Source organism: Elaeis guineensis, chromosome 1 (assembly GCF_000442705.2).
Source record: "Elaeis guineensis isolate ETL-2024a chromosome 1, EG11, whole genome shotgun sequence".
NCBI lineage: Eukaryota > Viridiplantae > Streptophyta > Magnoliopsida > Arecales > Arecaceae > Elaeis > Elaeis guineensis.
Genome location: NC_025993.2, coordinates 161716435 through 161784319, shown reverse-complemented (window position 1 = coordinate 161784319; position 67885 = coordinate 161716435). Strand labels below are relative to the sequence as shown.

General features: G+C 37.9%; 2 protein-coding genes and 1 non-coding gene across 4 annotated transcripts; 2 read left to right on the top strand and 1 right to left on the bottom strand.

Annotated features, from left to right (window-relative positions):
• The first annotated feature begins 47439 nt into the window (after positions 1-47439).
• On the top strand, positions 47440-56463 carry LOC105039445 (CMP-sialic acid transporter 2). 2 transcript variants are annotated; one of them, XM_019848759.3, is made up of 16 exons: positions 47482-47594; positions 48662-48773; positions 50000-50063; positions 50179-50239; positions 50333-50444; positions 50658-50737; positions 52358-52433; positions 52522-52622; positions 53667-53738; positions 53947-53995; positions 54103-54144; positions 54298-54419; positions 54527-54586; positions 54660-54708; positions 55645-55739; positions 55916-56463. In XM_019848759.3, exons 2-16 carry the CDS (start codon positions 48771-48773, stop codon positions 55971-55973), a joined length of 1044 nt encoding a protein of 347 aa, XP_019704318.1. In that variant the 5' UTR covers positions 47482-47594; positions 48662-48770; the 3' UTR covers positions 55974-56463. The 2 variants fall into 2 exon arrangements, with proteins under 2 accessions (XP_010913889.1, XP_019704318.1); XM_010915587.2 differs by lacking the exon at positions 48662-48773 and having other exon boundaries at positions 47440-47594.
• A 7450-nt stretch (positions 56464-63913) lies between these two features.
• Positions 63914-63985, top strand: TRNAQ-CUG (transfer RNA glutamine (anticodon CUG)). The gene has a single exon. It is a non-coding gene; the product is annotated as a tRNA-Gln (tRNA).
• Positions 63986-64366: 381 nt separating this feature from the next.
• Positions 64367-67558, bottom strand: LOC105039444 (exopolygalacturonase). Its single transcript, XM_010915586.4, has 6 exons — positions 67345-67558; positions 66519-66659; positions 65951-66127; positions 65502-65791; positions 65164-65392; positions 64367-64887 (listed from the first exon to the last, which is right to left on the bottom strand). Exons 1-6 carry the CDS (start codon positions 67495-67497, stop codon positions 64603-64605), a joined length of 1275 nt encoding a protein of 424 aa, XP_010913888.2. The 5' UTR covers positions 67498-67558; the 3' UTR covers positions 64367-64602.
• Between the last annotated feature and the right edge of the window lie 327 nt (positions 67559-67885).

Genomic DNA, 67885 nt, shown 5'->3' with positions numbered 1-67885 from the left:
GATAAAGTAATTTTCTTGGTTACTCCTCCACTAGTAAAGCTTTTAGAGTTTTTAACAAAAGAACCTTAGTAGTAGAGGAGTCAATACATGTTGTCTTTGATGAATCTAACGATCTTCCTTCAAGGAAGAATGAAGGTGTTGATGAAGCAGATCCTCTTATAAAAGGAATGAAGGAGATTACTCTGAAGGATTCAACAATTCAAGATGATGAGGAACATGAAGACAAACAGGATGAGGAAAGTGAAGAACATCAAAAACAACCTCAAGGTACAAGTGACCTACCTAAAGAATGGAGGTATGTTCACAATCACTCTAAGGAGCGAATTATTGGTGATCCTATGCATGGGGTAAGAACTCGTTCTTCACTTAAAGATGTATTTAATCATTATGCTTTTGTCTCTCATCTTGAACCTAAAACCATTGAAGAAGCTGAAAATGATTATAATTGGATTAATGCAATGCAAGAGGAACTTAATCAATTTGAAAGAAATAATGTATGGACTTTAGTATCAAGATCTAAAAATTATTCAATAATTGGCACAAAATGAGTCTTTAGGAATAAATTAGATGAACATGGGAATATAATAAGAAATAAAGCAAGATTGGTTGCTAAAGGTTATAATCAAGAAGAAGGAATTGATTTTGATGAGACATTTGCACCTGTTGCTAGATTAGAGGCCATTAGACTTCTACTTGCATATGCTTGCTTTATAAAATTTAAATTATTTCAAATGGATGTCAAAAGTATATTTTTGAATGGATATATTGCTGAAGAAGTCTATGTAGAACAACCCCCAGATTTTGAAAATCATGCTTTTCCTAATCATGTTTTTAAATTAAATAAAGCTCTATATGGTTTGAAACAAGCACCTAGGGCTTGGTATGATAGGCTAAGCAAATTTTTACTAAATAATAATTTTTTAAGAGGTAATGTAGACACAATCTTTTTCATTAAAAGAAATCAAAATGATATATTAATTATACAAATATATGTTGATGACATTATTTTTGGATCTACTAATGAATCTCTTTGTCAAGACTTTGTTAAACTCATGCAGGGGGAGTTCGAGATGAGCATGATGGGAGAACTTACATTCTTCCTCGGACTTCAAATCAAACAAACAAAGGAAGGAATCTCCATCACCCAAAGCAAGTACACAAGAAAATTACTCAAAAGATTTGGAATGGAGAACTCCAAAGCAATTGGCACACTCATGAGCCCTTCATGTAAGCTTGACAAGGATGAAGAAGGTAAAAGTGTAGACTTAAAATATTATAGAGGTATGATTGGCTCTCTATTATACTTAACTGCAAGTAGACTTGATATCATGTTTAGTGTTTGTCTGTGTGCTAGATTTCAATCTAATCCTAAAGAATCTCTCTTGAATACTGTTAAAAGAATCCTTAGATATTTAAATGGTACTCAAACTCTAGGATTATGGTACTCTAAGGACTCATTAATTGACTTAATAGGATATTTAGATGCTGATTTTGCTGGATGTAGATTAGATAGAAAAAGCACTAGTGGTACTTGCCAATTTTTTGAAGTTAACCTAAACTCCTGGTTTAGCAAGAAATAAAATTCGGTAGCATTGTCTACGGCCGAGGCCGAATACATTACAGCCGGAAGTTGTTGTGCTCAAATCTTATGGATTAAGCAACAACTCGAAGATTTTGGTATCAAACTTAATGAAACACCCATAAGATGTGATAACACTAGTGCCATAAATCTTACTAAAAATCTAATTCAGCATTCTAGGTCTAAACATATTGAAATCAGACATCATTTTATAAGAGAACATGTTCAAAATAAAGATATAATTCTTGACTATGTTTGTACTGAAAAATAATTAGCTGATATTTTTACAAAGGTCCTAAGTGAAGATAGATTCTGTGAAATTAGGAGAGAACTAGAAATTCTTGATCCATCTGCTTAAATATCTCTCTAATTCCAAGGAATCAATGTCAAAAATTCTTTGAGCTCAATTTTCATTATTTCTCTTGGACCTAAAAGCTCAAGATTATCATTCTCACAACTTTTCATAGAGCAAAAATTCTTCTCCCAGAGTTTTGAATTTTTTCAGAATTTATTCATAATTTTTTTAAAATTTTGTGAATCATGAGTCGACCCCCTAAGGTCGACCCAATGGCATACTTGTAATTTTCGACCAACATCCCACGGGTTCATCTCTTTTTGATTAAAAACCCCGTTCATGAGCCGACCCTCTCCATCTTCGTCTTCCTCCCTCCAAAACCTATAGTCCTCTTCTTCTTTCTCTCCAAATCCAAGGTCTAAGCCCAAGATCTTTCTCTCATCACCCCTCCACCTCAAATCACCCCTTGGGAAAGGAGCTATTCCCATTTTTCTCCTTTGATTGGAGCGGTTGGAGCGTGCCCTAGCTTCCACCATTCTCCTCCAAATCGGGGTTTCTCTCCTCCAAAAATTCTTTTCCATCCCCTAATAACCCTCTATCTCCTCACACATTTGATCTTCCAAGTCTCTTTGCTTGCTCTTGTGGTGAGAATGGCTCCAAAAATGAAACTCCCTCAAAGAAGGAAATCAGTCCATAAGTTGGAAGAGGGCGTGCGCAGAAAAAGACAAGCTTCTCAGATCTCTTCTGCTTCCATTCCTGCTTCGGCATCTGCTCCAGGTTCCTCTCAGTCTCCTCTAAGCTCCAGTAAAATTCCTCTATCTGTTAGAAAGGTAGAACTCGAAAAAAATGTTGACTTCAGATTTTTTGAAAAAGAGGGGTTCTCCATTGGTTCAAAAATCAAAAATCAAGGTTGGAGATTTTACTGTTCACTTAAAGAAGTTACATATGTGGATTTGGTTAGAGAGTTTTATCTGAACTTGTGCTATGGCAATGGAACAGTAACATCCACTGTTAAGGGTATTGATATCTGTTTAGATCCTGTTATTTTGGGAGAGATTCTTCATTTGCCCTGTAAGAGATACTCAAACATGGAACTCCCAGTGAAGGAAGAAGGAATCAATGTGATTTTAGGAGGAACCTACTCGGAAAGCCTAAATAAACTAGAAGTTAAGATCCTGTCTGTTGGTGCAAAAATCTGCTTGCGCCGGAGAAGCTGGAGTCGGAGAAGCCGCGGTCGCCGCCGGGACCTGCAAGAGAAGTCTAAACCGGAGGTGGGGTTGCTCTGGCAAGACCCTCCGACGCTCAAGTCAGTTCTCTGTCTCAACAAGAATGGAGTGCTCGAACGGAGAATTTAGCAGAGTTTTGAGATAAGGAAAATGAGCTTAAAGAATAACGTATCTGGGTCCCCCCTTTTATAGGCGGAGGAGGCAACGGATTGATGGCGACGTTTGTAACCGCCTGGTAGTGGGCCGCCCATGGTCAGGGGAATCGATTGCGAAAGATAGTGGGGTAGACCCGTGGCCATCGTCATAGCCTGCCACGTAGGGCCTGTTGCAAGTAGTGGAGCGGCGTTCGTTGCCGCTAGTTGTCAGCGAGTAGTGGGATCGTGCAGCACCTGCCGCGGGGAATGGAGCAGCATCGTGGCCGTTGACACAGCCTGTCAAAGAGTAATGGGTCCGCCGCAGGGGGTGATGGAGCCGCACGGAATCCGCTACAGGAAGTGGAACAGGATCATGGTTGTTATTGTGATCTGTCAAGGGGCGCGGATCTGTTGATCGAGGCTCGATAGTGGTCGGAGTTTGGCCTTTGTAGGAGTCCGGGAGGGGTCCTCCTTTCGGTTGAGGTCGTGGGTGGAGTCCGGCTCCAGCAGCTGATACTGAGGTCGGAGACTGAGGGCGGAGCCCGGCTCCCGTAGGAGTCCGGGCGAAGCTATCCTGCTGTCGATGACAGAGCCCGGCTCCCGTAGGAGTCCGGGCGAAGTCGTCCTGCTGTCGATGACAGAGCCCGGCTCCCGTAGGAGTCCGGGCGAAGCTGTCCTGCTGTCGATTTCGGCTGTGGGTATTTTATACCCAACACCAGTCCCCCCACTTTCGAGTTTGAATTTCAAGCGAAGGAAGTACACACAGAGAGAGATGTGCACAGCCGGAATCGCCCCTTCGAATTCTGCGCACTGTCGCCCCCAGATATTTTGACATTTAATGCGCGCATGTCAGAGTCTGCTTTTCGGTGAAGGCGACCTGAAGAGTCTTTTCGGAATCCCCGTTGAAACGCGATCCCAAGCATCGTGCTGCGGGAATTCGTGAGCGGTCAACCCTCGATGGCGATGAAGGGGATAAGCGCGACACGTGGCACACACCAGCTGGCCCAGGAATACACGCCGCCATAACTGCGCCAGGATCCGTCGGCTATTTAAACCCCTCAGTCCCTTCGTGGCTTCATCCTGGCACTTTCTTTTCGTCTGAGAGTTTTGCTTCTCTCACCCCAGTCCTTGTCTCCTTCCCTCGCACCATGTCCTCTACTCGGGAGGCTATTCTTGAGGAAATTTTTAGGGCTTGGAGGAAGGTGAGGAGGAGAACGGCGGCCGGTGAGAATCTCCGTCGTTCTAAAGGGAGCCCAAGGAAGAATTCTTTCAACAACAGAGGTTTAATAACGGGGGCTGTCGGTGAAGTTATTCTGCCCGCGAATTTCGGAGTAGCAAGGTGGGGTGATACCGGTCAAGAGGGCAGAGCAGTCGTCATAAGCCATGACGGGATCCTTGACGCCGTCAGGGCCGAGAGATCAGAGGCGGTCGGCGTCGACGGCGGGGCAGTAGAACTTGTTGCGGGGATGGTGGAAGTAACGCATGCCGACCTTGCCGGAGCATCTTGGGTGGCGGCCGTCGTGGTGCATTCGGAGATGAGGCACATCTCTGGTGTCGCTACCGCTCCTGAAGCAGCTACGGTTCTTCTTGAAACAGGTCTTCGCTACTGCCGCCGTTGCCCTTACTGCCTCCGGAGGTCTATCCCACCCCTTTCCCGCTAAGGTTGGGACTTCGAAAACAGAATGAGGCGAGATGGGGCGAGAGCTGTTACACGCACTGGAGAACGCGACTGAGAAGGATAGAGACAGAGAGGGGAGTTCGTAGCTCGGAGCAGCCTCCGGTTCGTCCTGCCCGAACCGTGCTTGCGAGACTTGCGATGACGTGTATCTTCTTTTTCTTCTTCTTTTTTCCCTGACCCACCGGGTCCTGTAACGTATACTTCTGTTAAACGAGAAAGTGATTTTGGTACCTTGTTTGCATCTTGTGTTAAATAGTTGTCTGTCGAACTTCTTCATTTTCCTTTCCTTCTCTTTGTCTGTGTTACGTCGTCCCAAGGTCATCGACGACCTCTTCAATTCACGTGGGGTCGTTATTCGCCGAGCTCCTTTTCGGCTTTTATGCCGTTCGAAGATACCCACTTGTCAGGTTTACTTGGATTTTTCTCCCCTGAAGTTGGGGCTAAGTTCGGCTCCCTTGATAGTCCGAACGGAGAAGTGCCCTCCTGAAGTTGGAGTAGCCCGACTCTCGTAAGAGTCAGGGCAAAGTTTTCCTGCAATCAAAGTCATAAGCAAAGTCCGGCTACCGTAGAAGTCCGGGCGGGATTGTCCTGTAGCTGATGTTGGCGATGGAGCCCGGCTCCCGTAGGAGTCCGGGTGAAGTCTTTTTTGTTGTTGGAACCCGGCTCCCGTAGGAGTCCGGGTAAAGTCTTCTCTGCCGTTAGAACCCGGCTCCCGTAGGAGTCCGGGCCTTTTATTTTGCTTGAGCTGGCGTGAGGTTCTCCTCATGTTCCTGACACGACCGCGGGGGTATATTGGGGCGTTGTAAGGCCTCTCCCCTTATCCGGTCTAAAAGAACCGGGTTTTTGACTTTGCTCAAGTTAGGGCGAAGTTTTTCTTCTATCCCTAACAGGGCTGTGGGGGCACATATGGGCGCTGCGAGGCTTCTCCCTCCATCCGGTCTAAAAGAACCGGGCCTTCGACTTTGCTCAAGTTAGGGCGAGGTTCTCCTCCTGTCCCTAACAGGGCTGTGGGGGCACATATGGGCGTTGCGAGGCCTCTCCCCCCATCCGGTCTAAAAGAATCGGGCCTTCGACTTTGCTCAAGTTAGGGCGAGGTTCTCCTCCTGTCCCTAACAGGGCTGTGGGGGCACATATGGGCGTTGCGAGGCCTCTCCCCCCATCCGGTCTAAAAGAATCGGGCCTTCGATTTTGCTCAAGTTAGGGCGAGGTTCTCCTCCTGTCCCTAACAGGACTGTGGGGGCACATATGGGCGTTGCGAGGCCTCTCCCCCCATCCGGTCTAAAAGAACCGGGCCTTCAACTTTGCTCAAGTTAGGACGAGGTTCTCCTCCTGTCCCTAACAGGGCTGTGGGGGCACATATGGGCATTGCGAGGCCTCTCCCCCCATCCGGTCTAAAAGAACCGGGCCTTCGACTTTGCTCAAGTTAGGGCGAGGTTCTCCTCCTATCCCTAACAGGGCTGTGGGGGCACATATGGGCGTTGCGAGGCCTCTCCCCCCATCCGGTCTAAGTGAATCGGGCCTTCTCCTTTTATAAGGTTGCCCTCTCATTTTTGATACAGTCTGCTTGAATTGTCCCAAGACAAATGGGCACGCATTTTTTGATTAGGACGAAATTACTGGTAGTACATCCGTAAGTTTTCTGAGCTCCAAAGTCGCGGGAGGTCGGCTCCTCCGAGCTCCTTAAGATAATTATCTCCAGGCCGGACTACTTCTTTGACCTCATATGGTCCCTCCCAGTTTGGGGCAAGCTTCCCCTGGCCCTGTGGTTGTGAGACAGCAGCTCGTCGGAGCACTAGATCCCCTGCTTTAAATGACTTGTTCTTGACTCGGGCATTGTAATATCGGGTAACTTTCTGTCTGTAGGCTGCCATTCGAACCTGAGCAATCTCCCGCCTTTCCTCCAGTAGGTCGAGGTTGGCTCTGAGACTTTGCGCGTTTTGGGGTTCGTCGAATGCCACGACTCGTGCCGACGGGAGTTTAAGCTCGATCGGGATGATGGCTTCCGTACCAAAGGCTAAAGCAAAGGGAGTCTCCCCTGTAGGCAACCTCTGGGTGGTTCGATACGCCCATAGCACATGATAAAGTTCGTCCGCCCAAGTTCCTTTTGCTTTTTCGAGCCTGGTCTTAATCCCCTGCAAAAGGGTTCTGTTAGTTACCTCAGCTTCGCCGTTCGTCTGAGGGTGGGCCACTGATGTGAAGTTGTGGGAGATGTTTAGATCTTCACAGAATTCAGCAAATCTGGCTCCCGCGAATTGCCGTCCGTTATCAGTGATTAGGGTTCTAGGCAAACCGAACCTGCACACGATCGATTTCCAGACGAAGTCCTGCACTTTTGCTTCTGTGATTTTGGCTAGTGGCTCGGCCTCGACCCATTTGGTGAAGTAGTCGATTGCTACAAGGAGGAATTTCCTTTGACCAGACGCCATGGGAAAGGGGCCAAGAATATCCATCCCTCATTGCGCAAAAGGCCATGGGGCACTCAAGGGTGTGAGCTCGGTAGCAGGTTGTCTCTGGACGTTGGCGTATCTCTGGCATCGATCACACTTTTTGACATATTCGATTGAATCATGATGCATTATTGGCCAGTAATATCCTTGGCGGAGTAGCTTGTGGGATAGAGACCTGGCACCCAAATGGCTTCCGCAAGCTCCCTCGTGTACTTCCCATAAAGCGTAGTCAGCTTCTGAGGGTCGGAGGCATTTCAAGAGGGGCAAGGAGTACGATCTTTTGTACAATTTGCCCTCATAAAGGATGTACCGGGAGGCTTGATTTCGGAGTTTCCGGGCTTCTTTCGCGTCCTGGGGGAGAATCCCATCTCTAAGATAGGTTATCAGCGGGTCGACCCAGCTGGGCTCGTGGTCGATCTCCATTACGAGTCGCGGTTCTTCCGTACTCGGATGTTTTAAAACTTCAAAGAGGATGCCTTTGGGTAATTCGGCCGGAGCCGATGTCGCCAGTTTGGAGAGAAGATCGGCTCTGATATTCTCCGACCTTGGAATTTGCCTGATGTCGAAATTACCGAAGGCAGGGGTGAACTCCTTCACCTTCTCAAGATATTTGGCCATACTGTCCTCCCGCGCTTCAAAGCTCCCGCTGACTTGCCCCACCACAAGTTGGGAATCGCTGTGCACCCGGAGTTGACCTATTCCAAGCTCCCTGGCGATCCTCAATCCTGCGATCAGAGCTTCATATTCCGCTCCATTGTTTGTTGCGGGGAATTCGAAATACAGAGCGTACTCCGCAACAACTCCTTCCGGGCTGGTCAAGATCAGGCCTGCACCCGGGCCTGTCATGTTGGAAGATCCGTCCACATGAAGGGTCCAAAAGTGATCGGAGGAACTGGCTTCTTCGTCGGGGGAGTTCGGTTGAGTCTTCAGGTCGTCAATTTTGCTTTGTTCAGGTTCGGCCTCCTCGGGGATGGTGCATTCTACTATGAAATCCGCCAATATTTGGGCCTTTATTGCCGGTCTAGGTTTATAGTTGATGTCAAATTCTGTGAGCTCGATTGCCCATTTCGCCATTCTCCCAGAGGTGTCAGCTCGGTGTAAAACCGCCTTGATCGGTTGGTCGGTGAGTAACGTTACCGTGTGCCCTTGAAAGTAAGGTCGGAGTCTCCGAGCTGCAATCAACAAGGCGTAGGTCAGTTTTTCTAATTTAGTATACCTGGTCTCGGCGTCCCTCAACACGCGACTAATGTAGTAGACCGGTCGCTGGACTTTCATTTCCTCTTTAACAAGGACAGCTGCAAGGGCTGTGGGAGAGACTGCCAAGTACAAAAATAGTTCCTCCTTAGGCTCGGGCTTCGCCAGCAGTGGAGGCGAGCTAAGGTAGCTCTTTAATTCTTCGAATGCCTGTTGGCATTCAGAGGTCCAACAGAAGTTCTTCGGTTGCTTGAGGGTTTGAAAGAAGGGCAAACATCGTTCGGCCGACCTCGCGACAAAGCGATTAAGAGCCGCAACTCTTCCCGTGAGGCACTGAACCTCCTTGATCGACCTTGGGGCAGTCATATTTTGGATGGCGCGAATTTTCTCCGGATTGGCCTCGATCCCGCGCCCCGATATCATGAAGCCTAGGAACTTTCCTGAGGTTACCCCAAAGGCGCATTTGGTCGGGTTCAGCTTCATTCTATACTTTCGAAGAGCGCCAAAGGTTTCCTCGAGGTCGGCGACATGATTTTCGGAAGACCTGCTTTTCACGAGCATATCGTCCACATAAACCTCCATGTTTCGGCCGATCTGCTCCTTGAAGATTTTGTTCACCAGTCGTTGATAGGTTGCGCCCGCATTCTTGAGGCCGAACGGCATAACCCTGTAGCAGTAAAGGCCGCGATTAGTGATAAAAGCTGTCTTTTCTTCATCTTCCGATGCCATTCTAATCTGGTTATAGTCGGAGAATGCGTCCATAAAAGTGAGAAGCTCATGGCCCGAGGTAGCGTCCACCAGTTGGTCGATCCTGAGAAGGGGGTAGCTGTCTTTTGGGCAAGCCTTATTCAGCTTTTTGAAGTCGATACACATCCTCCACTTGTCGTTTGCTTTCTTGACCAAGACAACATTGGAGATCCACTCAGGATAATTGACTTCCTTGATAAATCCGTCCTTGAGAAGTTTATCCACTTCCTCGGCTATTGCCTTTTGCCTCTCCGGGGCATGACTCCGGATTTTTTCTTTTGTCGGCCGATGTTTAGGGTCGACCGTCAGACGATGTTCCATGACTTCTGTGTCAATCCCCGGCATATCCGCCGGGACCCATGCGAAAATGTCCGCATTCCTTCGGAGGAAATCCACGAGACGCATCCGCACCTCCTCCTCCAGGTTGGAGCCAATTAACACCACATGCTCCGCATTCCCATCATTCAAAGGAATTGGTATTAGGTCCTCGATCGGACCGCCCCTCTCTTCAGTGAGGTCATCGCGCGCATCTAATCCATCGACCGGACAGAGGTCCGCTTGATCGTTTCTCTGCAGGGCAATGTTGTAGCATTGCCTGGCCAGCGCTTGGTCTCCCCGGACTTCTCCGATCCCCTTGTTGGTGGGGAACTTCAATTTCAAATGGTAGGTCGAAACAACGGCTCTGAGGGCATTGAGGCCGGGTCGGCCAAGAATTGCATTGTAGGCAGATGGCGCCTTTACCACCAGAAAATTCACCAGGGCTCTGGACTGCTTTGGATGCTGACCCGCGGTCACAGTTAGAGCTATCGTTCCTTCCGTCGGAACGGCGTCACCGGTAAACCCTATTAAGGGAGAGCAAATCGGCCTTAGATGACCGCCAAGAGTGGCCATTCTTAAAAAGGCACTGTAGAATAAGATGTCGGCCGAACTCCCGTTGTCGATGAGAATGCAACGGACGTCATAATTTGCTATGTTCAAGGAAACTACGATCGCGTCGTTGTGAGGGAATTGGACTCCCTGGGCGTCTTCTTCAGTGAAGGCTATGGGTTCTTCAACTTTTTGCCGCTTGAGGGGTGCAGCTGATGTGCTGATTGCCTCCTGCCGGGATTCCCCTGAGATGGCATTGACGGAATCCGGCGAAGACTGGTCGCCCGGCCACCCTTTATCGGCGACCACAATTGGAGGTAATTGTGCAGAAACCTCACGAGAGGGCATCGGACGGGGAAAAGAGGATTGGGTGCCGGAAAAGGTGGCCGGAAGCGGGTCCGTTGAGCGCTCCTTCAAGAACAAGGGTGCTGCGAAGACACCGCCCCTTCCTCTAGCGCCAATCCTGTTGGTGCAAAAATCCGCTTGCGCCGGAGAAGCTGGAGTCGGGGAAGCCGCGGTCGCCGTCGGGACCTGCAAGGGAAGTCTAAATCGGAGGTGGGGTTGCTCCGGCAAGACCCTCCGACGCTCAAGTCAGTTCTCTGCCTCAACAAGAATGGAGTGCTCGAACGGAGAATTTAGCAGAGTTTTGAGATAAGGAAAATGAGCTTAAAGAATAACGTATCTGGGTCCCCCCTTTTATAGGCGGAGGAGGCAACGGATTGATGGCGACGTTTGTAACCGCCTGGTAGTGGGCCGCCCATGGTCAGGGGAATTGATTGCGAAAGATAGTGGGGTAGATCCGTGGCCATCGTCATAGCCTGCCACGTAGGGCCTGTTGCAAGTAGTGGAGCGGCGTTCGTTGCCGCTAGTTTTCAGCGAGTAGTGGGATCGTGCAGCACCTGTCGCGGGGAATGGAGCAGCATCGTGGCCGTTGACACAGCCTGTCAGAGAGTAATGGGTCCGCCGCAGGGGGTGATGGAGCCGCACGGAATCCGCTACAGGAAGTGGAACAGGATCATGGTTGTTATTGTGATCTGCCAAGGGGCGCGGATCTGTTGATCGAGGCTCGACAGTGGTCGGAGTTTGGCCTTTGTAGGAGTCCGGGAGGGGTCCTCCTTTCGGTTGAGGTCGTGGGTGGAGTCCGGCTCCAGCAGCTGATACTGAGGTCGGAGACTGAGGGCGGAGCCCGGCTCCCGTAGGAGTCCGGGCGAAGTCGTCCTGCTGTCGATGACAGAGCCCGGCTCCCGTAGGAGTCCGGGCGAAGCCGTCCTGTTGTCGATGACAGAGCCCGGCTCCCGTAGGAGTCCGGGCGAAGCCGTCCTGCTGTCGATGACAGAGCCCGGCTCCCGTAGGAGTCCGGGCGAAGCTGTCCTGCTGTCGATTTCGGCTGTGGGTATTTTATACCCAACACTGTCCATTGAAATGAGAATTCTACATCAATTGATAACAAAGCTTTTCTTCCCAAGAAGTGGTAGACATGATCTCCTTTCAGGTCGAGACATCTGCATCATATTTCATGTGATTACCCAAACCCCCCTAAACCTCCCTGCATTAATGATAGAAGCCATGAGGAAAACCCTGAATAGATCCAAGGCTCATTTGCCTTTCGGTATGGCCCTCACATTAGTATTCAGGAGGTTTGGAGTTAGTTTTGAGGGGGAGGCATCAGCTAGGCTCTCTCACTCTGACACCATCAACCAACATACTTTGCACCGCATGGGATTTACTAGGACTGATGGTGGTTGGATTAAGGGTGCAGAAGAAAGAGTTGAGGACAGAGCTGAGAAAGAAGATCCTTCATCACCTCTCCATGACATCAGGACAGCATCTCCAAACATCCAGTTTGTTTCAGATCCAGAGGCTGGCCCTTCAGAGTCCACTAGGAGGCATACTCCAGTTCAGCAGTCAGACAGCAGAGCATATCTCTCAAAGATCAGATTGGCTGATGACCAGATTGAGATGATCTCTCAGCGTGTGGCTTCCTTGCTTTCTCGATAGTGGGGCACTTCAGCTTTTGCATAGAGATCCACATCATTTGATGCATCTGATCAGACTTTGATCCCCCACATCTCCACTGTATTTCAGATGATTTCAGATCAGTCAGTTCGGATTCAGCAGCTTGAGGGTTACATTTTGAGACTGACTAGGAGGGTACTTGACTTGCAGGGGCAAGTGTTAGCTCTGGCACATCCACAGCCACAGGAGTGCACTACTGAGGTCTCAGACCTATCTATGGAGGCAGCCAGACTTAGAAGAGTATTGGAGAGTGGATTTGATTTTCTGAGGAGAGAGATCAGAGGCTCTAGTGAGCATGCATCCACCCAGTTTACTGCACTGCTACAGTCTGTTTCGAGAGCTCTGAACCTTCTAGACACCATCAGGCTCTCTCTTGCAGTTCAGTCTGTTGCTTCTCAGCCTTCAGGATCATCTCACCCACCTACTCGTGCCAGCACCTCCACTCGTGGTAGAGGCAGACAGGGTAGAGGACGAGTCCTTGGTCGTGATCCTTCATCTCCCCACCCCATCTCCGATACATCTGATTCTGATCCATCTAGTCATGAGCTCTACTAGATCCTTGTAGCTAGTCTTGACTTTTGTTTCTTTCTAGGATCTATCTTGTGGGACATGTAATGATGTTGACTAATTGACTTTTATATTTTGGTATATGTATTGGAACAACTATGGTATCAGTCACTTTTTGATTATATATCTACTCTTTGACTTTTAATGTATGACCTTCAAATTGAGTCACTTTCAATTGTGTGCATACTTAAAATACTATGAATTGCTATTTCATATCTATGATATCCAATGGTATATTTTTTTTATGATTGCTGTATTCAGGGGGAGTAAACATTTATGTTAGTAAAATTACTGTTAGTAAAAGAAGCTAAAGAAGTAACATTAGTAAAATTAATTCCATCAAAAGAAAGAAAACGAGAAAATGTATTCAAAGAAAAAAGGGGGAGTAAACATTTTTTTGATGCTGTCAAAAAGAGGGAGAAATTAACAAATTAAAAAGCAAATGAACAAACTTTAAAATTAATTACAAAATGAGTAAATTGTTAAGCAAAAGCAAATGAGCAAACTTTAAAATTAAATTTTAGACATGCTCTGGTACCAAAATTAAATAATCAAATGAGAATGAGCAAATTTTTAAGATGCTAAAAAATTTGAAAAACAAGCAAATGAGCAAATGAGATTTTTTTTCAAATGAGCAATTTTCAAAATTCTTAGGCAAATTCTGCTTTGCTCTGATAACAAAAATGAATTTTGCTCTGATACCAAAATCACATAATCAAATGAGCAAATTTTTAAATTATTAAGCAATAGGCAAATTATTTATGCAAATGAGCAATACAAGCAAATGGACACATGTATCACATGCCAAAAGAATCAATCTTCTTTTCAAGCAAATGCACTTATAAGTAATTTTCAAGTTGGTAGTAAATTTTGTATTTATCTTCAAACTACCTATAATGCATTTCATTCCTTTGAAATTCATGCTCATTGATTCATATATATGCTTTTGTTCAAGTATTTTGTCATCATCAAAAAGGGAGAGATTGTTGCTCGTTGGATTGATTTTGATGATTACAAAGTATTTGAAGGGGTACTAATGATTTTCACTTGAAAAAGACTTATTGCTTTTCAGGGGCAAAATCATAATTTTACCAAACCCTGATTTGAAAGCATCAAGTGACAGAACAAAAGATTTGTGATCCATTGGTGAAAATTTTATTATTTTTGGACTTATATTTTAAAAGATATTCATGTTTGAAAAATATGAGTCGACCCATGAGTCGACTCATGGCATATGAGATGATTGGCACGCTGAATTTTTGGCCGGCACAAACTTGGCACACCCTGTGAGTCGACTCATGAGTCGACCCCCAAGGCATGAGTCGACCTCTATGGATTTTGAGCCAATTTTACAGAACCTTGCTTCCCTTTTGATTTTCTGGTATTTTTTCTACAGAGGTCGACCCATGAGTCAACCCATGAGTATGAGTCGACCCATGAGTCGACCCCTATGATGGGATTGTTCTGCAACGGCTAGTTTTTAACCCATTTTAAGTGCTTTTAATGCTCATTTAATGTGGTCTAACGGCTCTATTTCAGCCTAGATTGTTCTCCATCATTTCTTAAAGCTATAAAAGGGACAAAAATGTGGAAATCATGAAGTAGAATAAAAAAGAAGAGAGATTTTGAAAAGAGGATTTCAAGCAAACTTTTCAGCCTTAAGCAAGAGCTCACTCAAAGCATTCAAGAAGCCTTTAATCCAAGCTCACCAACTCCTCAAGTGCACATTCAAGTCTCCAACCACCTTGAGGAAATAAAAAAAGAGCCTTCTTCTCTTTGAGTAAAGTGTATTTAAAGTCTTATTCGCTCATTAAAGGAGCTTTCTTTGTATTTTCTGTGCTATTCATTATTATACTTGGTTTGAGTTATTGTTTTTGTTTTGGAAGGGTTCCAAAACAAGGGAAGGTTGATCCGAACCTTGAATCGGAGTGTATTGGGTTGGCTTGTATCCAAAAAATAAGTAGACTAGCTTGGGATAGTTAGAGTCGGAGTTTCCGACGTTTGTATTCGGATTGAATACAAGATTAGTGGATTGAAATTCTCAAGTAGGAGCTTGGAGAGTGGATGTAGGTGCGAGGTTGGCACCGAACCACTATAAATCCTTTTGTTTGTGTTGTGCCAAATTGCTCTTCTTTAACTCTTCATTATTCTCTTGCATTCTTGCAGTTAGCCATTAGCCTTGAATTAACTTTACTCTCTCTATTTATTTAGCTATTGTCAAATATTTTTCATAAGACATAAGTTAAGCTTAAAATTTTTAGAAACCCAATTCACCCCCCCTCTTGGGTTGCATAGCTGGGCAACAAATTGTGCTATTGGAATGACAATGAAAGGGGCCGTATGTGCTTTAATTTGCAGCAGCCGGCAGAGAGAACTCCAAGGAGTTCTTGGCTGCTTTTTAAGAAGTGGAAGTGAAAAAATTCTATTAGGTGCACTACAGCAGAATAGGATATTAGCGATGCAAAAAATTCATCGCTAATACTATATTTTCATCGGTAATAGTTATTTACGATGAAATTATCGTCGCTAACATTTCGTCGTAAATAATAGCATCGTTGATAATTTTTTACGACGAAAAAAATTTTCGCCGTCAATAATCGATATTACCGACAAAAAATTTTCATCGTTAAAAAAAGATTTTTTCAAAAACTATTCGCGATGAAAAATTTTCGTTGTAAAAAAAATAATTTATGATGAATTATTACGTCACTAATAAAAAATAATTAAAAAATTATTTATAATAAAATACTTTCATCACTATTAATTTAATTAAATTTTTTTATAAAATTTAGATTTATAAAAAAAATATTAGCGACATAAAAGTTTCATCGTAAATATGATAATTATCGATGAAAATTTTCATCACTATTAAATTAGTAATTATTTACGATGAAACTATTTTCGTCACTAATAATTTAATATAAAATTTTAATATTTTTAAATTTATTAAAAAAATTATTTACGACCAATAGTTTTCATTGCTAGTAGGTTTTTTAGCGATCAAAATTTTATCAAAAATAATTTTCTCGCTAAAAATTTGCATATTATTATTTTTTAAATAATTTATGAATATATATTTTTAATTATATTTATAATATTTTTTATTTATAATCTATAAAATTAAAATAAAAAAATTATATAATAAATTTATAAATAAATTTTATCATTTTATTATATTAAATTAAAATTATAAGAGGTCTGAAATAAAAATAAAAAGCAACATAAATAAACCGTCAAGTGTTGGCATCTGCAGAAGGGAATGGACTGGGAAAGGAGAGTACTCGGAAGAGCTCGAACCGACTTGCTGTTGCCTTATCTGCTCCATCTACGTCATTCGCTCCATCATCTGGGTCTGGAGCAGTTGGTACTCATCGACGTGTGTAGCCAACTCATCAGATCGCTGCTCAACCTGCTGTCGATCCTCAGTAGTCTGTTTCTGCATCTCCACCAGTCGAGTATTGCAGGTAGCATGGATGTCAGCCCTGGACGAGCGTGAGGTTAAGGGAGCACTGATCCTATGCCTAGACTCCTAACATAATAGAATCTCGTATCAAGCATCTGATCATAGATCTCATCATCCGTGGGTGCAGTTGAGTCCTCATGGATAGGCTAGGATTTGATGCCCATCATACGATCTTGAAAATTAAAATTATAGCTATTTTAATTTTGTACTAAAAATCAAACTATAAATGAAAAAAATAATTGAAAAAACTTACAAAAAGCTCCTGGCTCCTTGTCATCCACTTCCCTAACCGTCGCTGGTGGATCTGTTGGTAGATATCGATCCTACCAAGAAGCTCACCACTCTCTATATCTCTCTGTAATTTATGAATAATTAATTAAAATTTTTTAAATAGTTAGAGAGTTAAAATATGCTAATCAGAAATTACTTACCATCTGCTCCATATGAGAAGCAAACGACCTCGAACCCCACAATGCGAGACGATCTGTCTCATTCGATTCGCGGTGTTCTGGACACATCGTCTCTGTACAGTTAGCAGTCAAATTAGTAAGTAACAAACTGAATTTAAGAATAAATGATTCAATCGTTAAACTTAAAAAAAAGAAGTTTGGATGTGTAACCTGATATGCCGGATCTTCGTAATGCCGACAGATGAGAGTCCAATCATCTATAGTGATGCTGTCATACGGTCGCTGTCGCACTGCCTCCACCCCATAGTCCTGCATCACATGATACTAGTACTGTTGAATGCGGTGGCAATACTCTTTGAAATGCAAGCATAAATGAGCGTCCACAGCTCGCTGCACATGATTCTTCTCAAAATCAACAATATCAAATACACTCTACCAATAATAAATATTAGAAAAATACTGTGCTAATTAAATATTCATAGTATAATTTATTTTATGTGTAACTAGATGTAGAAAATCTCTCTCTGAGTCCGTATAACATGATGCCAATCAAAAAGTGTCACGGGAGCATAGCTGTGGCATATGATGTCCAACTCGGTCTACCATGGCTCGCACCATCTTCTAATGGACCTAATGTAGTCGGGGGATATCTCAATATGGAGATGCTATCTCAGGTGCTCATGTCTCCAACGCTCTAGAGTAAATTTTTTCGATGAACCTTGTCCTCGCCTCACCACCTGAGGAGACTGGTCTGAAACAATAATAAATAAATCATTAGTATGATAGCTATCCAAATAAAAAAATTAAATTTTATTATATAAAAAGTATAATAATACCACTTGAATCCACCTCACTCGGACCTGCCTCACTGGGACTTGCCAGTGCAGGATCCTTTGGCGACTCTGCTGGTGCAGTAGTGGAAATGGGTGAAGGTGCCTCAGTCTCTAATACGGTAGTTTGAAAAAAATACTTTGCTTCATCCAATTCAGCTCAGCTTCGGTACACTTCCGTTTGCGAGTATTCGATATTTTTTCAAATTGGATGTTTCCAATGACTTTAAGTTGTTCTAAAACTTCTGCTCCACTTAACTCCTTAAGTGGTGGATGTCGATCGGACTTATCATCAAAGTACTGATTGTAATGGGTCCTCCAAGAGTGATTATCAGGTAGAAATCTTCAATGATTCATGAAGCATATTTTTCATCTATACTTTAAATGTAAGGAGGACACATCCTTGTTGCATATTAGATATGCCAAATATCCTTTGATACTCCATCCAGATAAATTTTCATACGCAGAAAAATTATTTATGGTCCATAAAATTAAAGTATGCAACTTAAAATTTTTTCGACTCACAGAATCATATGTATGTACTCTATTTTCTCATAACTCCTTTAGATCATCGATTAATGATCATAGATATACATCAATTTCATTATTTGATGCTTTCAGACCTGAAATGAACAGTGACATAAAAATAAATGATTCTTTTATTCACTTTCAAGGTGACATATTATATACAACTAGCATCACAGTCCACATGCTGTAGGAAGTACTCAAATGCCCAAAGGGATTAAATCCATCTATCGCTAGATCAAGTCGGATATTGCGTGGATCACTCGCAAAGGCGGATGCTTTGCATCGAAATCTTTCCACACTACAAAGTCGATCGGGTGGCTAAGTATATTCTTCTCTGAAATCCACTGCTTATGATGTCATCTTATTTCCTCAGCTGTCTTTGCGGATATATACAACTTTTGCAGTCTTAGAATCAATGAAAAATATCTCAAAACTTTTTGAGATATCTTTTTTCTTTTTTTGTTATCGGTTTTGTATCTAGGCTCACCACATTTCGGACATTCAGTTGTCTGTTCATTATTCTTATAAAATAATATACCATCATTTTTGCAGGCATGTATAGGAATATAGTTAAGTCTCAATTTTCGCATGTATATTTTTACTTCAGAATATGATTCTCTCTATCGAAAAAGCTGCTTTAATCAATGCTAAATTTTGATCAAATGACTTCTGACTCCATCGGTTCACAGTTTTCTTATGAATTAATTTTATCAAAAACTCTAACTTGGAGAATTTTGCATAATTTGGATAGAGTGGCTCTCGTGCATCCTTTACAAGCTTTGCAAATAGTTCAGAAGTCCCATCTATCTCAAGCCTGATATTATGTTCGTGATCAAAATTACCTTCAGATGTACTAGTACTCATACTTACATTTGAATAAACATTCTGATGTAAATCATCTAATAGTTCTCTTGTACCATCATGTTCAACAGGTTCAGCAGCATCACTATCATCTTCAGTATCATCATCGTCGTGCACAATTTCATTCGGATCACCCTCCCCATGCCATATCCAGCGAGTATACTTCTTGTCCATACCATAATGTACCAGATGCTCCTCAACAAGTACTATGTGATGATATACCATATTGACACATCTCTTACATGGATACTTTATCCGACTAGCATTATCAACCTTGTACCGTGCAAACTCAATAAAATCTCGAATATCTTTTTGATATTTAGATAAAAAAATATCTCTGACATTCATCCAATTTTTGTTGATATCCATCTAACAACAAACATAAAATCATTAACAATAAAAAAATTTCAATGGTATTCATCCGAATCAGATCCCGACCCGAATTTCGAACCGAATCCTGACCTAGATTCTGGATCAAATCCCGATTCGGATCTAGACATGGATCATTTTATACAAAACATCATGTATTAAAGAATACAGATTGAACAGTAAGACAAAAAATTTCCTTCTACTAATTTAATAAAGTAAAAATATATGATCCTATCTATTTCAAATCATTACTAACAAGTGTGGTCCTATCCCTTTCAGAAAAGTAATAATCTTATTATTGTTATTAGTCGATATTTTATTTTATTATTATGAAAATTTTGATAGCATCTCCCTATGGTTTTTCAAATATACGACGTGAATATGGTGACTACGCACCCTATCCACCATATATCCAAAGAACAGTGGACAGATAACTGTTGACTACTACATAATGAAACAAAATATCAACTATTAATAACAATAAGATTATTATTTTTTTAAAAGTCTGAATATGAAATATTCAAGAGTTGATCTCGATCAAGATCGACTCTTAAATGAGAATCTACAGCTCAATACAATTTAACTACTATCTCAGAATATATATTCAGAGATGAATTTCTAATTTATCAAAAAAGAATAACTCTGCATTAAAATTTTTTTATCAAAAATTTTAATATTTTTTTAAAATAAAAATATTTTTTTATATTTAATTATAATAAGCAAAAGTATACAAAACAGCACACAAAATAATTAAATTATAATAAGCAAAAGCCATGTGCATTGTACTAGTGAATAATAAAAAATTTATAAATTTCAGTAGTAACACTAAAAAATTTATGCAATAAATATAAAATAAACTATAAATAGTCGAGCATGTAAAATAATATTAACATAAAATAATAATATGAAATCTAATCCCGCACCAAATATCCTCCGCTCCCTCTCCCTCATCTTCCAAATTTACCAAAAGCACACCATGAAGGCAGTCCCGCAGATAGGGCTAGAAGTGGGTTGGGCCGTCAGGAGGCCCATCGAGCTGGGCTTCAGACTTGGCCCCAAACCATTCAGGCCGGATCTTAGCCAAAAAAATAGAGTCCGTTTGGCCATCGGGCTGGGCTCAGGCAGACATTTGGCCCGGCCTAGAGCCGATCCGATTGGATTCAGATCGATTAACCCCCATCTCTCCCGACCTCGACCCCGACCCAATCCGTGTTTTAACTTTTATATATATAATAAATATTTTTTTATTTTTTTAAATATTTTTTATTTAAAAATATTTTTTTTCTAAATATTTTTCCTCAAAATATTTTTTTGTTGATAATTATTTTTTTCTAAATATATTTTATTCTAAATATTTTTTTAAAAAATATTTTTTTCTTAAACACCCACCCCTCGCAGCCTGACCCACCCCCCACGGTGCCGTTGCCATCACCCACCTCCTGTCACCCGTACTCGGCCTCCGCGACCCCGGCTTTAGCAGTGCCGACGCCGTCACCTACTCTGCGTCGCCCGAACTTGGCTCCCACAACCCCTGCTTCCGTGGTGCCATTGTCGTCACCCACCCCCCACCACTCGGACTCAGCCCCCGTGACCTCCGCTCCCGTGGCGCTGTCGCCGTCACCCACCCCCTGCCGCCCTGACCCATCCTCCGCAACCCACATTCTCACAACGCCACTGCCCTCACCGACCCCTGTGATCCCCGCTCTCGCAGACCCACTGCCCTCACCCACCCCCACGACCCACCCCTCGCGGCACCACCTCCCTCTCCAACCCCCCGCGACCCCCACTGTCGCACCGCCGCCGCTCTCACCCACCTGCACCCCCTCTGTCGGTCCCCCCCCCCCCGTGCTCCTGCCTTCGTTTTCTTCCCCTCCAACAGTCAAAATTCATTAAATATTAAAGAGAGGGAGAGGGAAGCACCCTTACCTCCGGTGAACGGCAACGACGGCAGTGGAGAATCCGACGAAAGCGACGGTGGAAGCCCACGATAGAAGCCAGTGACGGTCGAAGCCAGCAACGAACGGTGATGGAGATGCGGTCGTCGGTGGGAGGAGAGGGGGGAGAGCTCGGAGAGGGAGAGGGAGAGGATTTTGTGGGAAGGAAAGCGATAGATTACGAGGCTTTGCAGGAAGAGAAGCGATGTTGACTTGATCTGTAATAAATAAACAACTATTAACAATGCAATTTATCATCGCTAATACGCTTATTCATGATGGAAAAGTAATTTGTCGCCAATAAGGTCCGTCAAAAATTTTTTACTAAAAAAATTCTCTCTAAATAAATTTTGCTAAAAAAATTTATGAAACAAATTATTGACGATGGAAATAAAAATATACATCATTAATAAGAGTATTAGCAATGAAAATACAGCTTTCATCGCTAATAAATACTGTCCAAAAATTTTTTTTTCTAATAATTTTTTCATCAAAAAAATAAAAAAATATATTTTTAAATTAGTTTTATTGATGAAAATTTTTTTCATCACTAATAAAAAAGTTTTTTTTCATTAATAAATTTTTTATTTATAAAAATTGATTAAAATAATATTTTTAAAATATGGTTGCCAACAAAAAATAAATTTATATCATAACAAATTTTTTTAAAAAATTAAAAAAAAATTAAAGACTATTTATGATGAAAATTTGATTTATGTCGTTAATAATTAAAAAAATTCTCTCAAATTTTTTTAGTCTAAAAGAATCTTCCCAATAATAATTTTATAAAAAAATTAATTTTAGATTTTTTCATCAAGAAAATTTTCCATCAAAAAAAATTAACAAAAGAAATGACATTAAAAAATATTCATGATAAAAAATAAAATTAATTTTCTTTAATCAAAAAAATTTTTAGTCTAAAAATTTTTTTTAAAATAATTTCATCAAAAAAATTAATTTTTTATTAATTAAAAAATTTTTATATAAATAGTTAATTTGTGATTTTTCTTTAAAAAAAAATTTTTTCAAAAAAAATTATATAAAAAATATAATTATGATGAAAAGTTTAATTTACGTCACTAATAATTATTATAAGAATAGCTCTTCGACTTCCATAATGGAATGGATACTATGGAAGATCGATAGCTTTGAGGTCTTCGATGTGTAAGGAGCTCATCTTTTTTTTGAAATTTTTATTTCGAAATTCGGAGTATGAGAACATCGCGAGGATTCTGAGATCGTGAGAGAAATTCATCAAGATTGAGATTTGGAGAATAGGATAGAGACAGAAAGTTAGAGATCCAAAAGCTCATATATTGCATATGAGGATCGAGCTTGAGAAATTTAAGAGGAATTATGTGAACATCAAAGAGCAATTAATCAGAATCAAAGCAAACTTGCGGATAGTACAAATTGTGTTATAAAATATAGGCTCATATTTATGCTTTGCATTGCTAGGAAGATGAGTGCTCACATTATTTATCTTCTCATGATTGAAACTTCTACAGAGATATATTTAAGTATCGATCGATGTGAAAAGTATGGTACCTTTCGAGATCGTGGAAGTCATGCTAAAATATGCTACTTAACTATATGATTTCTGCATGAAAGAAGGCTCCTTTAATGCAACTTAAGGCAGACACTCCATCAAAAAAATTTATTGATATCACTAGTAACAGTGACAGTGATAAACAAATAAATTTTAAGTCATAAATAAACATATAACTCATTTCATTCAAAAAGATCTACTCATTCTACTCTGCGAATATCATCTACTTTCATATAATTTTTTCATATAAAAAATTTGATCTAGATCATAACTCATATTTACTTCTTTACTATGTAAAAGGGTAAAAGATATATACAGCTGCTATAAAAAATAGATGTAATTATCTTACATAAAATTAAAAATTTAAATTTTATGATTTTTTTAAATTTTTAATTTTTTAAAATATTGACGATGAAAATATTTTTATCATAAATAATTAAATATTTATGACATAAATTTTTTTCATCATAAATACTTAATTATTTATGATAAAAATTTTTTATCTTAAATAATAAGCAACTTTTAATTTTTTTTTAATTTTCTAATTTTTTTAAATATTGATGATGAAAATATTTTCATCGTAAATAATTAGGTACTGACGATAAAAATTTTTTCATCAAAATACTTGATTATTTACAATAAAAAATTTCCATCACAAATAATAAGTAATTTTTGATTTTTTTTAAATTTTTAATTTTTTTAAATATTGGTGATGAAAATATTTTTATCATAAATAATTAAGTATTTATGATGGATTTTTTTTCATCATAAATATTCAATTATTTATGATAAAAAAAATTTATCATAAATAATCAATAATTTTTGAATTTTTTATTTTTTTATTTTTTTAAATATTGATGACGATAATATTTGTATTGCAAATAAATTTATTGATAGTAAAAAAACTTTTCATCGTAAATACTTGATTATTTATGATGAAAATATTTTTATCGTTAATATTTAAATTTTTAAAAGTAAAATAAATGATATATTATTTATGATAAGATTATTCATCATAAATAATAAGTATTTATGATGAAATTTTTTTTCATTGCTGATACGCGACTATTTGGGATGAAAAATTATTTTCATCATAAATAATAAATTATTTATAATAAATATTTTTATCATCATAAATAATATTATTGAGAATGAAAATATTTTCGTCGTGAATAATTTCATCACAAAAAAATTGTTTTCTTGTAGTGGTGGTCCATAGGAGCCTTGTGGAACCAAAGACATCCATGGGACTAGTTCTTTTGTCCATTGAGAGAGAGAGAGAGAGAGAGAGGGAGAGGGAGAGAGAGCTTGAACCAATGTAAAGATTGAACAATTAAGGGATATTCAAGGGATAGAGATAGACATGACCATAGTGAAGACCGTCCGATATGTGCTTAATTGCTAGGAATAACATCTGCTTGACGCCAACCTGTTAGTATGAAATAAGATGCTAGCTTATTATGTTTCCATGCAATGCTCATGGGTCACATCAGTCTTGAATTGAATTTTATGTGGCCTTTTGCCTTTGAAGGTATTCAATTAGCTATGAATATAGATATCCATGAATCCCTGCTCATTAGTGTAGGTTTGGTGAGTTTAGATCGATCCACTACATTTCTAGTTGCATGAAATTTCTAGAACTAGAATATGTGACAAAATTTTGTTGGCTATATAATTATGTGATACTATTCAATTCAAATGCGATAGATGGTTTTAATTGGATAAATAATTTCATCCAAGCTTTTTGGCCAATAAAAACATGATGGATGCTCTATTGGTAGAATCAGCTTCTACACTTATATAACCTCCAAGGATTGTGGCGCTTTGGGTTTCTTTTATTTTTCACTTTTTTCAGTGTAAAACAATACCTAAATTACAATAATTAAGAAGGCTTCCTATATGGTTAGAAATTTTTGGTTACATATTTCTCTTATGTTTATAAGTTGTCCCCTATGGCCCAATTCACTTGATGTGCATCTATATCCAATAGAAGCATAGAAGATATTCTTTTTTTATTCAACAAAAATTCTTACAATCGACATCACTAGAAGATGATTCTAGATTAGACCATTTAGACTAGTAGGGTAACACAAGCGATGACAGAAACTAAAGAGACATTTAAAATGCTACCAAGAATATATTTTATCTTAGGTCTTTATCATCGTTTGATAAACTATGATGATGGTGGTTATAATGATAGCAGAAATAATAATAGCTACAACAACAATGATAAAAGTGACAACAACAATTGTAATAGTAAAGATGATGATGATGGTTATTTTTCGAACATTGTTGTCGTCATTGTCACAACTGCTATAGTTGTTAGTATTGTTATAAAAAGCTAATTGAAGAAGTTGATTGGTTTTACATGTTTAGCATGCTTAACATGCTCATCTTTAATCATGCTACTAATCAAAGCAAAATCTAGTGAAAAAGGTATGCGATGGCGAGTCTATTTTGCACAAATGAGTTCTTTATGACATTTGGTATGAGGGAATTGGTGTAACTTCTAGGGCTGTTGCTTAACATTGGCGGCAGTTAACAAGACTTCCACATGCATTTCTAAAAGAAGAGAAAAAAATAAAAAGTAAAAATCTAGCGTACTCTAGACATAATATTTGTCTTGCCTAATACAACTAACTTATGGAAATGTTATGAGCTAAGAATTCAAACAATGCTCATGTCATATTTATTGGAAAAGAGCAAAAAAGAGTCAATTTAATGTGAAAGAAAATCAAATAAGAGCAAAAAAGAGTCAATTTAATATCATGCTCCCTATAATGCAAGCATCACCTCGTCGAGTGGTTAATCGAGCTAAGAATTCAAGCAACACTTCTATGGAGCAACCGTTTTAAATTTATTGGACAAGTGCGAATTAGGAGGGTCAATTAAATGTGATGACCCCTATCATGCACTCATCATATCAACTATAGTTAAGCAAGTTAAGAATTTAAATGGTATTTGCGTGTGCAGAAGAAACACGATGTTAAATTTATGGAATAAGAGCAAAAGATAGGACTCAAGTATGTATCATACATCCAGTGTCTTATTGGGTGGTACATCAAAACCTTGATCACTTAGTTCAGTCGATTAGAACTGATCATAATTATTATTGTGAGAGGGATCCACTGATCGAAACTAATTCTTTACAAAAGTGCATCCAAAATGATATGATAAGATCACACCAGCTATAAATTTAGACACTATCTATACGGCCAGCCATATAGGTGGAGTCTACGTCTGACATCTATGACTAATAACCTCGATATAAGAGAGTCGGAGAAATTCTTTCTATGACGAAGGTTAAAACATGGCCTAACAGTCTGTAAAGCTAGATCTAACAAATATAGATTTCAGCTAGCAGCCTACAGACTCGATCTTCCGATAAGAGAGGTAAGAAGGGGACTCTCAAGTAAGAAAGAAGCAAATAGAAGTAAGAAAAGACAAGTAAAAACACCCAAAAATATAGAAGAGCTCTGTCTTTGCTAACTTTTCTCTCCACTGTTCCCAAAATTTCGGCTAATTTAAATATCAGAGGATCCCCCAATGGAACACCTCCAATGAGTGTGAGCTTTCTTTGCATGTACTCTCCATCTCAACCAGTGACTAGCTCTAACCACGTCAGCACTCCATTAGAGCCTTACGGTAATAAGTACCACTTTAGATTCAACAGATGAATGGTAAAAATTGGATATGTGAAAACTAAGAAACATTTTAAATGATTATATCAGGGGTCCTAAAGATTAGAGGATTCGAGCTGCTATTTTTGGCTGTTGGGCATTAATTAGATCTTCTCATCTCTTTCCCACTGGCATTTTTTTCTAATCCCTGTTTCTTAACAGCTCCAAAGCGCAATTTCGTAATAAAACAATAAAATTAAATATCTCTTTTTCTTCCTAATTCCATTAATTAGTTTCCTTTTTTTTCTTTTTCTCTTTTTGGTAGATTAATTGGTTTCCTTCAACTAAAAGTAACAGCCTTCCTTGAAAGAAAAGTGATGATGAGTCAACGTAGAGGATCCAGGGAGGGCCTAATCTGGTGGAATAAAGATATGCACGATGAAAAATCTCTACCATATGCAACCGTATCTGCAATAGCAGATGTTCCTTTTAATGGAAAATTTGCTGCCTTTCTCCGAAGGGAAACAGGAAATTTACTACGATAAGGTCCTAAGGTCAGTGTACCTGAACAAATATCAGATTTCCGTGGAGCCCACCGAAAACATGAGCCCAACTCTCGACCAACATCTCCTATAAATATCCAAGACCCAACGCTCTCTTCTAACCCATCCCTCTCCCATCTCCTCTTCCTTCCAAACCCTAGACCCCTTCCCCTCCCTCCCTCATCTTTTTCTCCACGATGAACAACGGCGGCTGCCATCACCCCTGTCATGGCTTCAACAACAACGTTGACCCCATGCAAAGGTTCCGAGAGGAACCACAGCTTCGCCCCGGAACTCTAAGCCCGCCAGAGTTCCAGTTCCAGGCAACGCCGGGGGCTTACGCCGCACAACCTCTGATGCAGTACCAAGCTGCACGTCATGCCTACCGACCCAGTTACCTCCTGGAGGGTGGGATGCGACCTGCACACCCCGAGGCCTTCGCCAGCAATGGGCTCGGAAACCTCTCGCCGGCGCTGCGGCAGGCGGGAACCGCGCAGCCTCTGCAGGATAGCAGGCCAAGGATCTTCGAGGGTCAGGGTTTCCTGAGCTCCCAAGCGACGGCCGGACACCTGCACGCCGCCCACCAGATGGAGATCCAAAGGAGACGACAGTTGGAAGAAAATATGGCGCTCGCGTCCCTTCTCAGGAACCTCTCATCCACTTGTGCCGGTGCAGATCCGGCAGCGCGGAACCATGCGCAGGGGGTCGCTACTGGTGGCCAAGAGCACGGGAAAATCTTCGCAAGGGGAGACGGAGTACCGGACCTGGTGGACTACATGGGGGTCCAAGGGGTCAGGGAGGCACTTGCGGACGTAAAAGCCAAGGTTCGCTCTTCCATGGGAACGCTATTTGATGTACGGGCTGAGGCAAATAACGCTATAAATCTGGACCTTACCTTAGGTTGTTCGGATGCAATAGATCTCACCCTGAGTCTGTGAGATCGATGCATGCTTGATCCTGATTAATTTGTCGTGATTAGTATTAGCAATGGTGAATTCTATGGTTCTATGGATATTTTTTAGTTCTCTCTTATTCGATGGAAAACTGTGTTAGTAGCTGATCATGAGTACCGGCGAATATATGCATGAAAAAGCAGTCATAATTATTTTTTCGTCATAATTTTTATCTTTGGGTTATCTATATAGTCGGAGTCTCACGGCCTTCATGCTTCTGTCTTCCTCCTCCTCCTCCTTGCCATCGAATCATACTTGTTAAACTTGGAGTTGGCGGGCGGAGGCAACGACACGGTCTTGACCATGATGGTGCTCGCGTATTACACTCGGCAGCGATCGATGCAAGCAGGCTATTGGGACGGCGGACCCATGCCGGTGGTTGATTCTCTCCCCGTACTTTAATAGAGGCGGCGGCGGCACATTAGATGGCGAGGAGGATGGAAATGGAGGCGGAGCCTAACGTGGAAGGGAAGAGGAGGAAAGGAAACGTACAGGGTGCACCGCACGGTGCGGTCGCATGCAACGACATATTGGTGCATGTGGTGTTGTTGTGGGTAGGCCTCGCGAGCGCAACCCTCGAAAGTCCCACATCGGATATGTCAAAAATGTTTATGGCCTTAAGTAGCCCAAAAGAATCTCCTTCCCTCACGAGGTGTTTTTTTCCTCTCCGGGGCGAAAAGACAAAACCGTTAGGCCGCCACCCACGTGGCGCTGGGCCCACTCCGGTGGGGACCACCGGATACACTCTCGATCCGGGGCCCACTCCGGTGGAGGTCTCCACCGGATACGCTCTCGTTCCTCGGTATCTCGAAGCCGGCCAGTCAACTCATGAGAATCGCCCGAATCATTGGTGGGATTCTAGCATCAAGGTTGACCTCTATCAACTACTGTACCAAGAAGCTTTATCAACTCATGGCCTGGAATGAGTTGACGTAGCAGCAAGTTGTTAGATACATTGGAGACCTTCATCGTTCTAGGATATGCTCAATCTGCATTCTTTATGGGTTCAGATTGTATCTTTCATGCGAAAGAATTTGTGACATTTAACCATTGGATCGTTCACTACGTGATTTATGCTGTGGATGGAAGGAAGAATTTGTTGTGCTTTAAAAACTATGTAAAGTGCAATCCAATGGCCGACGTCACGAAAAAATATCAATTATTCTTTCGCATGAAAGATACAACACGAACCCATATTCTTTATGAACTATCATCCTAAATTTACCCAGACTGTAAATAAGCGATAAAGTTAGGAAGGCCAGAAGGCAAACTAGGGAGGAGATCTGAATGTCAAAAGTAGTAGATTTTATGATGTGAGGCCAGAAGGATGGGGAGACCCAGCATCAACCCCTGTCAGCCGTACTACGCTATCCAAGGAGTAGCTAAGAGGCCCCATAGTAGTCGACCTATCCTTCGTTTCCGTCAATGCAGAGAAATGGGTCATCTAATTGCCATGGATTTCAAAAGGAACAATAGTTGCCAAGGCAAGCAGCAATCGGTCGAAAATAATTTTGAGGAGAGCCAAGATGCGAAAACCATTTATGATGTAGCTAAGGAAGATGAAGAACTGAAGGGAGATGTCAGCAAAGCCATGGGGTCAAGAAGAAGAATGGCTGTAGAATAGTATTTTTTCCACCAATATTGTATCATAAAGGACAAGGTTTGCAAGGTCATGAAGGACGAGGGTGCTATGAAAATGCCATCAAGAAGTAGTTATCAAGGTAAATATGGCTACCAAGAAGCATTCATGACCCTACGAGTTGTCAAGGTTCAAGAAGGCAATGATGTAACCGTAGATAGCAGGTGGTTCTACAATGCATGTGATAGACTAAGTCTACCTAAGAGTTTCTCATGTTGGTGATACTTCACTGGAGCACATTCACCTAATCAAAGTGGAAAATTGACAAAGAGATATGTTGCATTCTTTTTGATTTTGTATTTTATGAGATGAATCCATTTATTTTCTGAGAAGAGTTGTATGAGAATTATGATATATATTTGTTTTCCAACTATCAAACTTCGGATTAGTTTATGGATATTAGTTTTTTATGAGTTTGTAATTTTTCAGTCCCATAATTATAGAAATAGTTGGATTTGTTTAAATTATTATGCAGTGGTTCGAGTGTATCAAAAATTATTTATTGTAGTGGCCAGTCTCATTTAATGGTGTTTGGATTATTTTTAAATGAATATGCAGTGGTCCCAGCGTATGTAAAATGATTTATTATAGTGGTCGGTCCCACTTAATAATATTTGGATTAGTTCAAATGATTATATAGTGGTTATGTTATAATAACGTTCAAATAGGAAAGTATTTATCGTGCTAATTTATGTAAAGAATGGGATGCTATCACTAAATATGAGAGAGAGATATACGGCTATCCAAAAGGATGAGTCAGGATATGGTTATGGATACAGGCAATTATTCAGTTGGTTGACTTAACGGTGGATGAGGAGGCTGATGAGAGACGTGATATAGTTGCAGCTGAGAATATAAGGGTAGATAAGGGGGCTGATGACGGACATAAAAATAAAGTTGGGGCTAACAATGTGGAGGTGGATGAGAGGTGTGATGAGAGACATATAGAGGGTGATGATGATGCGGGTGAGGATAGAGCAAGTCATGAAGATAGTGAATTAGGTGATGGAAATAGAGATAGACATGACAGTGATTGTGAACTATAGGCTGGATGATGACAAGAAATTTATAGTTTTCTCAATGATGAGAAATGTGTTCAGTGATAGAGTTTTGGCAATATTGATAAAATGATACCTGATAATGATGAAGGTGAGGATAGAGCAAGTCATGAAGGTGGTGAAGGTCATGGAAATAGAGATAGACATGACAGTGATTGTGAACTAGGCTGGATGATGACAAGAAATTTATAGTTTTTTCAATGATGGGAAATGTTTTCAGTGATAGAGTTTAGGCAATGTTAATAAAATGATACCTCATAGTAATCTTGATATTGTACCAAATGATTCAAGCACTGATTGCAACGCATGTCATTGTGATTATGTATGAAACATATAAAACTTATGCATAAAACTTATGGACGAAACTCAACTTGGTACCATTTGAATAAGTATGAAACTTGATTGGAATATAATGTTGGTTTTAGATTTTTGTGATGAACTCAGTTGTATGGAATGGTATAACTGGAATACACATGGACTTAACCAATAATGTGATATGGAATTTTATAAAATATCCTTGCACATGCTAATGTCATTATAGAATGTCATTCATTACACAATCTTTCTATGTCATTATATAATGTCATTACAAAATGTTAATTCAGATTACAATATCATTACATAATTCATAGGTATCATTTGATGAAGAAGAGTCTGAGCTAGAAATGAATGTTTGAGATGGCAGATCCAACTTATTGTGTCAAGCTATTGGGAGTCCTATCATGCTCAAATTCCATCCTAGCTTGAGCAAATGGCAGAAGGGGTCGGATGGCCTACTTCAACATTACAAATAGAAACCAAAATTACATATGTTTCATCTCCAAGGGACACATATATGAAGCAAGGGATGTTGTCCAGATTATCACAAAAGACTATAACTTTGAAGGTAATAAGATCTTTAACACCCAATATTCTGGGGGTGACCCGGTCAAGATGGTGAAACCAGAAATAATTTTTTTAATAGTTTCAGCATCCGAGCAAGAGATAACACAATGCATAGTGAGGAAGTATACAAATCTATATATAATGAAGAGCGGCCTCATCTCTATAGGACTAAGGTTGAATTAAAAAAAAGAAAAATTTATAACGCATGGAGCCCCATCTATGGTTTGTATTAAAAAGATTTGGGATATAAAGATAACAAAATATATATTATCACCTAATTTAATCGAATCTCAATCAAACCTCGGATTAAGGTGCATGAGGGCTTTACCACATCAAATGCTTTTGGAAGGTGGCTTTCTTCTCTTATGGGATGGACATAGACCACGCTAGCTCTGTTGAGTTCTTAGTAACACTACAAATAAGCATCTTCAATTGGTAAGAAAATCTTGAAGTTTTCGGGCCTATCTTCAACAACGAACACCCTAGATTATCTATGTTTTAGGCCATCTTACGGTGCTAAAGCATCCTCTACAACCATTTATTAGAAATAAATGGGGGCTTTTGTATCATCATCACATTCTTAGGAAAGATCTCATCCTCAGGAAAGGCCTACTACAAGAAATAGGGATTTTGCCGATGCAAAATTTACCTATATAAAATTTTACATAGGTAAAGAGCACAATTAGCTATGTAAAAAATAAATATCAGTAAAACTAAAATAATTAACTACGCTACTAAAATACGTCGCAAAAACTAATTATCAATACACAATGAGTGTCAAAAATTCATATAATTATCTACGTAAAAATGAAGCGTAGGAAAATACAATTATTGCCTACACAAAATTTACATCAGCAAATATTTATCCAAAATAAAAATATTAGATAGAAAGAAAAATATTTTCCGACATAAACTTTGCATAGACAATAATTCTAATTACCTATGTTTCATTTATACGTAAGTAATTAGGATAATTACCGATGCTACTTTTTCGTCGGTAAATATTTTAAGAAATTAAAAAATTTAATAAAAAATAAAATTATTTTTCGATATAAAATTAGCATAGACAATTAAGCTAATTACCTACGCTTCAAGGAAGCATAGGCGATTAGGAACTATTACTTACGCAACATTTGCATCGGCACATATTGTCCAAAAATAAAAAATTAACTAAAAAAATATTTACCGACATATATTTAATGTTGGCAATTAACATAATTACTGATGCTATATAGAAGCGCAGGCAATTAGCATTATTGCTTACGTAAAATTAGCATCGATAAATTTTTTTTCAAAATAAAGAAAGTAATGAAAAAAACAGTTGCCGACGCATAATTTGCATCGATAATTAGCCTAATTGCCAACTCTTTTAGATTACGTAGATAATTACATTAATTTTTTATGCTAATTTTACATCAAAAAATATTTTATTTTTACTTAATTTTTTTATTTTAAAAAAATATTTTTTGATATAAAATTAACATCGACAATTATATAATTGCTTATGCAATCAGGATGCATAGGTAATTAACATAGGAAATAAGGTATAATTTTCTGTGCTTATCTCTTTTATAGCTAACTAAGATAACCGCTGATGCTAACTTTGCAACGATAATTTTTTTTTAAAATTAATCTTTATATTATAAAAAAATATTTATCGATGCTAATTTTGCATAGGTAATATAGCGTAATTGCCTACGCTTTATTTTTACGTAAGAAATAATGTTAAGTCCCGATGCAAAATTAGTGTTGGTAAATTTTTTTTTAATTAATTTTTTTATTTTGAAATAATATTTATCAATGCTAAATTTGCATCGACAATTAACCTTATTGTCTACATAAATTTATAGCATAGACAATTAAGCTTATTGCCTATGCAAAATTAACATTGAAAAATATTTTTCAAAATAAAAAAATTAATTAAAAAATATTTATCGATGTAAAGTTAGCATAGGCAATAACTCTAATTGCCTATGCTTATCACTTACGTAGCTAATTATTTTTTAATTAAATTTTTTCATAAATAATTTATCAATATAATTTTAAAATTTAAAATTTATCTTCACCGTTCATTATCTAAATAATTATCATTAGAGTATCATCATAAAATTCTACCTCGATCTGAGAGCCCTAGCTATATCAATTAATAAAATTTGATTTCGACGGTCACGAATGATCGCATGGTGTTTTGATAGACGGAGATTATTGATGGATCCAAAAACTTACAATGATGATCTCGATGATATTTATAGCATATTATCAAAATTGTATTTCAATCGGACATTATTACATGATTAATTTAGCACGAGATGATTCGATCGTTAAATAAAAAATGAGTGCTCAAAAGGCCAAACGATGTCTGATTAAGATGATTTTTTTGATAAATGATCTTTGCTACTATTTTCATCATTTGTACGGTGATGATTGTAAAATTTAAATCGTACATATACAAACGATCCAAAACTATATATCTTTTGATACTCATTTTTAAAATTCTTAAGTAATTATATTTGTACGTTTTAAGATCTGCTTAATGTATATGGTTCATACACGTACGGTTTAGATTTTATGATCACTACCGTATAAAAGATAAAAATAATAGTAAAGATCATTTATCTAAAAAATCATCTTAATCGAATGTCGTGAGATCTTTTGATCACTAATTTTTTATTTAACGATCGAAATCATCCTATCCTAAATTAACCATGATAATGATGTCTGAGTAAAATAAAATTTTGATAGTGTGTTATAAATATCATCAAGATTATCATTGTAAATTTTTGGATCCATCAGTGGTCTTGATCTATCAGATCATCATATGATTGTTCGTGGCTGTTGAAATCGAATTTTATTGATCGACGTAGCTAGGACTACCGGATCGAGATGGTCTTTTATGATGATATTTTAATGATAATTATTTAGATAATGAACGATGGAGATAAACTTTAAACTCTAAAATTATATCAACTATTTAGATAATGATAAATTATTTTTTATTTAAAAAATTAAATAAAAAGAAAAATATTTGCTGACGTATTGTTTGCATAGGAAATAAGCATAATTGCCTACGCTTAAAACTTGCGTATGTATTTAGGATAATTTCCTATACTAAATTAGCATCGACAAAAATTTTTATTTTTGAATTAATTTTTTAATTTTAGTAAAATATTTGCCGATGCTAATTTAGCATAGGTAAATATTATATTTGCCGACGGTATATTTTGTGTAGGTAATAATTATTATTATCGATACAAAATTTGTGTTGGTAAATAATTGCAAATATAAAATCTGACGAACACATTTCTCTCCGTGTGATTTCATTTCTTGCCCCCACCCTCCTATTTTCTCCGAACCGGCTCCATGCTGAACCCACTCCCACACCCCCATTTCCCTCTCTTTCTCCCTCTCCCTCGGCCATCACCGCTCTCACCGTCGGTCTTCACTGTCGTCATCATCGCTACCACCGCCAAGTATGCTACCATGGCCATTGCTGCCGCTGCCACCACCAATTTTAAAGGTAAATACTTTTTTCTTGGCTCTGCAGGGAAGGGAGGAGCGAGGATTGGGGCCGAGGGGGTTTGGACCTGGGGCGGACTGCTGGGGCTCGGGGGAGAAGGGGATGACTGTCGAGGCCTGGGGGGCAGGGGAGGGGGGTTAGTCGCGTAGAGGTCGGGGGCGAACCATCAGGGCCTGAGGGGAGGGGACGGCTGTCGAGGCCAGGGGCGGAGGATGGGAGGAGGTTTTGTGTTCCCACTAATGGCCATCGAGGCCTGAGGGGGAGGGGGCCTAGTGGTACGGAGGTTGAGGACGGACCGTCGGGCCTGGGGGTGGAGGAGACGATCGTCGGGGCCGAGGGTGGAGAATGGGGGGGTTTTGTATTCCTGCGGACGGTCGTGGAGGCTCGGGGGGAAGGAGAGGGGGGCTAGTCGTGTGGAGGCCGGGGCTGGACCACCGGGGCACGAGGGGGAGGGGACGACCGTTGGGGTCGGGGGCGAACGGTCGAGGGTGGAGCGGTCGGGTTTTGGGGGGTTGTGGCATACTGGGGAAGGAGGAGGAGGGAAAAAGAATGAAAGAGTTATTTTTTAAAAATTATTTTTTAAAAATTAATAATTTATTAATAAAAAATAAAAATAAATAAAAATAATAAAAATAATAATAAGTATTAAAAAGTAATAATGATAAAGTTATTAAAATAAAATATTTAAAAATATTTAAAAATAATTTATTTTTTGTAATGAAAATAATTAAGTGTTTAAAATAATGATAAAATATTATTTTTAAAAAAATAATTTTGAAAAATGTGAGGAGGGCACTGACAGGCGGTGGAGTATTGGGGCCCGAGGGGGCTAGTCATGCGGAGGTCGGGGTGGGACCACCAGGACCCAGGGGGAGGGGACAGCCATCGGGGCTGAGGGCGAAGGACTAGTTGACACTGGTATCAGCCCGTGACCAATTGGACATGCCATTTCTCGACTGATACCTTCGAAAAGTAGTAGTAAAATTACCCTGAAAATACTCCATGTCACTGTCTCGCTGAATGCTTGCATTATTAGCATTCACATTATTTCATGCACATTGCTTTTCTTGTTATAATTTAATATTTTTGCTTGTTTAGTCCCTGTATTTTATTGTGATTATATTTAATATTTTAACTAGGATTAGCCGAATCTTTCAGTAAATTTTTAATGCATATGAACTATTGTTATTGATAAAATTATATTTTATAATTACTTATTAATTTAACTGATTAATTAGGTATTTATTTTTACAAAATTTGCATTGCATAGAATCATGGGTCTGAAATCCAAGTCGGGATCCAATCCACGATCCAATCCAGATCTAAGTTGGGATTCGATCTGGATCCGAATCACAATTTGATCATGATTTAATGCATGCATTGATATAACCTTAGACTCCCGTTCAAGAGTCGATCCCGGAGTCCCTAAAACGGACTTTATGAATGGCTCTTGAATGCCCCAATTTGGGCAGTTCAGAAATGCATCAATTTTTTATTATTATCATGGTGTTCTTTGTTCTATTATGAAAAATTTTATCGTAGTTATCTTGTTTATTCTCTGGATACATATTAGATATGGTTAAAATATGATCCATCTATATCATGTATACTTGGAGAACTGTAGGGAGATGCTGTTAGATTTTCTCCAGATATGGAATAATAAACAAAGCTGTGGCAATAATAAAAATAATGTATTTTTAAAAGGGATAGGATCACATTTATTAGAAAGGAGTTGGTTGAGTTAGTATTCATTAATCTTATTATTGTTATTAGAAACGGATAGGATCATGTATTTTTAAAATCTTTTTTATAACACATACTTTAATGATGTACATTTCTCGTGGATAGATAAAAAATATCGACAAGAGTTGGATGAATGCTCGCTCTATCATCTTATCTGAATACTGATAAGGTATTAAAAATTTTATAAGATTTTCATGAGAAAGAGTTGATGATCACAATAGAATCAAATATTCCTGTCGGAGATGTCACAACAACTACTCCCAGCTTACAGATATAGCATTGGAGTATTTGTTGAATTGGGGTATGGATCTAAAGTATACTATTTGGAATTTGCATAGAGAATATAGACCTACTAACATAAGAGACCAACATACGGATCAATAATCTGAATCAATTGGCATCAATGAGATGTTAGATGATTTATATGAAGAGGCGTATTTTAAAAACTCTCCTAACAACTCTTCTGATAGTATGGATAATACAAATGATGGATATTTTGAAAAATTCATGAGACATACCAAAAAGTCATTGTATCTAAATTATAAGAAGTTCTCGAAACTTGAGTACTTGATAAAGCTTCTCCACGATAAAATCATGTTTGGTTGGAGTCAAAAGTCTTTTGACTTTATATTAAACTTAATCAAGAAGATATTTTCGAATGGTGAAAAACTTTCAAAATCATATTTAGAGGCAAAAAAGTATATGTATAAACTTGAACTGGATTATACACCGATACATGCATGCAATAATGATTGTGTATTATTTTATAAAGAACATCAATATTTGGATTGTTACCCAGAATATGATGAGTCAAGATATGCTGAAGATTCTGAAAGAGGTAAGAAGTGGCTTCAGAAGATTTTGAGATACTTTCCATTAACACTAAGACTTCATATACTTTATCAGTCATCAAGGACCGTCGAGGTGATGAGATGGCATTAGGAGATGAGAATTCCTAAGGATAGCATCATTAGTCATCCAGCTGACTCTATAATTTGAAGAAAATTTGACAAGTAATATCTTTATTTTGCTAGTGACCCATACAATATTCATCTTGACCTAGTGTCTGATGGTTTCAATCCATTCAGAACCATGAGCAATGCTTACAGTATGTGACCGATTATGCTAATGCCGTACAATGTTACACCATGAAAATACATGAAAAAACCATTTATATTTTTATCATTACTTATTTCTGGACCTGCAGCTCCTGGTAATGAGATAGATGTTTAACTACGACCCTTAATCGATGAATTGATAGAACTTTGGAAGATTGGTGTTGTAACATATGATTTAGTCAGTAAAAAAAAATTTTGATTGCATGCAATAATAATGTGGATAATTAATGATTTTTTGGCATATGACAACCTATTTGGATGGAGCACAAATGGATATTTAGCATATCCAATTTGCAACGATGATAGCTGCTCTATTAGACTGAAGCATGAAAGAAAAATTGTATATATGTATCATCACCAATTTTTACCATCTAATCATTCATGGAGAACCCATCAAAATCGATGTTTCAATGAAAAATTAGAGATACATGGGCCACCTTATGTGATGAGTGGAGATAACATATCGGTATAACTAGAGGCCATTAGCAGTGTCAAATTCGATAAAGTTTTTGAGAGTCACAAGTGAAAGCATAATGAATCAGAGTTGAACTGGATGAAATAGAGCATATTTTTTAAATTACCTTATTGGCAATATCTTCTACATCATCATAACTTAGATGTCATGTACATTGAGAAGAATATTTATGATAATATTATTGAGACACTTCTTAACATCAAGAGAAAAACAAAGGATAATCCGAATTCTTGACTAGACCTAAAAAGAATGGGATTATGGTATGAGTTGCACTTGGTTCCCCGTGATGGTATGAAATACTTAATACCAAATGCAAGTTATGCATTGCATGGAGATAAGAAAAGAAGTTTTTGTAAGTAGTTAAAAATCTAAAGTTTCCTAATGGTTTTACCTCCAACATTTCAAGCCATGTGAACTTGAAAGACAGTAGTATCTTGGGTATGAAGAGTCATGACTCTCATGTTATGATATAGCATCTTATATCCATTGTGATACATGGCTTCTCCACTCTAATGGTACAGAATATACTTATTGAAATGGATATTTTCTTTCGAGAATTATGTTGTCGGAAACTTCAAGTTGCTATACTTGAGAAGCTTCAATCAGATATGATCCTAATTCTTTGTAAGCTCGAAAATATTTTTCTACCATTATTTTTTGATATTATGGTACACTTGGGGGTCACCTTCTAAGCAAGGCTTTGCTTACCGGGCCAGTCTAGTACTGATAGATGTATCCTGTTGAGCGATAATAATATTACAAAAAAGCTAATTTTTTTACCTAATTTACAATCATTACAATTCTAATTATGTGTGTTTTATATTTATTTTTATCATTTTGTATGTACAGATTCTTATATAAGTTGAAACAATATGTGCGAAATAAGGCATGTCTAGAAGAATCAATTATGGAAGCATATATTTTCATAAAGTATCTTACATTCTATTCGATGTACCTCGATGATGTAAAAATATGATTTAATCGTGAAGACCGTAATGCAGATAGGGAGTGGGCTGATATTGAATCTACATTATCTGTTTTCAAGATTAATGTTCGTCCCATTGATGAAAGAAAGTACAAACATATAAATATAAAATAGTGCAATCTGGTACATTTCTATGTACTAAATAATTGCGAAAAAATCTATCATTTTATGGAGTAAGTATTTTTATATAATCAATATTATATATTTTTCATAAGGTAAAATAAATAATAAGTATGTATTTATTGTAGAGAGCATTGAGACATATTATTACGATAAAAAAATAGAGATATCGAGGGACGACATCGAAAGAAGTTCACAATTTGGTTCAGACAACGTGTAAGAGCTATAGCAGTTTTATTCAACTTTTTATTACATGTAATGTATACAGATGATTTATTGTAATTTATACCTATGTTGTTGTAGATGATGTTAATGTATCATAATAAGGAAGATGGTGCAATCGAGAAACTATGTGATTTGATATGCCACCTCAATCCTAGGGTTTCATGTTATAGCTTATGTATTATTGGTGGCATGAGATTTCATACAAAGGATCTTGATATACAAAGGCGGACTCAAAATAGTAAAATTTTGACATTGAAAACTGATGGAGATAATGAGATTGAATATTATGGTATCCTAACAGACATTATACAATTAAGATATGGGTCAAAATGATTTGTTTACTTATTTAAATACAAATAGTAGAATATCAACAATAATAGGACTGGTATTCACAAAGATGCATACTTCACAAGCATCAACTTTGCGAAAACATGGTACTAATCTGATCCTTTCATATTTGCTAGTTAGGCAAAGTAGGTAATATACCTAAAAGATATGAGATATAAAGGTGAATGGCATGTTGTATAAAAGATTGCATCCAGAGGTGTTTATGACATAAATATTCTTTCTGAGATAGAAGTACATGAGGATTTCTTTCAGAAGGAATAGAATACAGTTGATTTAGGATAGTACAATGCCGATATTCGAAGCACATCTCCTTTGATTAGGGATGACGTGCAATCTGATAATGTTGATGTCAGTGAATTAAATTTGAACATGTCGGAGGATGATGATGATGACAACTTCATAAATGATGGTGAGGAAGATTATAAATTGATGGATTATGATGATGAAGATGTTGATAATCTTTTTGATGAAGATACAAATATTAAATAATAATATATAATTTTTAAAAAAAATCATATATCTAATATTTCATATATCATTTAGTATCGACGTAATTTTTATCCATATTATACTATCTCTAATATATTGTTTGATACAGGTATGGCACCAGGAGGATGACTACGCAGGGTGGGCCCATGCGGAGATGGGGTAGCCACATCATCTCCTGCATCAACAGGTTGATTTTACATATTATTATTTTTTATATTTAATTTATTTTAATTTTTTATTATGTATAGATAATTAATTTTAAGCTATGCCACTAGAAGGACTATCTCACAGGAGAGGACCACATGGAGATGTCGATGCATCTCCATTTCAGCAGCAGTCAGATCATCTAGAGATAGGCACATCATCTCCTACAATGACATATTGATTTTATATATTATAATTTTTTATATTTAATTTATTTTTTTAATCATGTATAAATAACTGATTTTATGCTAGGCGATCAGAAGGACCATCTGAGAGGAGGGACCCACATAGAGATGTCGGTACCTCATCTTCGCAGCTGTCTACCGACGTAGGTACATCATCTCCTACTGTGACAGATTGATTTCACATATTATAATTTTTTTATATTTAATTTATTTTAAATTTTTATCATGTGTAAATAATTAATTTTAAGCTTTTATTTTGCTGAAGTTGACACTGTCATTAGGCAGACTCGTGGAGCTGCCAAAAATGAAAAGCTTGAGGAGTGGAGGAGGGCACATCCTGGGGAGAGGATAAGGATTGTCATCCCACTAAGATATGTCATATTAGTTCAGTGCTGCATCAGGGATCCGTACGTATGCGAGGTTGGCATCATTGTCCGAGTGTATGCTCCCCTGACGATGTTCGATTGACAGAGGATTTCGAGGCCGCAGAAGCAGATCCTCCTCAATCATTTATCGATAACTAAATATAAATTATATTATATTTTTTAAATACAGATCTTTTTATTTATTTTATATTTAATTTGATATGTACTTAATTTTTATTTTTTAAAATCTTATATATTATATATTATTTCTGCAACATGATTTTGATATCGAGAAGATTGATACCCCACGCATGCGGAAGACTATCCTTAGGCATATAGGGAGATTACTTAAGGGATTCAGATATGAGCTCCATAGTCATTGGAAAGAGATCTTTGGTGTACGTAGGTCAGAGGGGCATGTGAAACACCCTACAGAAATGTTTCACACCCTGATTAAGATCTCCTCTACAACAAGTATGAGAACCTTGCATATCGGATATAACTATTATATATAATAAAAATATAAATTATCGAATTGATATGGTACAATAAAAATAATATGTTCACTAATATCTTGAATGTATTTACTTATTAGGTCTTTTGTGATAGGAATGCACAGAACTGGTCGAGGCTCACGGTGATGCATTGTGGCGGATCGAAGTCATTTACGCAGCATCACTATGAGTTGGTAAATACACACACACATATATATATATATCCAATAATTTTTTAGAATATGTGTGTATCTGTGTACTTATATTCATAAATTTTAAAAGGATATCAAGACAAGACAGCTGTCCGGATGGATTGATGTGTATTAGAAGACCCATCGTCGGATGATTGAGGAGTGGCTTCTTGGGACAGGAAGAGGCGTGTAAGTATTGATTGATTAAGTTCTATGTTTTAATTTCATTATGAAGTTTAGACTTTTGATTATATTTATTTTTTTCTTTAATTAGGATTGGATGATGGAGATACGATCTCAGCCCACCGTTGAGGGCTCCACCCCACCCATAGATGACGATATCTGTGATAAGGTGCTTGGTAGGAGATCCAGTTATATTATGGGATTAGGATATGCGGTTGCGGCCCCTAGCTCTTCTAGAGCATCACATGTTTCTTGTGATGCTCGTCTTCGTGAGGCAGAGAGGAGACATGAGGAGGAGATGCGTCGAGCAGAGGAGGACCGTCGTAGATTTCAGGAGGACATAGCGACCCTATAGCATGACAATGTTGAGCTTAGATCCCAGCTTGTAGCATTTGGGGCAAAGTTTGATCAGTTAGTTCGCCGCATGCCTCCCAACATGCCTCTCCCATCGACTCCCGACGTCCCTGCTGATGCCTATGATAATGACTCAATCGATGATGATGATGGGTGTCCTCCTGTAATTAATATTATTTTATATTATTTTTAATCTATATATTTTCATCATTTAGTAAATAATTAGTTTGATAACTTAATTTTTTAATCTATTGCAGGTCTGTGATACGGCTTGGCATGTACAGTTTCATTTTGTATGGATGTATATATTTTTATATGTTATTTTATACGGTTGTATATATATTTGTTTTACAACATGTATGGTTATAAAATAAACACAATATTTTGATATATATATATATATATATATATATATTGTGTCGTTGTTAAAGTGAAATAAATTTGATTCTAGCATATGTTGAATAAAGAAGGTAGTGTATATATTGTGTATACATTATATATATTTGTTTATCTACAGACTTACAGAAAAAATTATAAAAAAATATTATGAAAGAAATTATTTTTTTTGTTAAAAGGATAATTAGCAATGCAAAATAAATATAGGTAAAATTCTTTAGTGACGCTGATTAGCATCGGTAAATAATATGTAGCATCGCCAAAGGACGTGCCGGGATGTCGGGCATGCCACCATTAGCGATGCTAAAGGTTTTTTTCTATGCTCATTTTTCATCGCTAAAATCTTTTAGTGACGTAAAATAAGCATAGGCAAAATCTTTAGTGACGCTAATTAGCATCGGTAAATAAAATGTAGTGTTATCAAAGGACATGCTGAGATGCCGGGCATTTCACTATTAGCGACGCTAAAGATTTTTTATCTACACTTATTTCTGTCGCTAAAATTAATTAGTGATGCAAAATAAGCATAGGCAAAAGCTAGATTTTTAGTGATGTAAATTTAGCATCGTTAATTATTTTTTTCGATAAAAATTTAGCATCGCAAAAAATTAATTTTTGCGATGCTTATTTTAGCATAGGTAAACGTTTGCATCGTTAAATTGTTTTACCTATACTTTTTAAGCGTAGGTAAATTGGCTATTTTCAATACTAATTTTATATCACTAAACGTCTTTTTGTCGATGTTTATTTTAAGCATAGGTAAAAAATCAACGATACTAAAAAAAATGTCAGTAAAAATTAAGATTTGTCGATAAAAAAATTTTTTCATCGGCAAAAAGAATCAACGATCCCCTATTTGCTGACGCATATTTGCCAACGTATTTTATGTCGATAGTTATATTTAGCTATATTTTTTTATTATTTAGCTATATTTTTTTTATATAGCTAATTATCTTTTTTTTTTTATAGTGACCACGGTATTTCATTACATCCTGAGAAATGACCTTCCTAGGAAAAATGGTTTGGATAAGTGTTTCCATCGTATCCCCAGGGATGATCTCCTCAACAATGATCAGGAAGATCTTAAACAACATATTATTCTTAAATATAAACCAAATATCATTAAATATCATATAATTAGCACAGTGGATCAACTGAAAATACTTTCATTAACTTGACATATTTGTATACATACTCAGTAAGAACATCCAACCAATTGTTAAGAAAACCTAGAAAACCAAAACCAAATAACACAATTCAAGAAAAATACTGTTGTTCCTTATTAGCCCCAACCCCCCTAAGCACCAGAGTGCCACCAACAATTAATAACAAAACAATGCATACTTGTAGAACATATCTTTCTTCCAAGCTATTGCTATTGCTTCCTTTTCCATAGCAAGCCTCTCCTTAGCACAATCAATTTCTTCCTTTTCTTTTGCAACAACTGCCATTTGTTGAAATCTTAAAGATTTATCTAAAATTTTAGAACCAAACTCAGTCTCATGTCTATATATAGGAGGATCAACCCACTCAAAGTACCTATATTGCATATCAATTTATCAATCAATGTTCCAAAAAATTATATTAGCTCTCTCATTTAACTGGTAAAAATATAGAAAATCAACAACAAATTCAAGGACTCGCCATGTATATGGAGCAACCTTGAAACTATTTTCTAAAATTTCTCACAATCCATGGTGTTCTAACCACCGATCTTTCTCCATAATAGCAAAAATCCGATCTATTACTATTGTTGCTTGAAGAAGATAAAGTTGATGACATGCTTTACAATACATGTCTTGATTTTTTTCAGAAATTTAATAAGTTTTAAAATGGAAACAAGTCTTGATTTTTTTCAGAAATTTAATAAGTTTTAAAATGGAAACAAGAATAAAAAAATATAGTGTATCCGTTGGCTTCCTTCTTGCTTCTCCTTTAGATTGGTGAAGGATATCTTGGATTTGAAGAAACAAGGTTCATTCAAGAGATTTGGAAAGGAAAGGGAGATCAAATTGCATGAACATAAGTCCTAGATGGGCGGAAATAGATTTCTAAAGGTGCCTTCGCACCCTCTCAAATCATATATATAGGTGATAGAAGAGTCTGACAAATTTAACCTCAGATGGATAAAATGTTACTTTGCAAGCCACATATGGGCATAGTAAAATCGGATCTAACCTCAAATGGGTAAAATGTAATTATCCAAAAAATAAAAGTTATGAGAATTATCCAGCCAAACTCAAAATACGAAGGAAAATAAAAAGCTAAATAAAGGCTACAAAGACAAAAATATCTCAAAAAAATTCCTAACTAAACCATCAAAGTATAATTGCAAGATCATAAGATCACAATAAGCAAAGGAGCACCAATAGGGTTTCAATCCGAAAGTCCTCTCTCTCCTTGGAGGTTTTCCTCGTGAGAGGTTGCGAGTTAGATGTGGAAGCTCCCAATGTCAGCCTAAAAAAAGAGAAGAAAACAAAAGAAAAACTTCAGCAAAACCAGAAGCCGTAATATGTACTTGCACATGGCTAGTTGTAATTACAAGCTTATCAGAACAAAACCCCCAAAATATATAGAAGACTGGAACCAAGTGGAAGAACGGTCATTAGCTGCATCTTGCAACTGAGAAGCATGAAAGAGCATCATGTTCCTCGGGCAAATTTGAAGACCTGTCTCTGAAACTTAAAATATTCTTGTAGCAATATGAAAAGGAGATGGCCTTAAGAGTTTGTTCATCTTGGATGGAGTACCATAAGTAATCCATATTTGTTGTCGATCCTCCACCATTTTTTTTCTGAGAACCTGGAACCTCCTCAACGTCTACAAGGACTTCTTTAGCAATTCATGGTGACGGCTTAGGTATCTATGACGCCTGCCTAACTAGCATCGAGGTATTAGCTGATGTTTAGTGCATTCAACCATGTTCTTTCCCCCTTATAGTATGTATTTACATGCAAATATCTTCATTTCTTTTAAGAAATTAAAAAAGTAAATATCAACAGCTATTTTGTTCTTGTAGACACTCATGTCCATCATAATTGAGAGGATAATCTACAAGGGCACATGAATTTTATCTATTCAACTATATGTTAATATAGTACTTTAATTTGAGAAAAGGCTGACCATGACGTTGCTCTAAAGCATACATTGCATTTAGAAGTTCCTTTGTTATAGCTTTTAATATCATATGTCAAAACCTTATGGTATTCATCTTTGGAGATCATCATTAGTTTTGTCCTATTTAGATACTACAAAGAGAAAAGCATATAGAAATGATGCAGTGAAATAGAGTTTTCGATCGTCTTGATATGATGTTACTAGAGCAATGGAGATTTCACGGCCTTGGAAACTCCTGAAATGCCTCCAGTAAGGGTAAGGCAAGCAGCAACTCGATTGCTTTTTAGCACTATCCTTCTATCAAATATCATAACTCAAAGGTCTCATTTAAGAAAATAATTTAAAAAATATTATTTAAATTTTTTGATCCTGTATAAATATTCAAGATTTTTCTTACGAATCTTTAGATATTCCTTCCATTTAAATCGTAACGTCCTCATAGATTAATGGTTCAAATCCATATAAATTTATTTATAAATATCACAGATGACTCGTGGCCAGCCTCAATAAATTCGTGCTGCATTATATTTTAATTCACATGAACTATAGGCCGGATAGATTTTGATACAATTTGTGACAATCTAAATATTATCGGATAAAATAGCTAAAAAAAATTATTTAGATTCTTTGATTCTATATAAATAGTATCTAGATTTTTCTAATGAATAATCGATATGGAACTAACTATATACCTATATGGATCTTCATAAAGAATTTACTACATGCATTTGAAAAGAACATTATCTGCATCTCCCCTTATCAAGGAAGCAAGATGACTCAAAAGGATGTTGAGATGATTATTGTCATTAGTCTGAACTATCAGAGCCTGAGACTCTCCCTTTAACATAATTCTATCGTTCTAAATTTTTTTCATTACAGATCTAGCCATACCAAGTTGCTATTAACTCAGTTGTTGGAACCAACTTCGTTAAGGTAGAAATTGCTGCGGCCATGAGGATCCCATTTGTGCATCTCCTCTTGAATTCCTAGGTTGAGGCCGACCCATTTTATTATTGAAATCTAGGAAAATTCTTTGTACATCGCCCGCAGTGTAGAAAATCTGATATGGAGCGCACCACTTCATCTTATTGGACCACATGATCATCGCTTTCCAATGCGTATTTAATATTCACAGTTCTATTTTTTTATTTAAAATATTAGATGATAAAAATATTTTTTTTAAAAAAAAATTATGACATCCAGTACCGATATTATGGCATTTTGTTAAAATTATGATTTTTTACATAAAATATTATAATTTTTTATATAATATTATAAAAAAATATTTTTATCATTTAAAATTTTAAATAAAAAAATAAAATTATAAATATTAAATATATATTAAAAAATAATGATTATGTGACCTAATCGGATGCAGTGCCCTTCACGTCTAATTTTCTACACCGCAGGCGGTGTACAATGAATTTCTCTTGAAATCTAACAGGTCCCCAAGCTGGGCCACACAGGTCTGTGGGGCCCAGCCATCACATCGTTTTGCAAACGAAGATGTTTTGTGTTTCACGATTCACAGCCGATGTGGCTCCAATTTCAGGGCTATAAAGATTTCGATTTCCATTAACGATCCGTCGGTGAGGGGGACTGTTGGAAGCCCAGCGAGCAGTGAAGGGAGAGCAATCAGATCACTCTCTGTCCGCGCTCGAGGAGAGATGGAGTACCGCAAAATCAAAGATCAGGTAAAAGAGATCTGTCTCCATTCGTCTCAGGTTCTCTTTATGTTTTGGCGTTCCTAATTGTTAACCCCTTTCTCTAAATATCAAGAAGCGATTCAGGAAAGTGTCTTGAAGGGTCTTTTTTGTTTAATCCGGTTGGGGCCGTGAGACGTTTCTTGGGTAAAGAAATGACGGTTCTCGGGTTCCTTCGGTTGGGGTTTCTTGTTGGGTTTCTTGATATGTTCATTGGGGTTGCGTTGATGTGTTGACATGAGGCGCTTATTAGGCGGTTAGTGAGATAGATGTTGTTTAGTTTTGACTTTTAAAAAAAAAAAAAATTCTTGTTTTTGATATCTCGGGTTTGTGCTTGATTTCATTTGCTCCACTTCGAATGCACGTCTACATTCTTTGATTGCGTGACTGTTCTTTGGTTAATTAGGGGTAAACTCGGAATTAACTCCTGTTTATTTCCTTCAATGATGCATTCGATATCTTTAGTGGATATTCCTTGGTTTATTTGTTGGGCATTATGTTTTGTTTGGTGTTCGTTGTTTATTTGAAGCTTTTTTTCTGGATGAAATTTGTACTGCATAGTCTTTTTGAATCGTTGATTTATTCAAATGAATTCCAAGTAATAATTGAATTTGATGATGTATTTTACTTGACTGTAGGCAATTATTTTAACAATTTGGGGTTTCTCCTGCAAAATTGCGGTCTATATAGATTTTAGGTGGAGCGTCAGTCTTTCACTTGTTTGTACAGAGTGTAGTTGGTTGCGCATAGGTTATTGAGATAGCTTTAGAGTTATGTACATGTCTTAGTTAAAGCTTCACAATCCTTTTGGAGTGATTTTCTTTAGTCAATTTTGAAATTAATTCCCATCTTTCTCTTGTCTTCTTATGTTTTCATATTCAAATCTCATGTTTTGTGTTTTTTTGCTTGTTAATACTTTAATTAACTATTCACCTGTTGGTTAAATTCAAGTCCCATGATTTTTACAGCATCTTTTCCTCATTTCTTTGGTACTTGTAATCTAGGCATGTTTTTTGTGTAAAATATAGATTGATAATATTAAGTTTTATTTTTAAAAGATAAATGTAGGAGAATCAGGCAGATGAGGGGTGAAAGATAGGATGGAGAAAAACCCCTTTTTTTTGGAGTGGAGGGGGAAATTGAGGGAGGCATGTTGGAGACATAACTATGGTGAGGAGGCGCTCATTATACTTCACAATATGTATGTTTTGCATAGATATGTTTATACTTACAACATAGAGACACAAATTTATACACATGGATGTAAATCCGCAAATATATAAACACGGATTCATGACCATGCTGGAAGATAGGTCCTCTTAATTTTTTTATATAGAATATAAACATTTTTGAGGCAACGTGGTGGTTGTTTACTTTGAGTAGGATGGATTGGTTGTTTGTTCTTTTTTTGATTCATGGTTGTTTCTTCCTTTAGTAGAAAATGCATGTTAATTGATCTTCGGCATCTCTGCAACTACAAACTGATCAAGTTGAATTCGATAGTTTTCTTGTGTACTTTTTTTTTTGTTTGATTACCCATTTAAATCCCTTTTGGTTGAATTGATTTTTTTCATTCTGAGTATAAACTGTTGCATATAAGTATTATCACAAGATTGGCATCAGGAATCAGCTAGTCTCAAAGTTTTTGAATTTGGAAGTAATTCTTGGAATTCTTCAAAAAAATGCCATAAACTCAGTCAATTAAAAAAAATAATTTAAGATTATTGATAGATTCATGTAAAAACAAACCTGAAAGCTAATACCAATATTAAAAAAAATAACTATTATCATCAATTTTTAATCTACATGTTCTATGGAAGAATCATGCAATATTCATAAAAAATCATAAAGACAATGAATAATTTAATAATTCTTGATCAATTTGATCAACCAGATACAATTTGGTGGATCACTCAACCCATGAAAAGAACATGAGATGGTTTGTTGAATATTGTTATTATGGATATAAAAGGGATACGATATTCATGCTTTAATGTCTATAACCTTAAATGTGTGCTAAAATTTTTATTTGATATTCCTTTTTGTTTATCATTTTTTATGCTTTTTTGAGGTCCTCTAATGGTTCTTCTTTTAATGGGGATTGGGTTTGACTGCTGGGTCACATGTCTTGAATGAAATATCAATACCGGTGTAATAGTAGATATGAAATCAAAATATTGCTAAAATGTTCCTTCATGGTTCAATTTTGGGTTTCATTTTAATGCTTTTATAAGAAAGATTATGATGATTGTTATATACTGTATCCTTCTTTTAATGCTTTTACTATCAAACTGCAGCATTTTTATCTTTTGCTATGTAGTTATGACTTATGAGGGCTTTATTAATGATTTTTTCTTATTCCTGAATGTAATAATTTTTTGGTATGAAATTTATAGGAAAACTATGAGGATGTGTCTCAAAATGATATAGAGAGTCTACATGGGAAGCCTCTCTCTGGTGGTATGTTTTTGTTCAAGCTACGTTCCTGAAGCCATACCTGATGGGTAACTGCCCTGTTTTGGTTTCCAGCTGCATGTCCTTCTTTTGAACCATGTACTTATTTTTGTTTCTGCAGTTATTTCTAATAGCACACCTAGCTCTTTAGGTGGCTCAACCAAGTCTAGTTGGAAGCTAAAGTAAGACTACTTCAGAATTATTTAAATTACCAGATGAAAGAAATAAAGTGACCATCTGATAAGATTTTCTTGTTGTACTTATGGCTTTGGCAGATCAATTGTTACACTTGCATTAACATTGTTGACAAGTTCACAGGCAATCCTGATTGTGTGGTCCAAAAGAGCTGGAAAGTATGAATACAGTGTGACAACAGCAAACTTTTCGGTGAGGGAATGGCAGTCTTGGTTAAATGAATAAAGCTGCAAGTCCTAATTGACTAGTTCTTTTGAATTGAAGAAATGCTGGTTGATAATTATATCTGCTTTTATGTGCGTGCATGCACAGGGCTGGGTTGGGGGGGCAGAAAGAGTAGTAAATTTGGAAATCTTTACAGTTTTCTGTGTGACTGTTGTATCTGTTTCTGTTCTTTTTGACTAGGTGGAGGCTTTAAAATGTGCATTGTCGCTCGTAGCCCTTGCTAAAATCTGGAGGAGTCAAGGTGTTACAGAAGACAATAAGTAAGCTCTTCCATTACTAGAAGTTATTGTCCTTTTACCTGATTACCGGTTCATTTTCTTTAAAACTTTAAAATGAAAGAAAAAAACCATTGCATAGGAACTACCTATATGGATGTATTTCTTTTGATTTAGTCTTTGCAGCTCGGCCTTTTTTAGCTATTAACAGGTAGCAACAGAAGTTTACTAAGATTGTTAAACCTTGTTTAACTTACTAAAGCATCTCATCCATTTGTTAGAAGTTCTATATGCAACTTAAAATTCTCACAATATGATAGAAATGATAAGCAATTGTTTTCTATCTTAATTTTTTTTTTGTTTAGTTGAACAAAGTGATAAGAGAAACAAACTGACACTTATATATCATGCATACTGACAAAGTAGGATTATAAACACGGAATTTGCATTAAAATTTTACCATAAAAGATATTTAATGTCCTATTAAATTGCAGTCATCTGCAAAGTCATTCTCATTAAAATCTGTCGAGACAATTAATTTACTTACATAAGTAAGGTTTTAATACATCTCACATTGAGAAGCATTTTGAAATGAAAGCAATTGAGCTAGGATAGCTGCAATCAATGTATCTGTTTTTTTAATAAATATATGGTATATGGAAGTTCTTTTTTTAGAATTATTATTTTCATTATAAAGGCTTATATGTTTGTGTCTACCAACCCATTTGGTATTGCTTTTTTTTTTCCTGTTTTTCTTTTCAAAACCCAAGAAGCATGAACTGGACAGAACCGCATGTGTAGGGCTGGAATCATGCTTAGCTGGGCTGGCCACATGCCTGCCCGAGCTCGACCTAAAAAAATCTTTTCCGGCTTTGGCTGGGCTAGGCCTGAAGTTTATTTTAAAACCCTAGACCAAGCCCAAGCCTGGCTCAGCCCAAAGCTTGTCTAGGATGGAAGGCTAGGCTTGACCCAAAGGGGCCCAATTGACTTAAATTTCTTGGCCTAATTGGACCAAAATGCTTGGGCCCAATACTAAAGACCCCTGGCAAAAGATCTCATTAATGAATTTGGCTAGGATCGGGCTGGATTCTAGGCTCGGGCTTTGGTTTAGGAGTCCAGCCTGGGCTTCAAGTAGGGCTTGGTTTGAGCCGATCATCGGGTTGAGCCTGGCCTAGAATTTATTTAGGCCCTATTTTTAGGCCCAAGCCTGAACCAAACAGTCTTGGGCTTGGCCTAAGGCTCAATCCAAAGGGCCCATTTCCAGCCTTACTTGTGTATGACAAAACCCTTTTTTTGAAATTGTCTCTTAAATCTTTAAAGTTTTTGGAAGTGGAGATTTGTTGCTTTCAGGAAAAAGTGAAAATGAAAGCCAAACATGACAGAAGTTCTGTAAAAATGCTATCTACAACATCAATTTCTGTCTGCTATTTCACTAACAAAAACAACCACAATGTCAAGCTGGCCCTAAGTTTGTCTTTATTTGATATATTGGTCTTCTTGCTAATATTTGTTACTAGATCCTTTATACATATCAGCCCTACAAAAGAAGTCCCATCCAAGTGTGCAATTGTGTATTTGACTGGTTTAGAAGGTAGATTAAATGTTTGATCATGTATTTATTAATTAATCATCTAGCTCTTATGTATACCATCTTGTAATTTTCAGGTTAAGTACATCTTTTGATGAAGTTAGTGTTTATCCTATTCCTGCAATACTTTACCTCATTAAAAACTTACTACAGGTAAAGTATTATTCAGATGCTTCTGATGATAAGGATTTGGATTTGCAATAATGAATGCTATAACCCATTGATATTTTATTGCTACCAGTATTACATCTTTGCATATGTGGATGCCCCTGCTTACCAAATTTTGAAGAACCTAAACATTATCAGCACCGGTGTGTTATACCGCATCATTCTTAAAAAGAAGTAAGAACTTTAATATCTAGCAGAATATAGTTGTTTACTTTTCTGATGAGTGACTGCAGTTGCTTATCTTCTGGTGAGAACTAGTAGCTTGGATGCTTAGATGATGTTAATTTTTGTGTACCATGCATTGAACTGTTTATAGAGAGTGGGCCTTGGTACAATCATAAGGTTGCTCCATTGTGACCTAGGTATTTCGGACTCGAAATACGAAAATAGCCTCTCTGCATGCGGGGATAAGACTGCATGCATATAACCCCCCCCAGATCCTGTAGTAGCAGGCACCTCGTGCATTGTGACGCCCTTTCTTTATGCATAGGAGTATTTATTTGTTTTATACTGTTGTTTGCACTGATGATATCTGGTTGCTCTGAAGTTTACTTACCATGGTGTGGGCATTGAAGCCCCCTCCACAAGCATTTCTCTGTGACAAACAGCACCAAATCTTCATTTATTTTGTTAAACATATTGTTATTACAGTATCTGGATTACAGGTATGACTTATGGGAGGGTTGACATCATGTCAGCCTTAGCATCAGGGCTGTAGTAGTAATTTGTGCCAGTTCATATTGGACATACTGTATTGTTAGGGAACCGCTACTCGCTATACCTCTCGATACCATACCGTACCAACATATGGTAGTTGGTGTCGCCTTTGCTATGTTGGCACTGACTTCTATACCATGTATCTGTTTAAGCTGATAAAGTTTCTTGTATCTGAGTAATTTCTACACATCAAGATGAGGAATTGAAATGATTAAAGGAAATCTCTACCATGCACATACCTTGTACTGTTGTACAAGACTTTGATTAGCAGGGTTTGGTGATAAAACTTCTTATTTTCTCTCTCATATTTGAGGAATATGCAGAAATGTTAGACAATGAGTTTTTTTTCTTCTGATTTGTGTCAATCAATTATTTTCCTTTATTTTTGCTGCTGCTCATATCCTCTCTGTTCTGCTGCTAGCTGATTGGTTTTCTGACTAGCCATTAATCCTAAGTTCAAAATTGCTAATTCTGCTCCTTTTATTAATTGTTTTATTTCAGGTTAAGTGAAATCCAGTGGGCAGCTTTTATTCTTTTATGTGCAGGGTGCACTACAGCTCAACTTAACCCTTCGTAAGCATAATATATTATTTGTTCATATGCCGGGCTTTGTTATGAACCATAGGTCCGCTAGCTACTCTTATACGTCAATGATAATTGTAGCCAGTCGCATAAGTTCTCTCTCTCACACAGAACTATTTGTCAATGGCAATAATATCCTTGTGGGTATTCTTTTAAGTCTTGGGTTGGTTAACTCCATAAGACATTATCTTTCATGCAGTTCTGATCATGTTCTTCAGACTCCTTTTCAAGGTTGGGTGATGGCCATTGTGAGTTACAGATAATGTGGAGCACTTTTTTTCTCTACTTGAGGAATTCTCTTACCTAACTATTTGGACTATATAAAAGTAGTAATACTTAAAAATTTCTTTACCAGATCATGGCACTTCTAAGTGGCTTTGCTGGGGTATACACAGAGGTATGCTTAATATCGTGGACATAGGATATTACATCTTTTCTTATCCTGTCATGTTGTTGAAAAACTGTATGCAAGTCTCCATCATTTGCATATATTCAGCAATAGCTTTTCATTGCAGCCAGCTATATAATATGTTAATTTTCTGAAATGCAGGCTATTATTAAAAAACGCCCTTCAAGAAATATTAATGTGCAGAACTTCTGGTTGTACATCTTTGGAATGATTTTTAATCTAATCGCAATTGTTGTTCAGGATTATGATGAAGTCATGAACAAGTGAATATTCGGAATCATTTATCTCATTTTCATAATTCATCATTAAATTTTAAATTGGTTTCAATAATCTTGAATTTGATAGACCTGACTTATGCCTTGCCGTGCAGAGGTTTCTTTCATGGCTATTCATTTATCACAGTTTGCATGATCCTCAATCATGCACTCAGGTATCTTAATTGAAAGACTAAGAATGTAGTTTCTATGTTTGCACTTATCCGAGTTCTGTTGGTTTATGTGCAGTGGCATTGCTGTATCAATGGTTATGAAATATGCCGATAACATTGTGAAGGTAAATAAAGTGGAAATTGCATTTTATTATTGTATCAACTAAAGTTATTATGTTAATTTTGTATGCTTGTAGAGCTTTGCACTCCAGACACATAGTAGATGCCATCTTCTTATAGTTGCTTTTCAAGCTTATAGATTTAAAGGATGGGTCGGTTTCCTTGTGCTTAACTGCATTAATTATTAAAAAAATAAAAATAAAAATAAAAATAAAAATCAAATCCTAACCTTCTGGTCAGTGGCTGGCTTTTGGATGTGCAGAATGAATAATGGGCCATGCTATGTGCTTAATGACAAAATTTGGACTGTTTGGGTCTCTGTCACTGATAAAATCCTTCACATATTAGCAAAATCAATGCATCATCTAGTTTGTGAAATTCCACTCGCATATGCAAAAATTGCTGCACCACCACTTCCCAAAAGTAAGCTGACAATGCTCTGCTAGTATTGTAAAACATTAGCTTTCAGGAACTCACATGATGCAAAGTTTGAATTTTCATTTAAGATATACCTGAGTTGTGGCCCATATGATTTCTGATAGGTGTGAATAAGTTTGGACGCTTCTCTCTTTTTAGTTCATAATCGCTCTTGAGGTATGAAAGAAAATGGGATAATTGCAAAAACATAAGCTTCTTTGACATAGATTGGAAAGGGAAAAAATCAACCAAAAATGTCATCCCTCAATCTCCTCTCCTCAGCAAGCTTGTCCGCCATTTGGTCAACACAATGGCGAACGTAATTAAACTTTATGCTGTAAGTACAAGAGGTGATATACCTACAATTTGGCTAAAATAAGCCACATCTGACTTAGACCAGTATCTTGCTCCTTTTGAACTGCAGAAGAAGCCATTCAAAGGGGTGAATATGATTCCAGTTATGTCCCTCTACTGGAATTTCAGTTGTCTTTTTTCCTGACTGTTTATGCTTGCATTATGTACAGGTCTATTCAACTTCAGTAGCCATGCTTCTGACAGCTGTAGTATCAGTGTTTCTTTTTGGCTTCCATCTTTCCCTTGCGTTCTTCCTTGGATCTACGTAAGCATCTGAACTCCAGCTCCACAGTTTGATTAAGGATACTGTAGTTTCTCATTTTGATTGGTGAGCAATATTTAATTTGGAAACCTCAAGGTTGCCAGTGTTCAGATGCTATCTCCAACCTTGTTATCAGACCCAAAATCTATTCTTTATGTTAAATGCATGTTTTGTTTCAGGGTTGTTTCAGTCTCCATATATCTACACTCTATTGGAAAGCCACAACCGCAAAAATGAGGTTTTTGCATGGCATAGGTTGAAGAGAACTCTTTCTACGGCATCTTAGATATCCTTGTCTTGGTAGAACTGGGATTTGTCTCAGAGGGCCACACAGAATTGTGGAAGTTCTTGGTGCTAATGGCAGTGTTGTCACACCCCTGTAATCAAATCTGGATTTCACTTTGTATCAGTTCTTAATGCATCAAAGTGATTGGTAGACAAGCGGTCTGGAAGAAAGCCAGAATTTAAGCCCTTGCAGTCTTGCGAGTGTACGCTGCAGAAATGCTGGTTCTTGATGTTTGTCAGCTGTTTCATGGCACTTGGAACCACTGGCTTGGAAATTTAATTAAACAAAAGAAGACAAATGCTTGAGTGGTATTGAATATGGATTCATTAAGTGCTTTGTCATTTACTTAATTTTACCATACTCAGAATGTAATGATACAAGTGCAAATGTATAATGTTTTCACCTAATTTTATCATATAGAAATTGTTATGATTCTCTGAATTGAAAGTGTATGCTGCTATGCCTGCCGGGTCTTTTATGGGATAAAAACACTCAACAAATGCTTTCATCATTATTATGGCATTTTCTACAACTCTTTTGGACAGATATATCTGAAAACCAAATGGAGCCTAATTCCTCAAGGGCCACAAATCAAACACAAATTTATAGTGAACATTTTATATGCGTCAGAGTTAAATCTACTATTTTATTGTTTACATGGTTGCCATGCTGGACCTTTCTAAGTGGGCATAGTATAGCGTGAAGTGATAAGATTTTTTTAGAGAATTTTTTAGAGTTTTTGCACGAAAGCTAATGCAGTGCGCTTTTTCTATTTTCTGAATCATATCTTTTCTTATAGGAATCGGTTTTCTTGTCTACAAGAACAAATTATCTGCTTATGGTTCCAGATGTCTTGTTTCAAATGCAATTTGGCTGATGATATTGCCGTACAAATGTTTATGAGGCACTTTTGTTATTAAACTGCCAATGACAGCTCGAAATTGAACGTTGAGACTAAATGCCAGTATTATGGGTAAAGTTGAAAAGGCTGTCGAGTTTTTGTGTGTCAAGAACATCCGATAGTGAAAGAGAATTGATCTAATAAGGTGGTTGAAAGGTAATCAAATGGCCAGCTTTTTCTTTTCTTCTCCTATACCGGAAGGTGTTCCGCACATGCTAAATGCTAGCCATCCCTCGTAGGTATGTTGCTGTCTTGACCCAGTCGTGGCTCAATGATTTCATTGCATTGACTGCATGGATTTTGCTCACACACGCGCATGCGCGCGTGCACACACGGATAGAGAGAGAGACTGCAATGATTGTACGTGTTACAGCCTGGTCTAGTTATACCAATGATATCAGTACTGCTGCTGCTTCTTTGGCTGGACATCCCACAGGGTTTGTTTTTAGCAGGAACCACGGGGTTTGTCTGATCAAGGCAAAATGATGGCAACCTTGGGGCTTTGGCGAGGATCTCTAGATCTTGACAGCTAAAAAAAATTCTATAATTGTCTTCAACAGCCGGCATAAGTAACTGTGCAAGACACATCAATTTACTTGGCATGCTTGAAAGTAAAGCTTCACTCAACCAAGCTTCAAGCCTCCGCATTCTTGCCCCCAATCCTCCAGCAAATTCAAGTATTTTGCTTGGAAGCAAAATATAGTAATGGCCTCCACAATATAGTAAGCAAATTCTCCATCTCTCACACAAGAAGAACAATTTCTCTCATGATCTCCTGACAGTATAGTAATGGCCTCCACCATGAATCTCTCCCTTCTTTCAGCGTGCCTTATTACATGCACGGCCCTTCCTCAAGACTTTCTTAATTATTGGGCTTTAGTACCACGACATTTATCAGAGCTTTGATGAGAAGCTGCTGTGGCTGGAGGCCTTCAATGAAGCACATTGATCAGACAAACAAGTGGAGAAGAAGCTAATCGCTTAAACTAATGAGCTGGTGTAGCACCGATCAGGATATGATACCACGTGGTGTATCAGAAAGAAAGAAAAAAGAAATAAAATAAGAACACAATACAAATACGTGAATTGACCTCAAGCCTACCATCACAAGGCGTGCACGCTTCGCTATAAGAGAATAAAATAAGATCAATACAAGAAGAACTCACCATTCAATTCTTGTACAAGAGCTTCTCACAAAAAAATCTCAAAATCCTCACAAAAGCTCTCTAAAATCTCTGTTGAAGCCTTTTTTTTACACCTCCAAGATGTCATTAGCTTCACAACGCAACAAACGGTTCATCAATCAGAGCTATATAAGCTCCAGAATCACAAAAATACTGTTTCAATAAGAAACAGAGTTCCAATCAAGCTTGGAATCATCCGTAGCCGTCTGATCGTGACCAGCTTGCAACAGAGCCATCCGATCATGTAAAACAGGCCCACTAATCACCTGATCACACTCAGATTCGCTCACAGCCGTCCGATTGTGACTGACTGTATTTTGGACCGTCTGATTGTGCAAAAACGCACTTGAATTATGCATGGACCGCATATTCAGTCCACGCGATCCCATGGACCGCCCAGCGTCTCACGGTCCACAGTGGACCGTGAGAACGCTGGGCTTGGGACGCCCGCGTGCGTTGGGCCGGCCCGCCTGCGCGTGCTGGGCCCAACCGCGCCTGGGCCACGCGCGCCAGCCCTGGGCCCATCCATGCACTGGGCCGCACATGGCTGGGCACTGGGCGCATCTCCGCCGGGCCGGGCGGCGCTCCGCCGGTCTCCGCCGGCCCGCCGTCAGCCGCCGCCGCCTCGTGCACCATGCCGTCTTCTCTCATGCGTATCTTCTCCGTCTGAACTCTGTTTAAGGTGATCTTAGACTCGTTAGACTTCGTTTTTCGTCTTGAACCTCGTTGTAGGTTCAATATGGATCGAATCTTGAGGCATATTTCCTAACAATCTTCATCTCGACTTGATATTCAGCCTCAATCTGTCTCTGAGAGCCTGTGATCCGTCTCACCTCCACGCCTTGGGACATGCCTGCTATCTTATGGATGGGCAAACGTGAGAGTCGAGCCAGGCCGCTCAATCCCACCTTCGTCATGGACTGTGTCCACTCTGACCATAGATCCGCTCGGGGTGTCATCCTGTGGCAATAGGAATCTCATCTTGTGATGTCGCCTCTCGTCCTCCCGAATCTCCCATCCAGTGCCCGATCCACCTCTACTTGGAGCTCTACCTCGCTCTGAGCTCCTGATGGCTCCTGAAGCTTCACCTCACACTGGGCTCCCCGCCAAGTAGTAATGTCCTCTCATCCTCTTCTTCCCCTCCAGAATAATCCTATCGTTGTGCAAATACTTTCAGGATTCTTCCACTAGCTACTGTGCTATAGCCTCTCGAATTCAGTCTACTCAGTGAGATAAGATTCCGCCTGAAATCGGATATGTATCAGACCTCTCCCAATCTCCTCACTGCACCATCATGTGTCCTCCAGCTGACCGTCCTGGTGCCTTTGATCATACAACTCGATCCATCTGGCAGATAAACAGTGCCTTCACTGCTTTTCAGAGAGTCAAACTGCTCCTCTTTACAACATACATGATAGGTGTATGCAGAATCTAAAATCCACTGCTGGGAAGAAGTAGATACTTCATCAGATATCTCCAGGGCATCATCCTCTAAATCGCTACTGGCCGTCACTACAGTAGCCCTCGTCCGATCTTTGAATTGAGAGCAATCTCTGGCTAGATGCCCCAACTCATCACACCAGTAACATCTGGTCTTGTTAAAATTCCTCGTCCTGGACTTGGACTGCCTTCGCCACGATCTCCTGTCACCCTGTTTGCCACCTCCTGCTCCTCTAAAAACTACCAAAGCTGAGCTACCGCCACCTGAGCTCGAAGCTAGATTCTTCCTTCTAAGAACCTTGTTCTGCAGAATCGTCACGGTGATTTCGTCCATCTTGATGGTGCTCTTCTCCATTAGAAGAACAGTCACCAAGGACTCATATGAAGAGGAAAGTGATGCTGGCAAAACCAGCGACCTAGTCTTCTCTTCAATTTTCTCACCAATGCTGAGGAGGTTAGTGAGAATCTTCTGAAAGTGGCTGAGATACTCCTGCACGCTCTGCTCCTCAGTCATCCGCAGCTGGTAGAATTATCTCCAGAGAAAAAGAATGTTGGTGAGAGATTTCGTCATGTACAACTCCTCGAGCTTCGACCACAGCCTCGTCGGGGAAGTCTCGCCAAGCACATGGATCATCACCTCATCCACTAGGTACAAACGGATGGTACTCACCACTTGCATCTGGAGCCGCCTCCAATCCTGCACTTTCATGGTAGTCGGCTTCTTGTCGTATAAGAGAGCATTGCTCAATCCTTGTTACATGAGCACGTCTTTCACCCTTGCCTGCCACAAGAAAAAATTACTCTTTCCATCAAATCTGTTGATCTCCATCTTGATTGTACTTATCTTCTCCATCTTCTATCTCGATCACCACCGCTGCAACCTACACTCTGGCACCACTTTGCTCTGATACCAATTGTAGCACCCACCAGGATTTGGTACCATGCGGTGCAGCAGGAAGAAAGAAGAAATAAAACAAAAACATAATATAAATACATAGATTGGCCTCAAGCCTACCTCCACAGGGCATGCAAGCTTCACTATGAGAGAATAAAATAAGATCAATACAAGAGGAACTCACCACTCAACCTTTGTACAAGAGTCTCGTACAAAAAAATTCCAAAATCTTCACAAAAATTCTTTGAAACCTCTGTTGAAACCTTTCTGCACCTCCAAGACGTCACCAGCTTCCCAATACAACAAACAGTTCATCAATCGGAGCTATATAGGCTCCAGAATCACAAAAATACTGTTTCAATAGGAAACAAAATCCCAATCAAGCCTGGAATCATCCGTGGCCGTCCGATTATGGCCGGCTCGCACCAGAGCCGTCCGATCGTGCAAAACAGGCCCAATGATCACCTGATCACCCTCGGATTCACTCACAGCCATCCGATCGCGATCGGCTATGTTTTGGACCGTCCGATCACACAAAAATGCATCTGAACCCCATGGGGACCGCGTGTTCGATCCACGCGATCCTATGGACTGCCCAGCACCTCGCGGTCCACGGTGGACCGCGTGAGTGCTAGGCCTGGGACGCCCGCGCGCGCTGGGCCGGCCCGCTCACGGGCGCTGGGCCTAACCGCACCTGGGCCCGTCCACACGCTGGGCCGCGTGCGGCTGCATGCTGGGCGCGTCTCCGTCGGACCGGGCGGTGCTCCGCCGGTCTCCGTCAGTTTGCTGCCGGCCACCACTATCTCATACACCATACCATCTTCTCTTATGCGTATCTTCCCCGTCCGGACTCCGTTTGGGATGATTTTAGACTCGTTGGACTCTGTTTTTCGTCCTGGATCTCACTGTAGACTCAATGTAGATCAAATCTTAAGGCATATTTTCTAAAAGTTGGCTGACCTAAGGCATGAGAAATTCATGGCCATGTACCTCGGATTGAGGACTGACTTGCCGAAGAAGAGGGATGCCAATCCATGTTCAGGCATCTTCTTGCCCAAGTCAATGGATTGGAGGAAAAAATAAGCAGCGACCCATGTGAAGAACCGAGGCCAATGTGGTATGGGCTCCTCTCAAACCAATTATCTCTTATAAATCCAGAAAGACTACTTATCTAACCAAACCCGTCCGGCATCGAGTGTTTGTATCATTAAATTAAGTTGTTCTCTCCAAGCACCCACTCCATTGGTCGCTATTATGTTAACAACATTTAATTTGTTCCCATAGACCTAAACAAATATGAAGGCAATTGAATATACTTGGATATGGATTGATTGCAGATAGCTGCTGGGCATCCTTAACTGAAGCAGCTGTGGAGGGCATGAACGAGATCGTGACATGAAACTTGACATCATAGTTTGAGCACGAGCTCGACTGCAATACGGATGCTGCAATGGAGGGCTGATGGATTATTAATTCTCATTTATGGCATCCAATTCCAGGATTTCATATGGAGGACTATGCTAATTCACGGAAGAAGGCACCTGCAAGGAGAAGAGGGCAAACAATTACGAGTTTAGATTGTAACTATTGTGATGTAGAGAATGTATCTTTAGTCTCGTATCGGTTATAAATTAAGAGGGAGTATGATTTATATAGATTGAAATCTTTTTTTTCCTGTGAGGCATCTTTTAAAAGTCCGTTCTTTTGTAGATAAAAGATTTATCTAAAAAACTGTATTTTCTTAGGTAAATATTTCTCAGACACCAGAAAATAATTTATCCATGTTCTTTTATGTATTAAAAAATATTTGAGAATCTGTTACTTATGTTCTTTTGTATTATTATTTTTCTGGATAAATTACTATGATCTATCTATATTTTTTATAATATCTTTTATTATATAAATATTATTATATATTATATTATATTATAAATATATTATAATAATATAATATATTATATTATATTAGTATAATATAATATAATATAATATATTATTATACATAATAATATAGTATAATATATTATATTATATTAATATATACTATTATATATAAAATATATTATATTATTATTATAGTATTTTATAAATATATAATATAATATATTATATTATTATATTATAATATATTAATTTATAATACAATATATTATATTATATTACATTATATTAATATATATAATATATAAGAATATATTATATTATTATATTATTATAAATATTATATAAATATTATATTTTATTATTATAATATATTATCATATATTATAATAGTATATTATATTGTTATATTATTATTTATAATATTATAATATAAAATATTAATATATTATATTATTTTATTGTTATACATTATTATAATATATATTATATTATATTATAAATATTAATATATAATATATTATAGTATATTATAATATATTATACTCTATTATTATATTATTATAGTATTATATAAATATGTAATGTAATATATTTTATTATTATATATTATTTTACTTTATTATAATATATTATATTATTATATTATTAATATCTTATATTAATATAATATAATATAATATATTATATTATATTATATTATATTATTATATGGTTAATGGTATATTAGGAATGAATTAAATGGAATATTTCTTCGATTGATGGGAAAATGATTTAGCCACTCCCTAGGGTAAGATTTTCTTCTATTTTATGAGTATATACTATCCATGAAAAAGTAACTTATCCATCTTGAAAACTGTGAAAACATGGATAAGTTGGTCAATAAAAAAATTGATCATTTTTTTCATGATATTTATCAATAAAAGAACAGATCTTAAAGGACAAAACCGTGAGGCCCTGTGCGACAGCGTCAAAGATCAAAATGGATAATACCTACGTATGCGGATGTGGAAGCATTAGCTAACCATTCGAGTTATCCGATCATTTAACCCATGACTGCAACAGTAAGCATAACCATCAAAATTTGCCTGATGTTTGTTTGGGCTCAATTTATGAAACTTTAGTTAATATAATGGTCATCACCAAAGTTGGTACTAGTTGTTTAATCCTTTCCCGCTTTCATCGTGTTAGCTTTGATTAAATCTTTATCACATCTTGTGTAACCATTTAAAACGTCACCCCTCCTTTCTAAGACCTATTACTTTCGCAAGTCTAGCATCTCACATATATATATATATATATATATATATATATATATATATATATATATATATATATATATATATATCCTACCTCCCACATTAAGAATATTGTAAAATTACACCTTAAGAGCCTGATCGCTATTGATTCTATATCTTCTGACTCTAATTATTTGTTTTTGAGCTTGATCTCGAGGTTGTCACGATTACACATCATACATGATGCGTGTAAGTACAAAAAAGTTATGCAATTTTCAATCATTTTATCTCGAATCTGTTAAACGAATTAGCTACAACGAATTTATATTCTAGAAAGAAAAATCAATGCAAAGGTCCCATGGTCTAGTGGTTAGGACATTGGACTCTGAATCCAGTAACCCGAGTTCAAATCTCGGTGGGACCTAATTTTAATATTTTTATTCAAAAACTTATTTTTTTGATAAGTTAACATTAAATTAAAATTTTTATCTTTTATGGCTTACTTCCAGATTATTGACCCTTCCTTACTTGGATCCAATTTGGTACTTTGTTCCAAAGGTTAATTTTTTTAAAAAAATATCCTTAAAGTTAATAATTCTTTGCAACAATTTGCAATCCAAATTTTAATTTGTTCGATTTTAAATTTTCTTCTTAAATTAGTAATTTTTTGCAAGAATTCATAATCCGGGTTCCAATTTGGTAGAATTGCGGCATGTCTTCATAGAAGATTTTGCTATTGTCAATGTACAAAACCTCCAATGTCATTCAATATTACTTGAAAAATAAATGTTTTAGCCAGCATTCATATTTAAAAAAAATAATAATAATAACTTTCCATTAGAGTACAGCGGATGCGGCCACTTTATGCAAGCCAGCATACAATCCATTTCATGACTTCAACAGGCTAACAATCTTCTGTATGCATATTAGACTTTCCACGAAGAAAGCATAAACCGACACAAAACCTCACCCGCCTATAGAAAAACCCAACCTCATGCTACGTTGGGCAGAATGAATGCACGTATAACGCACGAAGGAATACTATACTGCCGATTGTGGCAAAAGAATGACTACTATTTGGTCCTTGGTTCGTAAGAGCTTGTTACTGGCAGGGAGGGGGTTCTGGGTCCCGCTATAGTCGGCCTTGACGTTGAGACACGTGGCGGACGTGCTGTTTTGCCCCGTGAACGTGAGGTCGACATCCTGGAGGCTCACCTTCTCACAAGGTACCCTCTGGCTGCACTTGAGGGTCACCGCAACCGGGGTCTTCGATGTCCCTGTAATGTTCCTGAAATGGATGTCACTTATTTTCACCTTGGATGATGCCTGCAATAATGCACAAGAGAGTTCGATCATCTTCGACGAGTAATAATTAAGCTTTGTACCAAAAAAAGGAAAAAAAAAAAGAAAAAAGAAAAAAGAAGAAGTAATAGGTAAGCTCTTAGGATGTTTGAAACATCCATGCTGTTAGTTGCATTGCCTTCAAGGCAAACCAACTACTATTTCCAACTGCTATTCTAGATTTAGATGAATAGGGTTAGCAATAGTCTGAAAATTAATGATTCTTTTAATGATGTCTTGATGAAGCATTTAAGCTCTCACCGAGGACATGCAGTTGGCATAGGGGCAGTATGACTGGTCGATGATGATGGGATTGGCTACATTATTCATCACGATGTTCTCGAATGTCATGTTGGCACACACGCTGCTTGTGGGAGAGTTGGCCCATGTCTTGATCCGTATGCCATTATCCGTCTCAGTTAGCGAGCAATCTCGAACGATTAGCCCCCGAACATCTTTTTCATTCTGATATTTCCCCAAGCTTCCGACACTATCGTTACCGTCATCACCACCATTGCCGCCGGCAAAGATTGCAAAACTATGGTTAGCTCATGCAAGAAGGGTGACTACAGATCAGAGAATTGAGTGTGGTGTGGTACCTGATGCCGTGACCCGGTCCACATCTGATGCCATTAAGTGTGACAAGAGAGTTGCCTTGTCCAACCGACACACAGTCATCGCCGGTGGCGATCTCCGAGTCAGATATGGTCACGCCGGAGTTTCGCTCGAGGTGAATGCCGTCGGTATTGGGACTTTCTGCCGGCGCAGTGATCTGGATCCTGCTTCCTTGGAAGTTCTGGCAGCCGAGCACTCCAATGTGGAAGAACTTGCTATTCACGGACTTTATGTGATTCACAATGGTGTTGTTCATGTTTACAAACATCAGCGACTGCAAACAAAAGAGGTATCTGTAAGAAAGCTTAATTCTTTTGAGGTACATCAATATCAATTGTAATGCAAGGAAACAATTGGCTTCCATCTCCAAGTGTGATGTAGCCGTTGGCACGAGAGGAATTTAAAAATTATTGCATGATCGATGAGTGCTTACAGTTGGTGGGATTTTGCAATTTTGGTCCCTAGGACATGTGTTAAGTGGCCAAGTGACTTCCCCTTGGCCATCGAAGGTCCCTCCTCCAGTCAAAGTTAAGTGATCCACCCATCCGAATTCCACCCAGACACGAGCCGTCGCATATTGGTTCAAGTCAGTCGAGGCTTTCAAAGTCCCCTGCATGCACCCACGCCAAAACATATCCTCATGAGGGATGAGGTTTAAGCCAAGACCAGTATATATCCAAGAAGAAAAATCTTGTGGTTATGTTTAATTCCTCCACCCTATCACTAAAATGATGGAGAAATGAACAAAAATGTTTTCATATAATTCAACCGGGCTAAGGAAGCGGAAGATGTGATTATGGAGTATTATATTAATCAATCATTCATCCCATGCCTCTAAAATATATTAAAGATTGATTATGGTTTTACATCCCATGCCTCTAAAATATATTAAAGATGGATTATGGTTTTACTGAAAGGAAATTTCAGAAAAAAACTTTTTTTTTAAGAGAGAGAGAATTTTACTGAAGTAGAACCCCAATTAATTCTTCATATAAACTTGCCTGCATTTGCACCGTCAAGGACTGGACATTTTTGCAAGGTCCACGGAATTGCACGGGGTTGAGGAAGTATGTACCGCTTGGTATCACAAGATTAACCGCGCCCGTGGAAGTGCATGCAGCCTTCCATGCTGCGAGAAATGCCTGCATTGCAGAATAAAGGAAGACATGAAAAAGGTGGTGAAGGGAGAGAGAGAGAGAGAGGCAATATTAGGATTCCACCAGCTCCAATAAGAGAGGGCACAATGAGCTCATTGCCCCCATTAACCTACAACCGATTGTTCTCGAATTGGATAACTTTTATAATTACAATTAGCTTGCCCGTAAATCGAAGAATCAATAATTAATCTTGTTGTTTAGGTGTTATACTATTAATTAAATTTACTAAGCTTACGGATCTGCAAAAACCAATTCATGCATGAGATTAAAATAGGTTTAATTAGATTGTAAATTTGTAAGGAGCCTTAAGAGAAAGGGATGATTTCAACTCAAGTAGGCCTCTTACGAGGCAGAATAGAGGCTTAGAGTTTGAGGATAATTTTAAAGAAATAATGAATAAAAAAATAAATTCTCAGCAATTATCAGATAAATTACTGGTAACATTAACAGGCAATATATCTAGTAATACGAGGGGAAAAAAACCAGCAGTTCATGAACTAAATAAAACAAAGCAAAGATAATTATTTTAAAAGAAGCTAAATAAAAATTGCAGTAGTATAGCAGAGCTCGTAGATAACGAAGAACAAGCCCTTTAAAAATCCAACACAAAACTTCAAAAAAAAAAAAAAAAAAACAGTTATAAAAGAAGGTGGAGGAGGAGGTGCAGAACCTGGCTGTTATCGGTGACACCATCAGCCCGGGCACCAAAATTTATCACATTAAACGTTTCTAAGTCTGCAAGGCTCCTACCATTGGCATTGCCAAAGCCATAGCATAACAACGCAAGCAAGAACCAGAGCTTCATCTCCTTTTCTATTACCATCTCTTTTTCTTTTTGGTTTTTCTTCTTTTTTTTTTTTAAGTTTTTCTCGTCGTTGTGTTTAATCAAATAGCTCGATATATGTACGTGTTGATGTATAACTTTAGAGATGGAGGCGTGTGGAGTTCCTTAACTTCCGTAAACTACCTCCCCACACACGCCTCTTTCTAACCGTAACCACCTTCCCCCACTCCCACCACCGTTAAAATATCTCTCGTAATAGGCCTCATGCATGCATGTTGACCCAGTGGGATTTTGTTTTCCACGCGATGACCTTATTCCGTATTTAGTACATGGCTTTTAGCCTGCACAGAATAACAACTCCGGTCGTAATTAGCCAAATGTTAACCTAACTTTGGTTAGATCCATTAACCGGATAATTAAATAATTC

Bases quoted from the DNA above. Each gene is read 5' to 3' on its own strand.
- LOC105039444 (XM_010915586.4), bottom strand. From the start codon at position 67,497: ATGGTAATAGAAAAGGAGATGAAGCTCTGGTTCTTGCTTGCGTTGTTA. The intron at 66,660-67,344 runs GTTCTGCACCTC...TCTGCAATGCAG, and splicing joins GTGTCACCGATAACAGCCAG to GCATTTCTCGCAGCATGGAA. The intron at 64,888-65,163 runs GTGAGAGCTTAA...GCATTATTGCAG, and splicing joins ATGCCAACTGCATGTCCTCG to GCATCATCCAAGGTGAAAAT.
- LOC105039445 (XM_010915587.2), top strand. From the start codon at position 47,568: ATGGAGTACCGCAAAATCAAAGATCAG. The intron at 54,420-54,526 runs GTGAATATTCGG...CTTGCCGTGCAG, and splicing joins TATGATGAAGTCATGAACAA to AGGTTTCTTTCATGGCTATT. The intron at 54,709-55,644 runs GTAAATAAAGTG...CATTATGTACAG, and splicing joins ATGCCGATAACATTGTGAAG to GTCTATTCAACTTCAGTAGC.